At 38.6% G+C, this 72,089-nt stretch overlaps 1 protein-coding gene across 1 annotated transcript; it reads left to right on the top strand.

Moving 5' to 3' along the window:
* Positions 1-7,780: 7,780 nt before the first annotated feature.
* Positions 7,781-38,881, top strand: LOC142847385 (uncharacterized). The gene is made up of 5 exons (XM_075968092.1): positions 7,781-7,868; positions 35,704-35,830; positions 36,021-36,081; positions 36,611-36,656; positions 37,397-38,881. The coding sequence occupies exons 1-5, from the start codon at positions 7,842-7,844 to the stop codon at positions 38,879-38,881; spliced, it is 1,746 nt and encodes a 581-aa protein (XP_075824207.1). The 5' UTR covers positions 7,781-7,841.
* The last annotated feature ends 33,208 nt before the right edge of the window (positions 38,882-72,089 follow it).

Genomic DNA, 72,089 nt, shown 5'->3' on the forward strand with positions numbered 1-72,089 from the left:
TATACCCAAAGAACTCCATACCCTATCATAGAGATTTTTGTAGTCCCAAGTCTATCATTGTTTTATTCATTATATCAAAAAACTTGAATAAACCTAGTTGTCCATTAGTAGATGATGTTTCTACTTCTGCTCCTTCCCTCGATTCCCTCAGTGATAGACTTTGACCTGGAAGTGAGAGTCAAATAAACCTCTTCCTCCTCTAAGCTGTTTTTGGCGTGGTTTATCACAGACATACTTTCTTGAAGATCATCTTATATCAGAAGCTCCACAAGTCTCCACATACTCCTGCATCGTTGACTGTCTGACAAGTATGAGAGGGCCCAGCAGGCATTGGCCAACACGTCAGTGTCACTGACAAACAGCAGGCGCGGAAGGACATTCAGACAGGGAGGAAACCTAGAAAAGAAGAGATGATTAGAAACTAAACAGAAACAAACTGAAATAAGATTAAGACTCTAAAGAAGCCTATCAGGCAGACACTCGGTGAGTTACAGAGTGGTTTACACTTCAAGCGTTTGAAGGACATTTTGATCTCTGGCAATGTGGCCAGTACTTAATCAGTTTTCTGAGCTGAGGTAGTCAGAACCCAATGAAAATGATTTCAGGAAGAAAAATGCTATGTATTAATCCTTAAATTAGAATTCTTTGTTACAGTACACACAGAAAGTAAAGAAAGTAAAGGAACTTTCAAAGATACTACAGCGAGAAATTCTGTTACAGAACTCTGTTATCAACAAAAACTGCTATGGTTCTAAGAGTGATCTAGAGCTTCATACCGGCAGTTAGAAATTACCCTATATTAAAACAAAAACTACCAAAAGCATTGTCTCTACAGAAAAATACAATTTCTTTTTTTAAAAAGATTTTATTTATTTATTTGTTATATATACAGTGTTCTGTCTGCATGTATGCCTGCAGACCAGAAGAGGGTGCCACATCTCATTACAGATGGTATAAACTACCATGTGGTTGTTGGTAATTGAACTCAGGACCTCTGCAAGAGCAGGCAGTGCTCTTAAATACTAAGCCATCTCTTCAGCCCCCAAACACATTTTCTAACACTCTAAAAATTTTAAACAAAAATTGTCTTTCTATAAACATTAATATTGGTTACTATATTACTTTAAGAGCATTTTGTTTCCTAATGATTTCCAATAAGCAAACAATTGTTTACCTTAGCAAATTTTGGAGGGAGACTCTTCCATTTACAGAGATTAGATAAAGGTCATACTGCATTCTGAGTCATGTTCAAGCAGTTTGCCTTAAAATAACCTATCAGGGCTGGAGAGATGGCTCAGTGGTTAAGAGCATTGCCTGCTCTTCCAAAGGTCCTGAGTTCAATTCCCAGCAACCACATGGTGGCTTACAACCACCTGTAATGAGGTCTGGCGCCCTCTTCTGGCCTGTAGGCATACAGACAGAACATTGTATACATAATAAATAAATAAATATTAAAAAAAAAATAAAACAAAATAACCTACCAGTATAATGAACCCACAGTAAATTATAAAAGATCCTAATACTCTATAAAGAAAATAATACTCTTGATAAGAGATGTCTTTATTCTCCAAAATAAATATTTATTCTTTTCTTAAATTATTCATTCTTGAAGAGAAACATTAATTCTAATGCAATATTTCATAATTTCAATAAGAGACATCACCCTAACAAAGTAACAAGAAAATACATGGAATCAAAAGAACACAAGGAAAACACAACATGGCTTCCCAAGGTGTAATACTTCTTATGTATACATTACTCAAAAAAAGAAAAGAAACCTACAGCAGAAGAGGGGAGAAGATATTGTAGTCTAAGACATAATCTCTGCACATGGTATTATCTCCAGCAATGCTGCCAAGGGCCCAGACTGCCTGTGAAAGAGCTTTTCATTAATAAAGTTGAATATTTTCATTCCCTCATAATTCTTTCAAAAGAGATGCCAGCAGATCACAGTAACACTTTATAAAATCAACATTTTACATAAGGACTATTATTTTCTTAAAATCACTCATAAGGGAGTAAAACCAGTTATAGTATCAGTGTTAGAAAATACAATAACTACACAATAAACAAAGAAAATATTATTTCATCAAAGTAAAAGCTTTACTAGTAAAAGAGAACTTTTTTCCCACTGCTGGGAACTGAACTCAGTACCTCAAAAACGGTAGACAATTGCTCCACAAATTTCCCTTCAACAGTATGAAGTATGAATCCTTATTAGTCTTAATCAATGAAATCCAGAGTCGTATATTCAGGGTGAAAGCTGAAAGAGCAGAGAAGCAGAGCAGCCAGTTATCAGAGACTTCTTACCTCTATGAAATCTCAGACTGAATAGAGCAGATCCTGTCGTCAGATTGAATGGGCAGCCAAGATCCTGTTTCCACCTGCATTATATTCCTGTCTCCATCTTCCTAGTCCTGGGACTAAAGGTTTGGGCTACCACCACCTGGCTCTGTTTCTCTTTTATACTGATTCAATCTCAGGTAGCCCAGTGTAGCCTTGAACTCCTGTTCTTCCTGTTCCTCCTCCCAAGTGATGGGATTAAATGTGTGTGCCACCACTGCCTGGCCTCTATGGTTAACTGTTGTAGGAAGGTCACTTGTTTCTGTCCCGGCTGCCCAGACTCCCATTATAATCACAGAGAAACATGCTGTGCATGTCCTACTTTATGACTTGGTGGGCCCAGTAACACACAACTCATGATGGGCAGTTCAGGTGGCCCACTGTCAAATGTTCAGATTCTTCCAGCACCTGGGATAAATGTCATGTGCTCATATGATTGACCATATTTGTGCTTGAGTGTGTGGATGTGTGTGTGTGTGTGTGTGTGTGTGTGTAGACTATGTAGCACGGGCTTTAAAACTCATACTGATCTTCCTGCCTCTGGTGTCCAGATTGCTGGCAGTAAGAAGAATACACTACCACAAATAGCTTGAAAATAATTTTTATGGTCTACATATCCTGTTCTTATCATGGCCAAGGAGGCCAGAAGATGGTGTCAGAGCCCCTGGTACTAGAGTTACAGATAGTAGTGAACTTCTATATGTACCAGGAATAGAATCTGGATGCTCTGACAGAATCTTCAATGCTCTTAGCTGGTAAGATATTTTCTATCCTAAGTTTTCTATTCTTGATTTTACTGTCTAAGGTAGCCTAGTCAGGCTCAGACACCTGATGCTGATTAAAAGGTAAAAATTCTCCTTTACTTGGGAAAATAAGTCTCAGGCAGGGATGAGCTCCCTAACTGTTTATCCAATACAACATGATCGGCCAATTATTCATATATGCACAATCAACAAAAATGGATTCTTCAGTTTGTATTCATGTGTTTCAGCATTCTTATTCACCCAAACTTAACAAGGAAGAAATTGGAAGGGATTGGGAAAGGAGGGAATGAAGAGATAAAAGGGGAAAGTGATGCAATATCTTTTAATTATCATTTTATGGTATTGTATGGAGTCTGCTACTTGGTTCCTGGCCACCCGGCTAGCTTAGACCAAAAATAATTACACAAAACTGTATTAATTAAATCACTGTTTGACTCATTAGCTCTAGCTTTTTATTGGCTAGCTCTTACATGTTAATTTAACCCATTTCTATTAATCTGTGTATCACCACGTGACTGTGGCTTACCAGCTAGATTCCAACCAGTATCTGTCTCTGGCAGCTCCATGGCTTCTCCTAACTCTGCCTTCCTCCTCCCATGCTATAGACCAAGCCAGTTTTCTTCATTCATTAACCAATAAAATCAACACATAGACAGAAGGAACCTCCCTCACCATTATGGATATAAGTTTTAAATAAAAAGAGGGACTAGAGAGATGACTCAGCAATTAAGAGCACTGGGTGTTGTTACAGATCCCAAGGTTTCATTCCCAGAACCTACATGGTAGCTAACCATTTGCTGTAATGCCAGGCCCAGGAATCTCCTGCCTTCTTCTGGCCTCTGTAGGTACTGTGCACAGATATATGCTGGCCAAACACCCATACAACTATTTATTTTTTAAAGTTAGAAAAGGAAAGAATAGAATTCTCTACAGTGATGTCACAGTCCTGAGACAGCAGCCAGGGCTAGTTAAAATGAACTCCTGATCTTGCATGGAAACAGTTGTGGTCTTCTGCTGAGGCAGCCTGCTCAGAGGTGAAAGCAGCTTTATTCTGAGGTTAACAGAGTTCATCATAACCGTCCATCTAAGAGCAGAGTACACAGTGCTGTTAAGTGACCTTTCCTTGAAGTATTTTCTATTTATGTTCTCTCTCTTTTGTATCTGTGAGAAGTGTGGCATTGGTACAGTTATCTTTTAGATCAAACATCAAGATTGACAGGTCACATAGGCTCCAAAGCAATCTTCTTTCACTGTGTGGTTTACCTGATTTTCAGCTAAGACCTTGTTGTAAATTTAAAAAGTGTCACAAAAAGAGAGCTCACAAGGAGGGATTTTTTATTAGGGTAAAGGGAACGTGAAAAAATTGGGGAGACCAGTCTTTAGGTAAAGGAGCAGCAGAAGAGAAGAGAGAGGCAGAGAGATGGGGGGAAAAGACAGAGACATGCAAAGAAGTAGAAAGAGAAAGAAAAAAGGGGAGAAAGGTAGAAATGGAGGGAGAGGGAGAGGGAAAGAGAGGAAGTGGACAAGGCCCACCTTTGATGTGCACAGGAGGTGATCTTAGTGACTGAAGCTGAGGACATATCTTGTCACCACCCCAAGGGCAGACCAGTACAGATGCCTGAATACTAACACTTGTGGTACAAGATAAACATATCAGAGACATTTCTTTCCAGCATTATTATAATTTATATGTTTCTACATGACTTTGAAGTGAGAATGTCCCTAAACATCTCCACTTTTATATTGTCATCATATTCATAAATGGATTTGTTAACTGAACCTGCTTAGGAATAGACAGAACTCTAAATAAATGTGTAGACTCCCTTAGTAAAATCCACATGCTTCCTTTGTTTTGGAAAAGCATTGTTTTGGAAATAACTCCCATGCTTTCCCTGTCTCCTGGAGGTAACAATTTTTCTTATTTCTTCTGTCTTGACTGTTGTGGTGCTAATCTTGGAAGCCAAATTGACTACATCTGGAATTAACTAAAATCCAATGGGTATACCAATGAGGGATTTTTCTAAAGGTTTTAAAATTAAAGGCCTGTCTTTAATCTGGATCATTTGAAGTGATATCCATGTTCAGATACTTGGTTGCTGTGCACACCTCTAACCCCAGCACTCAGGAGGCTAAAGGAGTCAGATTTTTCTAGGTTTGAGACCAGCCTTATCTACAGAATGAATTCCAGGGCAACAGAGAAAAACCCTGTCTCAAAAACACCAAAAAAGAATAAAGAAAAAAAACCCCAATCAAACAAAGACTAAGATCTGCCTTAAATCTGGATCACACTTTCTGGTGTCACCTACATGTATAAGGAATATTTGTTGTGTTTGGTGGTCACACAATAATGGTGGGATAGACCTCCAAAATCTATTAAACCAGAAGTAAGCTTTATTCCAGAAAAAGAAAAAAAACCACCACGGGGCACACAAAGCTTGTCACCTATACCTGTGATCACAGCCAGAGGCCGGCTTCTGAAACTGTGGCCCTGAGGGCTGGTTTGGAGCCTCTTCCTACAGTAAAATCTAGCACCAGGTGTGTGTCAAAGGGCTTTTACAACCTTGAGGTCAGGCTTAAAGTCACTTTACATTGTTAGTTTTACAACTTTTGTTTATAGAGCATTAGAATGCTAACTTAGAGTGTTTGTGAAAGTTAGTGGCTGGCACAGCCACTTTTCACGGCACCTGAGAGAATGTAAGGCAGAAGAGAGTAGAGTTACATAAGGGGACAGTTAAAAATTAGAATACAAGTAGAGTGTCCCATAGAGACAATATCTAGAAGCTAACTTTTTTTTTTTTTTTTTGTGCCAGCACTTGCCTAGCTGAAAAGCTGGGAGGCAGGAAATGACTGTTAAAAGTTTACCTCTGTACACAGTGGCTGCCAGGATGCATGCTCTTAAGGCAGAAAGTGTTTGTTAGTGGTTAACAGTGGCTGGCAGCTCTCTCTCTCTCTCTCTGTCCTCTCTCTGTTCTCTTTCTCTGTTTCCTCTCTCTCTGTTCTCTCTGTTCTCTCTGTTCTCTCTGTTCTCTCTCTCTCTCTCTCTCTCTCTCTCTCTCTCTCTCTGTCCTCTCTTTCTCTGTTCTCTCTGTTTTCTCTCTCTCTCTCTCTCTCTTTCTAAAATGTGTTTTTGCTTACAACTTTATATTTTTGCACTTCTGGACTGGACCCTTAATTTCTACAACTTATTTCTGTATTTTTTATTGCTGAAGAAGGAAGCTCTCTCTGTGTCCACTTGCCCTAGCTCTGGCTACCAAGCTCATTTCTTTACGAGCATCTTCCTTGAAATTTTGGTATATACTGAAGACCAGCTGAGATCTCCAGCCTCATGAACTTAACAACTACTAGAATCTTCAAATTTCTTGGATTACCTGGACCACAGCTTGTAAGACATTCTAATAAATCTACTTTCTATATACGTGGAGAGATTCATTCTACCAGTGCTATTCATGGAGACAACTTTGAATAATGCTGCTGTGGGTTTTTTCACCTGCCCATTGAGGAAGATGTGACGGCATTAGTGCTCATAAACACTTTTTTCCTGTCTTATTATTCTCTAAGTATTCAACTTTCCCTGGAGACTAATCTTTATTATTATCCATTTGACAACTGTTTGTTCTGAATTTCATGAATGAAACTCCAAAGTAATGGAAGCATCATGCAGCTTTCTGGTGGGAGAAAGACTTATTATCTGTTTTTAATCTGTGATCTAGTTCTTACTTTTCTTTCCTGGTTATCTGAAGTCCCTGGGACAACCAGGTAAAAATTATCTTCAGTTCACCTGACCTCAGTGTCACATAACAAATATCTCCTTTTGTATCTTTAAATCTCCCTTTAGCTGTTAATATTCTGGGCATCCTTCCACTTGTGGGACAGGGACGTAGTATATAACAGTGGCCCACACAAGCTAGCTAGCCACATTGTGTCAAGGAGAAGAATGGGCAGTGCCTGTGGAGAGCTGGAAGATAGCAGGGTCTGCTATTGGAGCCAAGGTCTCGTGCTATGGATCTTTTCTAGATCTCTGCTGATCTAGAAAAGGTCTTTGGGATGAAAGGCAGGGCCAGGAACCACTGAGCTGTGTCTTTAATTTTTATTTTTTAAATTTTTATTTCGTTAGTTAATTAATTAATTTATTGTTTTTTGAGACAGGATTCCTCTGTAGCTTTGGAGCCTTTCCTGGAACTAGCTTTTGCAGATTTCTTTCTTTCTCTCTCTTTCTTTCTTTCTTTCTTTCTTTCTTTCTTTCTTTCTTTCTAGCTTTTGCAGATTTCTTTCTTTCTTTCTTTCTTTCTTTCTTTCTTTCTTTCTAGCTTTTGCAGATTTCTTTCTTTCTTCCTTCCTCTTTCTTTCTTTCTTTCTTTCTTTCTTTTTTAATTTAGTTTTAGTTTTTTGAGGCAGGGTTTCTCTGCACCTTTGGAGCCTGTCCTGAAAAAGGGCAGGCTGGTTTAGAACTCAAGGAGATTAGCGTACCTCTGCTTCCTAAGGGCTGGGATTAAAGGCATGCTCCGCCACCATGACCAACCAGCTGAGCTGTGTCTTTAAGCACAGAATAACTCTATGGGAGGTGCTCTTGTCACTCAGGACTCACTAGCCAATCAGGCCCTCCAGGTGACCTGCCAGTCAGAAGTTGTACAGGATCCTTCCGGTGGTGGCCACTTTCAAGCTTGACTTTGAAGAGAATTCGGCGTCAGTGGTTTTGTGTGTTCTACTGTGAGTGCAGGGAGCTGAGCAGGGAGCATGGACAAGCTGGAAAACCATGACGTGGTGAGCTTGGGATTATCCTCAGACTGAGAGGAGCGGCTAGTTGAGCCATGGGAGACAGTGTGGTGCATCCTCCTCTAAGCTGGGTGGGAGCTGGTGACCAGATGCAGAGTTAATCATATTTCTGCCTGGTCCTGCTGGTACTCCATGCCCCAGCAGGGTCTGTGTGATCCTGTGTGATTCTGCATGATCTTTGAAATTCCTGAGCTGGCTGGCAGCCTCTGAGTAATTTACTATCCTTACTGCGTCTGCTCAGAGATTTGGGAGTGGGACTGTGCTTTGAAATACCCTTATTGTTGACTTCACTGTGACATGTGGGCTCCCTTAGTGCTAGTATTGTCGCAGTGGAACACAGATTTGCCAAAGACAGATAGCTCTGTTTCCTCTAGTATCTTCCAGAAGTTCTTCACTTGGAACATTTAATATTTAGGTTTAGGATCCATCTGGAGTTAATTGTGTGGAGCTTGTAACAGTATTTCTTGTATAGAGTAGCACTCCACTGCTAAATTGTAGAAGCGTAGAATTGATGGTAATAGAATTACCAGTTCGTAGGAGACATTAAGTCACAAAATAGAATTTCGGTAAGGGAGAGCTGCATCCCAAATACCCCAAAGGCAATGGTATTCTAACCTGTTAGAGATTAGTATGATAAAATATAAAAGTTTGGTCCCCAGGATTAACCAGCTACATTCCCATCACAAAGGAGACAAGCCTGATTTACAACCAGCACAAATGCCCATCGTCCATTAAAAAACTGGCTTCTAAATGCTGTTCAAGGAGCCATTACAGGGTCACAACTAACATTAAGTCCTGCTGTGCCATAAACGTATATTAATTCTATGATTAATTTCCAGTCTTTTTGAAAAGTGTTTTTGAGTCAAGGTCTCCTAGTTTGATTGAGATGTGCTTGAACCCTGTCTGTAGCCCCACAAGGCATTGTCCTTGTTCTCCTCTTGACTAAACACTCTAAACCTTGGATTACATGTCTGCAGCACCACACAGTTCTAAAATTACCACACAGTTCTAAAATTGTGTTTGAGTCACATAGTGGACTGTCCATTGCAGAATAGGGAAAGGATTTGTGTGTGGAGCATGGCTTCTCCCTTCAGACCAGAAGAGGAGGAACATTGTTCTGTGTTCACTGTAGGGGGAAACAGACTAGATAATGGCTAGGTCACAGACTGCACTGTAGGGGTCTCCATTCTAAAGAAGGACTGATGGGGCCTGGTGAGTGACTTTCTGTGTAATTTCCCTGCAGGTATTAATTCCTTCCATGTGAATGAAGACAGACAGAATTGGTGGGTGTACAATTTAGGGAGGATAGCTTGAACTACTAAGTATTCAGTTTCCAATTAGAGAGCTCTCCTATGCAGATATGTACAATCTTAGTTGACATTGTTAAGTTAGCTGAAAGGTTTGAGAAACAGGCAATTGACTGTAACACCATCACATCACAACACTCAGTGGCTAACATTTTACATGGAACAAAGTCATACAGTCTCTTATTAATGGCACTCTTTCTCTCAGGGAAAGGACTACTCCATTTCAAATTTAGTATAGATAAATGTTCTATTTTCTTTTATCATTTTAAAGCATCAATTATTGGTATAATTTTTAACCTTCATTATCTTTAGATGAATTACTGCTATATTTTCAATATTTCCTAGTTTAAGAATTTCATTCCATTCTTTCTTAAGTGCTGTTTATTTATTTATATCAGTTTAGAGCAGGGTTTCTTAACCTTGTTGGTCACAGCTTCCTTTGGGGGATCAAATGATCCTGTCACAGGACTGGACCAAGACCATCAGAAAGCACGGATATTTTATATTATAATTCATAACAGTAGCAAAAATATATTTATGAAGGAGCAGTGAAAATAATTTTATAGTTGGGGGTTCAACACATCAGGAGGAACTGTTTTAAATGGTCACAACATTAGGAAGATTGAGAACAATTGGTTTATATCAGTGTCTCCTGTAGCTCAGGCTTTCCTCACACTATGTAATTGAGAATTGCTTTGAACACCTAATCCTGCCTCTGCTACCCAGTGCTAGAAAGATAGTCCTGCAACTCTAACCAGGATGGACTTTGACTGGTCTGTGGAAAGGAGAAATAGATCAGTGAATGAGTACCCTCCAACTTCTCTAGATTTTATTGTGAATTTACAAGTGGAGTAGGACCGATGTAAGAATTTAGTTCACTGACCAACTGTAAAGCAAGCATAGTCACAACAGAAAAGGGAATTGGCAAGAAAAAGGGTGAAAGATTTCCTGCTGGGGCAGTAGTTGTCATTAGCAATGAGTAGTGACACACCATAAACTCTGCATTCAAGAATCTATATAAAAACATAATTAAACCAAATTACTGTAGTTACAGTAGTTCAAGCAAACTAGAAGAACTGGGTAAAAGCATGTGGTCCTGCCTAACATGACTGTATACCCTGAGAGAAATGATGTGAGTTGTACTTGGTGTGCTCTAATACAGATCCCTAGTCTCTGGAGCACACAACCATGAAGCTTGTTTGAACTTTTTAACCGTATTCTTTTGATATTGTAATTACATTATTTTTACTATCAGTCTCTAGCTTCCAACTGTTCTCATGGACCCTTTATTGTGTTCTAATCCATGGCCTCTTTTTGTTTAACAATCACTGCTTGAATGTGACCTGGGTTTGGTTACAAGACCTCCCAGCTATGAAGTAAAGGGTTGACTACACTGGACATTGAGTGTGTAATAGAATATGTACACATAGGACCATGTGCCTTGGAGGAAGAACAGGAATTGCTCTGGGAAAATGGAAGATTTTACTAAACTATAAATTAGGGTCTTGTCTCACCATAGTGTGGAAGGAAACCTGGAGGGGTTTTGCTCTCTGAGACATTTGATCTCTGTTCACCCCGTAGGCTAACTGCTAATGTCTTGAAGCCCAGCTGGGTGGTTCTAGCTAATGAAGGACTCTACTTGGCAGTCAGTATCACCGTAGGAGGTAGCTTACAGGTTCTTTTCAGGATTCTCTTGTTCTGCTGATTGGAGATGTGAGGAGGATCACAAAGCCATGCCATGGTAAATGTAGGGACCACTGTCCCCAGACCAGGAAGAGCAGGTTGGCTGAGCTATTAGCTGCTTGGAAAGCAATGGACCATGATCCAGACATGTTCTGTTAGTTTGTGTGGTGATCTGGGTAGTGGCCCTTGGCCTCTGAGCTTTGTTGAGTGTGGATTCCCTGGGGGAGGGAGAGGCTGTGCCATACTGGTGTGGGAGACTATGAGCTTACAATATTGTTGCCTCATGCTGTGTAATTGATAATTTCTTTGAACACCCAATCCTGCCTCTGCTGCCCAATGCTGGGTAGATAGTCCTGAAACTCCTTCAGGACAGAGTCTTGACTGGTTTGTGAGAAGGAAAAATAGTCCAGCTAGTGAGTGACCTCCAGTATCTCAGTCTTTTAGTGCTTGCTTATAAATGAAGAGGGATCTGTGCAAGAACTGAGTACATAGGTCAATCTTGAAGCTGGTATATTCACAGTACAGAAAGTGAGAGACAGGACAGTGGTTGAGAACTCTCCTACTTCAACAGTAGTTGAGATTAGCAATGTTTAGCTATTTACTAATTACCTAATTAGGAATTCAGTAATCAATTTTAGATGCTCCATAAATGTCCTGATGGCCATTTCTTGTTGTCCACAGGCCAGGGCAATCAAGAATCTAAATAAAGAACTGACCTTCTCATAAAACCAAATTGCTATAGTTATAGTAGTTCAACCAAAATAGATCTGAGTAAAATGTAGCCCACCTAACAGGACTGTTATTTTACTGGTTTTAAATATATATCCAGAGCTGGAAGGTTTGAGAAATCTTTGATGTGCTCTAATATAAATCTCTAGTTTCTGAAGCACATGGCCATGAATCCTGTTTCAACTTTTCAAAATATTATTTTGAGATTGTAACTATATCATATCCGCATTCTCTTTCCTGTCCCCACGCTTTACCATGACCCCTTATTATCTTCTAATTCATGGCCTATTTTTCTTTAACAACAGTTGTAAATGTGACCCATGTTTGGCTGCAGGATTTCCCAGGTATGACGTGATAGGTTGGCTGCACTGCACATTGAGTGTGTAATAGAAGGTGTATTCAAAGGACCCTGTGCTTTGGATGAGGAATGGGATATGTGCTAGGAAAGTGGATGACTGTCTACTAAAATACAAACTTTCTGGTCTAGAACCCTGTCTACTGGGCTGGAAGGGCAGAATAGGAATTACTGTGCCGTCTGGTGATCTCTGATCACCCATTAGGGGAGCTGAAAATATTCTGAGGCCCAGCAGGGTGGCCTTAGCCAATGAGGGACTCTGGACATCTTAGCAAGCAGGAATAATAGTGGCAGGTAGCTTGCAGGTTCTTTCCAGGATTCTTTTCTACTTTTGTTGTAAGGAGTTGTAAGAATGACCAGTAGTTATGCCATGTGAGTGTAGGGTGTTCAGATTAGGTCTGTTGAGCTGTAATTTCTGCTGGGATTTGGATGGACCATGAGCCAGGCTGTGGTTCTGTTGCTCTATGTAATGACCTGTGCAGTGCCCCTTGTCTTCTGAGCCTCCCCGTGTATGGATTTCCCGGGGAGAGGGAGACTCCGCAGCCCTGGCATGGTAGGATATTGTGCTTGTAATCTCATTGTCCAGTGTACATACAGAGCCATGCTTTTGGTGTACAGTGGAAAGAAAAATTTGAAAACTGATAATCTGGTTCCTAGATGTTCTGAATATTGCAGTCTACTTTCAAGTTTGTCTGATAAATGTCTCAAATGGTTTAAAAGCTGGTAGAACTATGGTGATGTTGATTGTCTTTTAGCAATACAGGATTAAAATGCTTCTAACTTTCTGCTACCACCAGCTGCAATGGTGTAATTCAGTGATGTTTAGTTCCAGGGGACAAAGGGAGTTTCTGTGCTACAGAGGTTTCTTAGGTTTTTATGGTGTTGGGCAGGTAGATAGAGCAGAATCTATATCTTTCACTAAAATCCATTTGACAGGAAACAGAAGTTATTCTATATTGTTTTGGGATTGATCTTCAGTGTGTCTGGGTTTACCTGAAAACACAAGGAGGTCTAAGGGGCTGCATAACCTTAGCAGGAGATCATCTCTTTTTGCAGAGAGGGCTCTAGAGCATGAGGCCTCTCTGGAAGAAATAACAGTAGCTGGAAGGTCAGAAACAACAGTTTAAGGATCACATTGAAGTAATTTTGTGAAAATTGTGAAGACTTTATTTAATTTCCATACACATAGAATCATAGGTAGTTGGGTAAAATTGGTCAGGATCACACGTTTCCTGACTGTTTCCTTTGGTCTTTTGATTAATAGCTGACTATATTTTCCTTCCTTTGCTCTTGGCTTTTTCTCTCCATCCTCTTTATTCTTTCCCAAATATCATGCACATTCTTGAATCATCAGCTTTATGGTAATTTTTTCCCTGAGACAGGGTTTCTCTGTAGCTTTGGAGCTTGTCCTGGAACTCACTTTGTAGACTAGACTGGCATCAAACTCACAGAGATCCTGCTGTCTCAGCCTCCTGAGTGGTGGGATTAAAGGTATATACCACCTCCACCCAGAAAGAAGTCATATTATGTCAATCTGTGTACTATTTTTTGATAATCCCATTGATTACTCTGAGTGCTTCCAATATGAATGTAGCTTTGTAATAGCTTTCCTGTTATAATTCTTTGGGAATTGCCATTGCACTGTATTCATTTATGGTGCAAATTTACCCTACACATCATCTTAATATTGATGCATCATGTTTCCAAATACCATTTATTTACTTCTTTATTTATTTAGGTTTTGTTGCTCTTATTCTTAATCTGTGAGAGACTTTTGGTTTATTGGAAAAAAAGGTATTATGGATGTTGGCAGGTGGCTCAGCACATATTCATTCTGGAGGTGACCTGAGTTCAGATACCTACACTCAAGTTGTGAGGCTCATAACTCTAGCATTTTAGATCCAGGGCATCTGAACCCCCTTTTTGTATGTTACTTGTATATGTATATATATGTGTGTGTATATATATATATATATATATATATATATATATATATATATATGGAAGATATTGTCACTCATTGCCAAACATATGCAAAAAGCAGCAGTAAACTTGTTTTCAAAAGTGCTTGTGACTTATAAAGCAATTAGAGTAAAACAAGCTGCTCTAGGTGTCCACAGATTCTTTAAAAATCTGTGATCTTGCATTTTGTTTTTAAATGTTTTCATTTCCTCACTTTGATTGTAGACCTACAGGCAATCATCAATCAGGGGGAGCAAAATGGTGTCTAAATGATCCTAACAGACATCCTTTTCTTTACTATAAGATAATGAGATTTTTTTAAGTAGTCAAAACTATTTTCTATGAAAAAACATGAGAAGGTTTCAAGTGAATCTCTCCAATTTTTGTAGAACAGCTCTCCTCACCCAAGCCATTTTCTATTTTTGTAAAGGATAAAGAACAGAAGTGTACAGGATGAGTGCTAGTCACTGATTTCTTAGAGTTTGATTTTGATTAGAAACTTCTAGTTTTTATTTAAAGGATCATAATATGTCTTTGTGTCTTTGTCAGTGCTATCAATCTATGTTGTTGATTTTATTCATTGTTATCTAAGTATATTGTTTATTTTCTGGAAAATAATGGTCTCACCAATTTCTTATTCAGATTTCTCATGTTATGAGTTCCTTGAGTTTTTGTTTGTTTGGAAAGTTTCTGTGGAGAGACAGTTTTAGTTTTATCTTTTTTATCTTAATTTTTTTTCTTCTTTTCATTTCCTGGCATATCTATCTTTGTTTGTGTTTTTGCTGCTTAAGTTATTGATATAATTAGTACATTGCCTTGGATCTTAAAATCTTCTTGCATATTAGCCTCAGCTATCAGAATGTTATTGCTTAGAGTAATCTCAGTAAATACCAATTGAGAGTATGCCTAGATAAGAATATCTGATTAGGGTATCTGGGAGAGATTGTATTGATTTTGATTGATATAGGTAGGCTCTTCCACTGAGTTGGCAATATCTCTGAGCACAAAGCTCTGAGCACAAGACAGTGACAAAACAAGAGGGAAAGTCAGAAAACAATGATTCCACATGTTTTGCCTTTAGTTATCAGCTTGAGTATCTATCCTAAGCTCTCATAAGGAGGAACTGTGAAATAGGGTTAACAACCAAATAAACATGTTCACCACCTGAGTTGCTTTTGATTGCATAATTTAATAACAGCAATAGAAGAAAGTTGGAACAAAAATGGGATTCAAAGGGGATTTTGTTGCTACAAAGGACCTGGAAATGGACTCTTATAAGAATGCTGAAGAGATCAGAAAACTGGACAAAGAGCTTAATCAGCTGTTTTTGTAGGACATAAACGAAGGGAATGTTGAGAGTAATGGCACACAGTGGAGGTCAAGGTCATAGGATTTTAGTGGGCAGTAGACTTTTCAGGGAACCATGGAGTTGGTCTGAAAGACATGTGTCATGGGCTTTTCAGGTTAAAGCCCATGGTTCCTGGGTCACAATATACCTCCCAGTTCCTGACAGACTGTTGCATTCCCTCAGGCAGTGAAGCATTCAGGCTGATTTGTGCTTCTTTGTACAATTCCTTAGTAGTCAAGGAACAGGACATTTGAACTTAGACATTAATTGTGTGTATGCTGTATAGCTTGCAAACTTCATTATATCCTGGTATAGACAGAGGTTGTTTAGTCATTTCCCCACTATCCACACCCTTAGTAATTATACAGAACTTATATTAATTATAAGACTGCATATCCAATAGCTTAGGCTTCTTATTAAATAACTTTTACATCTTAAATTAACCCAATTCATCTGTGTATTGCCACATAGCTGTGGCCTACCAGTAAGGTTCCATCCAGCATCTGTCTCCTTCAGTGGCTACATGGCATCTCCCTGACTTTGCCTTCTTTTCTCCTCTATCTCTGCTTGGAATTCTCACCTTTTTTTATTCTGTGCTACCATAGGCCCAAAGTGGTTTCTTTATTAACCAATGGGAATAAAACATATTCACAGCATACAGAGGGGAATTTTGTCTACATAAAAAAGAAGGTTTTAACTTTGATATAGCAAGATTACATATAACAAAACCATATCAAGCAAGAATTATAGTTACAATATTTAGTCCATTTACATTTGGCAAATTAAGAAAAATACTCTATCATGTATTCTATTTTTGTGAGTCTAAAGTTTTATATCTAATCTATCTTTTATAATAATAAAATGGTCTTTCTTCAACTCCACCAAAGACTCTAGAAGGATATATATTACTTAACTAATTATAAGTACTTCCAAAACTCTAGAATTGACGAAGACATCTTGCTGCCTGGACAGTCACCCAAAGTTCTTCTGTAACATTAGGGCATCCATCTTCAGTCTAGAGGCCCATAGTGTCTGGTAGACTTTTCCATGAAGCAGAAAATTTCAAAGACAGTTCCACTTATATTGGTACTTTCCCAGTCACCTTTTTTCTGTGTCTTGCAGAATGTCTAGCAGATTCTTTCATGAAGCAGGATATGTCTCACCTTTTTTAGGCAACTTTATATTAGTCCTTTTTTCTAGGTCCTGCATGTTCAGTTTATACAACATACCATCAAGCAATCCAGTCAAGAGCAGTTTCTTGCCCAAGTGGCTAGCCTAGTCACATTGAAGGCAAATTCCATAATAAGTTCCTTCAATGCCCATCAACCCCTCTGAAATAATTGGTGCTACCAGAAGGATTCATGTCTTACTGTCATGAAGAGGCATAAATTTTAAAAACATTTAAAATGCCATATTCTATGTCTTTGAAAGATTTGAAGAATACCTATCCATATGAAATATATCTCTGTACATCTAGAAAACCTAACTAACATGACTACAAGTTTATCTATTATAAATGACTATCCATTAATTTGTATTTCTTAACTATACATTGTCATAAATGAACTGAACAAATATAATACCTTAAACAAGAGCAGAGATTTATTTAACAAAATTGACCTTAAATTTATATCAATAGACTTCCACTGTTTCTCTGATCTTTCAGGTTTTTACCCCTGATATCTGACTCCCAGTTTTTATTGATAAAGATTAATTAGTTAATGTTTTATCTGACCCCTTAAAAATATGCTTAATAAACAGAAAGGGGCAATTAAGACACCTAGATATAGATTGCATAGTAGTTTTTTAACTTTATTTTTTTTAATGCTAATGGAAAAGAAATGGCAGCTGTGGAGAAAGTTAAAAGTTGTAACCTTTCATTTTTTATTTAGAAAAAAGGGGAAATGTTGTACAACATTAACTGAAGATGTGTTACATTTATTTATGCTGTGGAATGTTTGTTTAATGATGCAAGAGTGTGTTGCATTCTTTTATGTTGCATTTTTTAACTCTGAAGCAGCGTTACTTTGCCTGCCTAAAACAACTGATTGGTCTAACAAAGGTCTGAATGGCCAATAGCTAGGCAGGAGAGGGATAGGTTGGGATGCCAGACAGCGAGAATAAATAAAAGGAGGAAGAGAGAAGGACTGAGGACCAAGAAGAGAAGGAGGAGAATGTCAGGGACCAGCCACCCAGCTTCACAGTTAGCCACAGAGTAAGAAGTAAAGAAAGGTATATAGAATAAAGGTAAAATCCCAAAGGCAAAGGTAGATAGAATAATGTAAAATAAGAAAAGTTGACTAGAACCAAGCTAAGGCTGGGCATTCATAGGTAAGGATAATCCTTCATGTGATTTATTTGGGAGCTGGGTGGTGGGCTCCCAAAAGAACCAAACAGTAAAAAACTAACTACAGGATGAATCATCTGTGGGTATATGCCCAAGACTGGTACAACAGAATCCTGAGGTAGATCTATTTCCAATTTTCTGAGGAACTGCCATTGTGATTTCCATAGTAGCTATATAAGTTTGTAAAGGTTTTTTCCCCATAGATAACCAGAGTGTTATAGCTAAAGTGCTGCATAGCTTATACCAGTTTATATTTTAAGAGTTTTTGGTGACTTGAAATTATTAGGCCTGTTCATATCCCAATATCTGAGTTGGGAGTCCCAGAACCACCTGCTACTCTAGATTCAGGGGATCTGACACCCTCTTTTCTTATATGTCACCTGTATATACATGGAAGACATTCTTTCTCACAAATAAACATATATAAATTGTGGGGATAAGCTTCTTTTCAAAAATCCTTGTGACTCATAAGACAATTAGAGCAAAACAAGTTGCTTTAGGTATATAGTACAAATCATACACTGTTTCTTTAAAAATTTGTTATCTTGCATTTGGTTTGAAAAAGTTTTTATTTCCCCACTATGATGCAGACTTACAGGCAATCTTCAGTCATAGGAAACAAAATGGTGCCTAAGTGATGTTAATCAATATAGTTTTCTTTTTATAAGAGAATGGGATCCTTTTAGTAATCAAAACTCTTAGTGGATCAGCTCTCCTCACCCAATCCATTGTCTATTATCAGCAAAGGAGAGAAGTCATACACAGGATGACTGCTGGCCAGTGATTTCTTGTTATTTAATTTTGGTTAGTATCTTGTCATTCTATTTAAGGAACTATGATATGTATTTGTAGGCCTGTCTTTGTGTCTTGTTTCACCTATGATACCATCTATATTGTTGATTTTATTAATTATTATCTAAATTTATTGTTGTTTCCTTATAAAATGACAGATTTTCATTATTCTTTTTCAGAAAATTTACTATATTATGAGGTCCCTGAGCATTTCTCGGTTTAGGAAGTGTCTGTGGAGAAACAGTTTTAGTTTTCTCTTCTTGAACTTAGAGGCTTACTTTTTCTCATTTCTTTTTTTTGGAAATGTGTCATATTTTTATTAGAGATCAAACATAGCATATATGCCTTTGTGCACAAATTTAATAACACATAGAAAGTATAGAACATTATCATTGTCCATGCAATCACACAGGTTGTTGGGATCCCATGTTAGGGTGACATCTGTTGGAGTCAAGTCTTGACAAGTTTATATGTTCCACCAGGGTAGGATCATGTGGATTAGAAATGTTAGACAAAAACAAAAAAGAAAGAAAAACACAAAGACACAGAATAGAGTTGGGAAGGTAACCCAGTGAATACTGAATTCTCATTTATGTTCCATATGCTTTATATACCCCAATCCAAAAGCAGGGGAAGAAGACAAGACTTCTTTACCATAATACAAACAAGGAAAAAACAAACTACTTACCTCTACAATACCTGTACCATCAAGTCACTCTCTCCTAAGTTAAGTTGGTTAGGCAGGACACACAGCCACCACACCTGAGGTCAAACATCCTGTAGGTAGATACACCTTGGGTCAAAATCCCTATCATAACCTTGAAGGAGCAAGAATAGGCCTGAATTCAGAACCTTTGGTCAAGGTGAAATGGATTCACATCCATGGGCTCTAGTAACATAAAACAAATGCACATACTTGAGTCATTTTGATTTGGACAAATTTGCAATATATTTAAGATTCTATCATCTGATTCCACTGGAGATATTCTGAATTTTGGCTTAAACTTACCTTTTGTTTTTTAGCTCAATCTTTGAAGTTTGTAGACCTGAAAGTCTGCTTTAAATATTCACTTATCTTAATGTTGATTAATTAATAATATATATGATTATATGTAAGAAAGTAGGATGTTGAAATTTTATTTAACATCATAAGAATAAAATATTTTGATATTTAATAATAATTTTGAAAGATTTATAATGAAAAGTGTTTAATAACTTTCAATTATTTACAGAAGTAGAAAATAGAGTAACACATATTTTCTTAATTATTTGACTTTTATTGTGGTCTGTCTATATTTTACAATCTTTTAAGAAGATTATAATTATTAAGTAAAAATGTCATGTATCATTAAGAAGAGATAAAAGGAGACCAACCATAAGATTCCAAAGAACCAGAGCAAACTTAAGACCAAAGCTGAAGAACTTAAAGCATTACATTTCAAACTATTATTACAAACTCATTATAATAACAAATTATGATCCTGGCATAAAAATAGACTAAAAGGTTAGTAGAATAATGGATAAATCTCCCAAACTATATCCAAACACTTACGGTCAAGTGTAATTTATCATTCTATCAAAAGTTCAATAGGGAAAATATGTTCTCTTCCAGAAATACTATTGTGAAACAGGTTATTCATTTGTAAATAATGAATTGGGGCTCTTCCTTTAAAGTATGCATGAAAGTTGGGTCAAAATGGATGAAAAACTTTAATGTAAAACCTGAAATTACAAAACTATATTTTTAGAAGAAAATGTAGGGCAAATCTCAAATGATTTTGGTTTGAGAATATGTCCTTTTTATTGTTGATAGCTACAATCTCAGAAGTAGAATGAATAGAATGAAAAAATAGACAAATAAGACCACATATAATTAAAAGCACTCCGCATAACAAAGTAACTTGTAAACATGAAAAGAAAACTGAGAGAATAGCTGACTATATCACCAAACACCTTATCTAACAAGGGAATAAATCTAAAGTTTCGTAAGAAATTATTCAAAGCAAAGCAAAATGTAAATAAAAGCAAAACCAAACAGTATGCTCAAACGATAGGTAAAATACTTGAAAATGAAAATGTGTTCATCATTAATATTAGTATTTGAATTTCATAAATTTTTAATTGTTGTATTAGCTGTTTTTTTTTACAGAAAGTATATTTTTCTTTTGATATAGCAACGATTTTTTCATTTTATTTTTTTTAGTTGTTGCACAAAAAAAATTTCCACCTCCTCCCCATTTCCCATTTCCCTCCCCCTCCTCACACACATCGCCCCCCCTCCCCCTACTTCCCTCCCCCTCTCCCCCTCTCTCCCACTCCATTCCCCCTCCCTCTCCAGAATGAAGAACAGTCCAGATTCCCTGCCCTGCGGTAAGTCCAAGGTCCTCCCATTTCTATCCAGGACCAGGAAGGTGAGCATCCAAACAGGCTAGGCTCCCACAAAGCCAGTTCATGTATTAGGATCGAAACCTAGTGCCATTGTCCTTGGCTTCTCATCAGCCTTCATTGTCCACCACGTTCAGAAAGTCCGGTTTCATCCCATGCTTATTCAGTCCCAGTCCCGCTGGCCTTGGTGAGCTCCTAATAGATCAGTTCCACTGTCACAGTGGGTGGGTGCACCCCTAGTGGTCCTGACTTCCTTGCTCATGTTCTCCCTCCTTCTGCTCCTCATTTGGATCTTAAGAGCTCAGTCCGGTACTCCAATTTGGGTCTCTGTCTCTGTCTCGATCCATCGCCAGATGAAGGTTCTAAGGTGATATGCAAGATATTCATCAGTATGGCTATAGGATAGGGTCATTTCAGGTTCCCTCTCCTCAGTTGCTCAAGGTACTAGCTGGGGACATCTCCCTGGACACCTGCGAGTCCCTCTAGAGTCAAGTCTCTTGCCAACCCTAAGATGGCTCCCTTAATCAGGATATGTATTTCTCTGCTCCCGTGTCCACCTTTCCTTTATCCCAACCATCCCATTCCCCCAAGCTCCCCCCATTCTCCCCTTCTCATGTTTCTCACCCCATTTCCCCTTAGCCCCATTCCACCTCACCCCCAAGTTCCCAGGTTTTGCACTGCAATCTTGTCTACTTCCCATATCCAGGCGAATGACTATATGTTTTCTTTGGGTTCACCTTACTATTTAGCTTCTCTAGGATCACAAATTATATGCTCAATGCCCTTTATTTATGGCTAGAAACCAATTATGAGTGAGTACATCCCATGTTCATCTTTTTGGGTCTGGGATACCTCACTCAGGATAGTGTTTTCTATTTCCATCCATTTGCATGCAAAATTCATGAAGTCATTGTTTTTTACTGCTGAGTAGTACTCTAATATGTATATATTCTACACTTTCTTCATCCATTCTTCCATTGAAGGGTGTCTAGGTTGTTTCCAGGTTCTGGCTATTACAAATAATGCTGTTATGAACATAGTTGAACAAATGCTTTTGTCATATGATAGGGCATCTCTTGGGTATATTCCCAAGAGTGGTATTACTAGATCTTAGGGTAGGTTGATCCCGAATTTCCTGAGAAATTGCCACACTGATTTCCAAAGTGGTTGCATAAAATTGCATTCCCACCAGCAATGGATGAATGTGCCCCTTACTCCACAACCTCTCCAGCAAAGGCTATCATTGGTGTTTTTTATTTTAGCCATTCTGACAGGTGTAAGATGGTATCTCAAAGTTATTTTGATTTGCATTTCCCTGATTACCAAGGAGGATAAGCATGGCCTTAAGTGTCTTTTGGCCATTTGAATTTCTTCTGTTGAGAATTCTCTGTTCAATTCAGCGCCCCATTTTTTAATTGGGTTAATTAGCATTTTAAAGTCTAGTTTCTTGAGTTCTTTATATATTTTGGAGATCAGACCTTTGTCTGTTGCAGAGTTGGTGAAGATCTTCTCCCAGTCAGTGGGTTGCCTTTTTGTCTTAGTGACAGTGTCCTTTGCTTTACAGAAGCTTCTCAGTTTCAGGAGATCCCATTTATTCAATGTTGCGCTTAATGTCTGTGCTGCTGGGGTTGTATGTAGGAAGTGGTCTCCTGTTCCCATATGTTGTAGAGTACTTCCCACCTTCTCTTCTATCAGGTTCAGTGTGTTCAGACTGATATTGAGGTCTTTGATCCATTTGGACTTGAGTTTTGCGCATGGTGATAGATATGGATCTATTTTCATTCTTCTACAGGTTGACATCCAGTTATGCCAGCACCATTTGTTGAAGATGCTTTCTTTTTTCCATTATATACTTTTAGCTTCTTTATTGAAAATCAGGTATTCATAGGTCCCTGAGCATTTCTTGGTTTAGTAAGTTTCTGTGGAGAAACAGTTTTAGTTTTCTTTTCTTGATCTTAGAGGCTTACCTTTTCTCATTTCTTGACCTATCTGTGTTTTTTAGTTCTTCATGTTTAATATGGTTAATATATTGATTTTGTGTTTAAAAAAATCTTCTTCTCATATATTGTCAGCTCCACCTTAATTAGCTTCAGCTGTCAACATGATGTAGATTAGAGTCATCTTGAGAGAACATCAGTTGAGGCTTTGCCCAGATCAAAATAGCTACTAACTATGGGAAAATTATGTTGATTGATGATTCATGTGGGAAGGCTCTTCTCTTCCACTCATGGTTTCAATACCCTAAGAATGTGGGACTGAGAGGGTTAAGAAGGCTAACTGAACAAGAAAGAGTGACTAAGCAAGAGCAAAAACCAGTAAACATTTTTCCTTATTGTCTCTTGCCTTCATTTTGTAACTTGAATTTCTATCCTAAGCTTCCACAGTTGTGGGTTGTGATCTGGAAATATCAGTCAAAGAAACCTGTTTATTACCTCACATGCTTTTTTTTAGAGAATTTAATCACAGCAAGAAATGAATAAATTAGGTCAAAATGTGGTACACCAAAAGTGATTTTGTTGCTGGGTAGAATGTGGGAACGTTGTCTTTTGGAGGATTGTGGAGGATATTAGAACTTTAGGTGGCAAAAGGCATAGAAAACTGTACAGAGCTTAATTAACTATTCCTGTAGGACTAGGAATATGGGGGTGTTGAAAGTAATGCACACAGGGGAGCTTGAGTTCATTGGATTTCAGTGGGAAATAGACTTCATGAAAAATATATCTATGGGTCATTTGTATAATATTTTCTTCCCAAATCATTCCAATTTTCTCCATTCCCTGAGAAGTTGAGTAAGGCAAACTTAAAAAGTAGTTGGGAGATTTCTTAGACAAAGCATTGCTTCTGTTGGGTATTTATTACTGATGATTTATTTAGGTCTACAGTGGAAAAAAAATGAGTGATGTGGATAGAAACAAAAAGTCAGTTTTGTGGAGAAAAACAACACTAGGAAGATTCAAATGGCAGTCCTGTCGTGAAAAAGAGGACAAAATTTCAAGAAGTTTAGAACCATTAAAGAGAAGGCCCTTCTTATTATTTGAAGCCTAGGAAGGTAACTTAGGGAAAGATTTCATCTATCTAAGTCTTCAATTTCTCAAAGGCAACCTGATTCCTAATCTGAGAAAGCAACTTCATGCAGAAGCTGCTGGAACTCTGAACCAAGCATAGTAGCATCCATAACAACTTAGAAGCCAAACTGTGTGTGTTGTGGAGGGACCCATGTTGTATTGTTTCTGGAAAAAAGAAAGAAGCAAAATTTATAGGTCATAAATTCTTCCTCTTTAGTTTCAGCTGAACATGGTTTTGTCCATCTGTGTTTGGCAGAGTCAGAAATCCACTGAGGAGACTGTGAAACTTTATTGCATGAAGCTGTGAAGATGAAGACAGAGTTGTATTTTTAGATGATAGGATGTTGTAATACCCAAGCTATGAGATATCTGCCATGGAGAACTACATATAGGAGGTAGATATATACATATATATAATAAATATATAAGGATATATGTATATAATTTTTCATGAATAGTGCTATCTAAGCTCTTTGAAAATGAGTCCCTACCTGTCTGAGGCACAGCTAAATGATTTGTTGTTTGCCCTACTGAGTTTTAGTGTTACCATGAACCAATCTTCCCTCACTGTGTCCACATTTCTCTCTCTCTCTTTTCAAAATTTATTCTTCTTGTAAACACAGGCTGCTTATTCATTTCCCAGGCACCCAGACCTGAATAATCACACAGAAACTATATTAATTACAGCACTGTTTGGCCTACTAGCTCAGGCTTTTTATTAATTTGCTCTTTCATTTTAACCCATTTCTATTAATCTCTGTGTCACCACGAGGCTGTGGCCTACTGATAAGGTTCTGGGGCGTCTTTCTGCTTTGGCAGCTACATGGCCTCTCTTATATTCTGCCTACTCTATTTATCTCTTCCAACCTGGCTATATTCTTCCTTGCCAAAGCAGCTTTATTCATTAACCAATAAAAGCAACACTTATACAGAAGGACATCACACATCACTTTTCTTATAATATATCCCAACTGCAGTTTTTCTGTTCTCCATTTCTCTCAGTCCTCTCCACTACTCCCTTCTCCACCAGATCCACTCAGTCTTCATTTCCTTTCAGAATAGAGCAGACACACAAGAGATATCAATAAAGCCATACATAGCAAATTGAAATTAGACTAGGCACATATCAAAGACTGCATGGGTCAATCTAGTAGGAGAAAAAGGGTTCCAAGAGCAGGCAAAAGAGTCAGAGACATTCCCCACTCCCACTGTTAGGAGTTGCACAAAAATAGCAAGCTACAAATGATAACATATATATAGAGGAATTGGGGCAAACTCCTACAGGCTCCATGATTGCTATTTCAGCCTCTGTGAGCTCCTAAGAGCCCTGCTTAGTTGATTCTGTGGCCTGTGTTCTCCTGTGTCATTTTAGTTAGAAAAAAATATGACTATGAATTTTTTTGAAATTTTTTTCTGTGTTTTTGGGGTGAGATTGTTCTCCATTTCCTGTTATTATTAGGGTTGGTATTTTTCTAGTGTTTCAGATTTCCAGGATGTTATGTTTCAGGAAATTTTTGGTTTAACATTTTCTTTGGTCAATATGTCCATTTCTTTGATCATGCCTTTAAAGTCTGAAATTCTCTGTTCAATGTCTTGTATTCTTTTAGTGAAGCATGCCTCTGTACGTCTTATTAGATTACTTAGATTTTCATTTTCATAATTACTTCAGTTCATATTTTTTAATTGCTCCTATTTCTATTTTAAGGTCTTGAACAGCTTCATTTCTGTCAACTGTTTTTTCATTTACTTTTTGGTTTTCTTTAAGGGATATATTAGTTTTCTCCAATACTTCATTTATCCTTTCTCTACTTTTTTAAAAAAGGGATTCATTTACTTCTTTAAGGACTTCTGTCATCTTCATAAAGTTGGTCTTAACTTAATTGTGCTTCAACTCTATTGGAATATTCAGAGCTTGCAGCAGTAGGATACCTGGAATCTGGTAGTGACTTATTGCTCTGGCTGTTGTTGATTGTGTTTTTATGTTGGTGTCCAAGTATCTGGGTATTAGGAATTTGTGGATCTAGGTACTCATCTCTCAGTTTGTCTTTGTTGCATGGGTGTTATTTTGCTTGGTTTCTATTTGCTTTCTAATTTTCTGCTTTATGTGGCCTATGGTTGAGCAGGTGCTCTCATCCCAAGTTAGAGCTGGAAATCTTACAAATGGTGTCCACCCATGTTTGGGCATGAAAGGAGAGGAGACCATAGGGAATTTGGAGATAGTGTTGATGGGGACTGAGAGACTGAGGAAGGTCAGTTGGAAGGTGGCCTACATAGACTTCTTGCAGATAGTTGAAGTTGAAGGCTACAACACAGAGAAGAGGAGGGAAGTGGGGTTGGGTATAGTGTTGTGGGATTATCAAAAGAATGGAGGAGGTGCACAGACAAGAAACCCATGTGAATTTCTGGTGACTCCCATAGGTTCTGGTCCAGCAGAGAGTCTTTACCTCTGTTTTCCTATCTTTTTTTTTTTTTGGCTGATGTGGCCTGCATTTGAGCAGAGGCTATGCATCTGATATAGGGGTAGGTACATGGTTTTGGTAGTAGCAGCTGTAGGGTTGCTGAAAGATCATGTCTGTGGGAATGTAGGGAGTGTGGAAATTTCATGGGTTTGTGGTCTGCCTATCTGTTCTCACTGGTGTGACATACACATGAGTCTGCCTAAGATGGGAGGTGTAACACAGTCATATTTCTGTTTTTATGAATGGGAATATGCCCTGTGCCATTATATGTTGTAAATCTTTATTTTTTTATTTTACAACATGTGACAGTCAAGAGATTGTCTAAAATGTCAGAAGAGACTTTGGACATTTGTGATGTTTGGGCTGCTACAGATTATAAGGATCATTGAACTTACACTAAATGCATTTTATTTTTATTTGTATTTATTCTTCTCTCATTCTATATATCCTGATTCAATTCTCACCCTCCTCTACTCATTCCAGTTCCTCCTCCACCAAATCCCATTGTCCCAGCTCCACTGCTTCCTTTTCCCTTCAAAAAAAAAAAGAGCAGACCTCCCAGGGAAATCAACCAAATAAATCATACCAAGGTGCAATAAGACTAGGCCCAGACTCTTATTTCAAGGCTAGACAAGGCAATGCAATAGGAAAAGGGTCCTAAGAACAGACAAAAGAGTCAGAGATGCCATGACTCCTACAGTTAGGAGTTTCACAAACACCCCAAGCTAAACAACCATAGCATGTATGCAGAGGACCTGGCACAGAGCCATGAAGACTCTGTGATTGCTACATCAGTTTTCTTTGAGCCACTATATGCCCTACTTAGTTGATTGTGTGGGCCATGTTCTCCTGATTTCCTCAACCACTGAATGCTACAATCCTCACTCCTTCCTTCTACAAGATCCCTACAGCTCAAGCTTATGTTTGGGTAAGGATCTCTGATGGGCTTCCATCAGCCCCTGGAAGAAGCCTCTTTAATAACAAGTAGGCCAGGTGTCAACCTATGATTATAGCAAGAAATAGTTAAGAATCATTTTATTGATATCTTTTCTTGGTCAGCTGTTATTTGGTTCTACCCCTGTTCTCTGAGCCATTCAAGTTCTGGTTCCTGGCCATTTAGGCAGTGTCAATTATGGGTTTCCTCTCACAGTATGAGCTTCAAGTTAGACCAGTCATTTATTGGCCATTAAGAAATCTCAGAGTCACCAGTGCCCCAGCATATCTTGCAGGTGGTACAAGTGGGTTGAATATTTTGTGGCTGGCTTGGTGTCCCAGTCCCACTGGGAGCTTTATGTGGTTACAGAAGATGGCTAGTTCAACCTCCATATGCTTGATTACTAGGAACAGTCACTAGGGTCACTTTTATAGTTTCCAGAATGTTTTCACTACAGTTTCCACATCCCCTGTTAAAAGCTTCTCTATTCCCATCATCTTTCCCTGTTTTCTCCCCATCTGTCCCTTCCTCACTCACCTGATCCTTCCTCTTCCCATCCCCCCTGCCTCCAGTATACCCACAAGATCTGTTCTATTTCTGCCTACCAGGGAGATCCATGCATCTCCCCTAGAGCTGTTGTTACTTAGCCTGTCTGTGTCTATGGATTGTACTGTGATTACTGTGATTATACTTTACTTAACTGCTAATATCCACCTATAAGTGAGTAAATATCATATTTTCCCATGTGATTATGGGCTTCCTCACCTAGGATATTAAAGAATTCAAGAAACTCGACAAGAACAAAGCAAATAATCCAACTATAATGGGAAACACCTCTAAACAGAATTCTCAGTAGAAGAATCTAAAGTGACTGAGAAACACTTGAAGACATGTTCAACATCTTTAGCCATCAGGAAAATGAATATCAAAACAACTTTGAGATTTTATCTTACACCTGTTAGATTTGTTAAGCTCCATAAATCAAGGGGCAGCTAATGCTGGCAAGGACGTGTAGCAAGGGGATTCATTGTACACGTGCAAACTTGTACAGCCAAGGTGGAAATCAACATGCAGTCCTCAGAAAGCTGTGAGTCAATTCACCTTAAGACCCAGCTATACCACTCTTGGACATATATCCAAAAGATCCTACCACAAGGACATTTGCTCAACTGTGTTCAGAGTGGCATGGTTCATAAAAGACAGACTGCTGTATCTGGGAGAGATTGTGTTGATGATTGACGTGGGAAGGCTCCTCCAATGAGGGTGGCAATATCCCTAAGAAAGTGGGTTTGGGCTACAAAAGGGAGCTATCTTAGCATGAATGAAAGAGAGACTAGGCAAGAGAGAAAAAATCTTTGTCCATGGATTTTTGCATTCAACTATTAACTTGATTTTCTATCCTAAGCTCTGAAAATGATGAAGTCAGATTACCCCACTCATTGTCTGAGCTGGTTTTGGTTAGAGGATTTAATCAGAGCAACATAAATGCAAGTTAGGACAAAGAAATGGAAAACCAAAAGTAATATTGTTGCTAGGCAGAACCTGGGAATGATGCCTCTTGAAAGAGTGTAGAAGATATCTAGACTTTCGGTGGTGAAAAAAATATAGAAAGTAGTACACAGAACTAAATTGGCTGTTCTTATAGGACCAGGAAGACAGAAATGTTAAGAAGAATGCCAGAAAGTAGAGACTGAGATCATAGGATTTCAGTTGGAAATTATAGACTCCATAACAGATTAAGTTAGAGGTCATTTGTGTGATATTTTGGCTCCAAAATCTTTCTATTACCTGGAAATTTAGTAAAGCACAATTTAAAAAATGGGCTGATTCCTTAAATGAAATATTGGATCTGTTGGATGGTTATTACTGATGATTCATTCAGGTCTACAGTAAAAAGAAAACACGTGGGGCTGAAATAAATGAAAATGAAAAGGTAGTTTCAGGTGGCAACCAATTACTGAAAGAAGCAGGGATTTTCAAGGAGTTTATTACTATTATAGATAGGCCCTTGCCATGGAATGGAAGTCTAGCAAGGTGCTCCAGGAGTAAGACTCCATCCACATAAACCTTCAATTTATGTAAGGAGTAAGCAAAGTGATTCCTAATCCCAGGAAGCAATTTCATACAAAATCTGCTACACCTGTGGTCCAAGTGTGTTAGTTTCTGTCAATTAAGAAGTTAAGCTTTTCAGGATCACTCATCATGTGCTGGTCCTGGAAACAAGAAAGAGTCAAAATTTAGGGTACTGGGTTTTTAGTTTGTGGTTACAATTCAGCATTGTTACTGGCATCCATGTTTGGCAGAGACAGAAACCCAGTGAAGAGATTGTGAGAGTTCATACCATGAAGCTATGAGGACAAAACCTGTTGTTGTTGTTTTTACTCTTTTGGAGGTCTGCCACCCAGCTCTCAAAAAGTGGCATACACTGAGGCTTATTTTTATTATAAATTTCTGGTCTTAGGTTGTCTTATTTCTAGCCAGCATTTCTAAACTAATTGTCCCATCTACCTTTTGCCTCTGGGTTTTTTTTTCTTTCTCTATTCTGTATAAATTTTATTTACTTCTTATTCTGTGGCTTGCTGTGCATCTGAGTCGCTGGCCCATGCTTTTCTCCCCTTTTCTTGGTCATCCGTCCTTTTTTTCCTCCAAGATTTCTCCTCCTGTTTATTGTTTCTGCTTGCCAGCCCTTCTTATACTTTTCTACTAAGCTACTGACTGTTCATTAGGCCAAATAGGTATTTTAGACCAGCCCAGTATCATAGCTTCACAGAATTACACACATACAACATAAAAGAATTCAACACATATTTGTATCATTGAAACAATTGTTTCACAACATAAACAAATATAACACATCTTACAATAATATTCCACAACAGCCAGGGTTGTATTTTGATACAGCCTAGGTTGCATTTTGATACCACAAGATATTGAGATGCCTAAACTATAAAACATCTTCTGTGGAGAACTAGCTGAATATAGGGAGTGAAATTAACCACAGAGATATATGAAAAGATGCAGGGCTGGGTGGTAGTGGTGCATGCCTTTAATCCCAGCACTCGGGAGGCAGAGCAGGTAGATCTCTATGAGTTCGAGGCCAGCCTGGTCTACAAGAGCTAGTTCCAGGACAGGCTCTAAAGCTACAGGAAAACCCTGTCTCAAAAAAAAAAAACAAAAAAAAAAGAAAAATAGATGCAGGGATAGGGCCATCTAAGCCCTTTGAAACTGAAGCCTTGTGTATCTGAGACAGAGCTACAGGATTTGATATTTGTCCTGCTGTGCTTCAGTCTTGCCTTGGTTCAATCTTCTCTCACTATGTCTCCATTTCTCTATTTTGGAATGTAAATAGTATTCTATATTCTATACCATTGTATGTTGGAAAGATGTAACTTGTTTTCTGATTTTTACAAGATGTTATTTGCTGTGGGACACTGGTCTTGTACCTTGCAAAGATTTGTCACTTGTATTAGTTTAATAAAATGCTGATTACCAGTAACCAGGCAGGAAGGATATGTGGGGTGATGAGAACAGGTGAATTTTGGGAAGAGGAAAGGCTAAGTCTGCAGTCATCACCCAGACATAGAGGAAACAAGATGAGAATGCCTCACTGATAAAAGGTACCAAACCATGTGGCTAACACAGACAAAAATTATGTACTAATGTAAGATGTGAGAATTAGTTAATAAAAAGCCTGAGCTAATAGGCTAACCAGTTTATAATTAATGTAGACCTCTGTGTGTTTCTTTGGGATTGAATGACTGAGACCAGGTAGGACAGAAACCTCTGTCCACAAGTCACTGTCAAGTGATTGTTTTGAGCATCAGAAGAGACTTTTAACATTTGAAAAGTGTAGGGGCTATTGCAGACTATGAGTATCATTGAAATGACTAAATTAATTTTCTTCTTGGATGACCATAAGCCTCTAGTGACCCAGGTTAGAATTTAATTGATTGAATGAAAACCTCCCAGATAAGATGATGTATTTTAACATGTGCCTCTTCTTGGTAACTTTCATTTGATTGCTTGTGAAATTATTAGTAGGAGGAGCCTCTCTGGATGGAATCTTTCATTGGGGCTGTGATATGATGTAGTAAAGAGGGCTACTTGTTTGTTCCCAGCTGCTCAGCCCTGAAATAATCACACAGAAACTGTATTAATTAAATCACTGCCTGGCCTTTTAGCTTTAGCTTCTTATTTAAGGCTAACTGTTACATTTTAATTTAACCCATTTCTATTAATCTGTATAACACTATGTGGCTGTGGTTTACCAGCTAAAGTTCCCAGAATCTGTCTCTGGCAAGGCTACATAACTTCTTTCTGACTCTGCATTCTTCCTCCCAGCATTCAGTTTAGTTACCCCCCCCCCACCTAAGTTCTGCCCTATAGCTCTGCTATAGGTCCAAAACAGTTCCCTTATTAAACAATGATAATCACAGCATAGAGAGAGGAATTCCATATCACCTCCCAATTCTTCAACTCCATCAGAGACTCCAGAAGGATATAATATTACGTAGGTAAACAGGAAGTATATTGTAAGCAACTTCCAAAACTCTAGAAATGACAAAGACATCTTGTTGCCTGTACAGTCACCCAAAGTTCTTCTGTGTTGTTGGGGGCATCCAGTCTTCAGCTCACGGGTCCATACTATCAAGCAGACTTTTCCATAAAGTAGGAAATTTGAAGAACTGTTCTGCCTTGCAATGGAAAAGTCCATCAGTTGCCTTCTTCTGTGTCCTGCAGAATGTCTAGCAGATGCTTTCATGAATCAGGAACCCTGTGAGTCCTGCATGTCTAGTTCATCAAGCAGTCCAGCCTAGAGCAGTTTCTTGCCCAAATGGCTAACAAACTCCATAAGGAGCCTCTTCAATGCTGATTATCCTCTTGAAGTAGATTGGTGCTGCCAGGAGCAGATGTGTCTCATTGTCATGAAAAGTCTTAAGCTCTTAAAACATTTTAAAGGTCATATTGTGAAAGTCTCTGAAAGATTTGAAGAATCCCTATCTATCTGAAATACATTTCTATACATCGAGAAAATCTAACTAACATGCTACTATTACTATTATAGATGACTCTCTATTTACCTATATTTTAATTATACATTACATTTTTAAATGAGCTAGACAAATACAATGCCTTAATCAAGAGCAGAAATGCATATAATAAAATTGACCTTAAATTAGTATCAATAAACCAAGATCCATACCAATGCAAATATCTATAGCATATTCCCTTTTAAATGTAAACAAACATTTATGAACAGTATTTGGGAATATGGGCATAGTTCTCTTCAAACTGCTTCCTGCTCTTTATTTGGTGAAGTAATTTTTTGGGTGTGTTCATAGTGACCTTTTGGGCAGTCTTGCTTCATCAAACCACATTAGTCTGGAGGGATTCCACAGGTTCTCATCCTTTGTGGGAAAAAAAAGGAAGAACCTCCTTTGCAAAGCAACAAATCCTTAGACCCAAATTCTGAAGACATGATACCTTTAAAATATATATGTTGGTTACTTAGCTCCTTTACAGCCAAAAAAATTAAAGAAAACACAATAATATACATAATCCAGAGACTCTGTATATAGTCCATGTTTATGTGGCTTATTATTTTATTCTATTACTTTTTAATATTTATTTTATTATCTTTACTCCTTTAATTTATGATTGTCTATACTCTGTTTCTTTAAAGACTTTGTTTCATTTTTATAAACCATTTACTTCTTTTTATAACTTTCTATATTTTTCTTCTCTCTCCCAAGCCTATGTACATTTTTTAAACACACCATGTCTCATTTAGAGGTCTTTTATGTATGAATCTGTCCTATTGTGTGTCTGTAATTCTTTACTGTTTAGGAGCGCTTCTTAAAATGCTAAGCACTTTGGAACTTAAGCTGTGCCATTGGTAGAGCAAATACGGCCTGCCTGCTTGCTCCATCCAGTCAACATGGCATAGGCATGCTTGCTGCCTCTGAGAGCCATGTACATTGCCCCATTTTCAGGCATATAGGGGATCTAAGTTGCCAGTAGCAATCTGCTCACAGATCCCATAGCTGGTCCTCCAGAAAGTCAGAGTTCACGGTGGCAGCACAGTCCAGAAAGCCGGCATTCCAAAATGGTGCAGGTTTTTTTTCCTGCTATCTCTGAATCAGAAAAAACTCTCTTAAAGGAACCGCAGCATGTCACCAGTAAGCAAACCCCATTTGGGGAAATAAATGTGGCTAAACTTTATTTATTTAGTGTCTAGAATTCTTTTCCAAGCTCTCTAAGATTTTAAGTGGATTTTAGTTGGCCACAGAAGCACCAGTTTGTTGTGGGAAGCCACTTGTTAGTTCCCAGCTGCTCAGCCCTGAAATAATCACACAGAAACTGAATTAATAAATCACTGCTTTGCCCATTAGCTCTAGCTTCTTACTGGCTAACAGTTACATATTAATTTAACCAATTTCTATTAATCTGTATATTGCTATGTGACTGTGGCTTACGTAAAATTCTCAGCATCTGTCTCTGGAGGGGCTCCATGACTTCTCTCTGACTCCACCTTCTTTCTCCTAGCATTCAGTTTAGTTTTCCCCACCTAGCTAAGTTCTTTCCCATAGCTCTGCTTAAGCCCAAAGCAGTTCCTGTATTAACCAATGATAATCACAGCATACAGAAGAGAATCCCACAATATGAGTTTCTGTAGCCTCAACCCATTTCCTGTTCTTTGTGCCTACCATGTTGTGGTTGAAACTAATCAGTCAGCTTTCTTCTTTTGCTGTCATAACTTCCCCACCATCATAAATTCTAACACTAAATCACACAAGATCAGTAGAATTAGCTGCTATTTGGTGCCTAGGTGGTTTAATAGCCCACTGTTTTCATTTTTGTTTGTTTATTTTTAGAGACAAGGTTTGTCTTTGTAGCCCTAGCTGTCCTGAAACTAGCTCTATATACCAGGCTGGCTTCAAACTCAGAGATCTTTTGACTCTGACTCCCAAGTGCTGGGATTAAAAGTGGGCCAGCATTCATGGCTTTTATTTTAATATTGTTGTATGATGGTTCCTATCAAGCATATGCTATTGTACTGAGCTTCACCCATATCTTGAATTTTAAAATTTGTCAGAAGGTTTCATTATGTTTCCCAGAATGGCATGTATTCATGACATTAATACTGCCTGTGCCTTCTGAGTCATTGGATTGCAGGTGCATAAACTTCTTCCTGCCTGTTTTGTTTGTTTTGAATTTTTATTTTAAAAAGAATATTTTTGTAGTAGGAGGAGGGTGGCCCTTTGTTCCCTTCTTGGTGACGAAGATGGGATTGCTTGTCGTCCTGGCTAGCTTACACCCAAAATAATCACACAGAAGCTGTATTAATTTAAACACTACCTGGTTCATTATCTGTAGCCTCTTATTGGCTAACTCTCATATATTGATTTAACCCATTTCTAGTAATCTGGATATCACCACAAGGTTGTGGCTTACTGGGAAAGATGCAGCATGTCTGATATTGGCACCTCCATGGTGGTTCTCTATGACTCTGCCTTCTTCCTTCCAGAATTCAATCCTGTTTACTCTGTCTACCTCTACGTATTTTACCTGTATGCATGGATATGCACCATGTGAGTACCTGGTCTTTACATTGATCAAAAGATGGTATTAGAAACCCTATGCTGGGAACAATGGATAGTTATGATCCCCCATGTAAGTCCTTGAGCCCACCTGTATGCAAGACCAGGAGGACTATTTACTGTTGATCTATCTTTCCTGCTCTGTGTTGATTATTTATAATCAGCATATTAATTGCTATTGTTTTCATTTGTCAATTTGTAACTTTAAACACACAGTGCTTTTAGTAAAATCTTATTTACATTGCAGTTAAAATTGGGACACTTCAGGTTTCTGGTAGATGAATAAAGAGTTCAAGTGAATGCATAACTCTTTGTAGAAACTTCAGCAAAACCCTATGAGTTATTTCTTTTATATTTGTTTGATATTTTTCATGTGAAACAGATATTTAATATGTATTTCTTGCTGTCCTAGAAGTGATTGCATAGACTAGGCTGGTATTCAACTCAGAGGAAGATAGATATACATGCCTCTGCCTTCTGAGTACAAGGATTAGAGGTATGATTCAATACATCTGGCTTTTTCATCTTATTTTTCTTTTTGTAGGTAGGAATTAATCTTTCATACAGTTTCTCTTATCTGTACTCTGTACTCTTGATCTGTTTATATATCTTTCATTGTTGGTTAGTAGGCATTTCTCTTGTAAGGTGATATCCCATTCAAAGGGTCAGAAATGACAGAGGTGAGCCTCCTATTCATTTTGCTTCTAAAGTGACTTGGTGATTAAATTATGATGTCTGTGTCATGGAATAAGTATGGGGAGCACCATAATTATATGACTATACTGTCAAAGAAGTATACCTTTACAGTGTTGTCAGAATCATGCTTTTGGTTGTACACATGTATGGCATATTTTAGAATACAGTGACCTATGATGATGTGCATGTCGACTTCAATTGGGAAGAATGGACTTTGCTGGATCCTTCGCAGAAGAATCTCTACAAAGATGTGATGGTGGAGACCTACAGAAACCTCACTACTATAGGTAGGGCTGAATTGTCTTTCATGTTTCAAATAAGGGGACAACTATTCATTGGTTAATGGTGCTCTTTTGTAATATGATTGAGAAAGAAGAATGGGGTAAATAAATCAGGCATGGTTGTAAAGTTTGCTACAAATGGTAGCTAAATTTTTTTTACAATTTTTAATATATAATGTCTGGCACTATATTTTAGGATACAGTTGGGAAGACCATAATGTTGAAGAACATTGTCAAAGTTCTAGAAGACGTGAAAGGTAATTTTCATTTATAAATATACAAATATACCTCTGAAGAATTGTAATACATCCTATATGTTTTAAACAAAAGCAGCAGTGTATATAATAACATGCATTGATAATTATTAAATTCTCACAAAATCATATACCTTAATTTCAGATAGGTGAACTGCATTTACAAGTCATTCTTTTAAGAAAGAAGTCAAGGAAACAATGTCTTAACTTATATCACCATTTGAATCATAATACAATGAGAACTATACTGTAAAATTGTCTGTTTATTTCATATTATTCATATTATAAAAGATATACATGTTGAAAAGATGATAAGTATATCTCTAAAACTCTATTACACTAATAGTCCATAGAAAAGGTAGTTTAACCCATATACTTGTGACTGTGTTAAGTTTAGTGAGGGGGCAGTTAGAGTCATGAATCAAGGGGCAGCTGTTGTGGAGAGGCCTTAATTCAGATGCCACAAGTCTATGAGGACATAAAGTGTGAACTCAATGTGGAAATCTTGTATTCGTTATTCTTCCTTTACTAGGTATATCATATGTAACTCTGGATACAAGCCACATGAGCATAGGGATGTGAAAAGATATAGCATACTTCTCTCTCAGAACAAACAGAAGATATGTAGCAGTCTCCGTGTTGACTATACTTGTTGAATTTGATGTAAAAGTATACAAGTAATTAGTTTTATAGCCTCATTGTTAATATATCAACCATCTCACATTTCAGAAAAGCACCATGAGTACTAGGACTGTATAAATATTTCTGTTTGTCCAAGCTCACTTAGCAAATGTAGTATCACTCACAGTAGAGGAAACATTATGAATGCAATAAGAGTGGTAAAGCTCTGAGTTTTTTCAGTTCTCTTCAAATACACGAAAATTCTCATGTAGAAAAAAGATTCTGTGAATGTGAATCATGTATCTTCTAAGATGAAAAGCAAGCCTTAATGGGGAAAAACAAAATTGTAAACATGGTAATAAAACGTTAACATATAATTCCTCTTTAAAATAGGACTAAATTGTAAAATTAATTCATGCAGATAAAAAATTCAACAATGTATTAAATGTAGTAATGCTTTTACATGTACCATTATCATTGTAGGCATGAAAAAAGTCAAACTAGAGAGAAAACTTCTGCATATACTCAATGTATTAAAGCCATTACATGTGACAGTCATCTTCACATGCCTGAAAAAACACATACTAGATTAAAACCCTATGAAGGAAATGAGTGTGGTCAAGCCTTTTCACATCACAGTCATCTTCAAATGCATAAAAAGACATACACTGGAAAGAAACCCTATGAATGTAACCAGTGTGGTAAAGCCTTTGCATGTCACAGTAATCTACAAAGGCATGAAAGAAGCCATACTGGAGAGAAACATGAATGTAATCAGTGTGGTAAAGCCTTCGCACATCACCGTGATCTTCAAAGTCATGAAAGAACCCATACTGGAGAGAAACCCTATGAATGTAACTTGTGTGGTAAAGCCTTTGCATGTCACAGTAATCTACAAAGGCATGAAAGAAGCCATACTGGAGAGAGGCCCTATGAATGTAATCAGTGTGGTAAGGCCTTCACACGTCACAGTCATCTTCAAAGTCATGAACGAACCCATACTGGAGAGAAACCCTATGAATGTAATCAGTGTGGTAAGGCCTTCGCACGTCACAGTGATCTTCAAAGTCATGAAAGAAGCCATACTGGAGAGAAGCCCTATGAATGTAATCAGTGTGGTAAAGGCTTTGCATGTCACAGTTACCTCAGAAAGCATAAAAGAACCCATACTGGAGGGAAACCCTATGAATGTAACCAGTGTGGTAAAGCCTTTGCATGTCACAGTTACCTCCGAAAGCATAAAAGAACTCATACTGGAGAGAAACCATATGAATGTAATCAATGTTTTAAAACCTTTGCACATCATAGTACTCTTCAAACACATGAAAGAAGCCATATTGGAGAGAACCCCTATGAATGTAACCAGTGTGGTAAAGCTTTTGCATATCACAGTCATCTACAAAGGCATGAAAGAAGCCATACTGGAGATAGGCCCTATGAATGTAACCAGTGTGGTAAAGCCTTTGCATGTCACAGTCATCTACAAAGGCATGAAAGAAGCCATACGGGAGAGAGGCCCTATGAATGTAACCAGTGTGGTAAAGCCTTTGCATGTCACAGTCATCTACAAAGGCATGAAAGAAGCCATACTGGAGAGAAACCCTATGAATGTAATCAGTGTGGTAAGGCCTTCGCACGTCACAGTGATCTTCAAAGTCATGAAAGAAGCCATACTGGAGAGAAACCCTATGAATGTAATCAGTGTGGTAAAGGCTTTGCATGTCACAGTTACCTCAGAAAGCATAAAAGAACCCATACTGGAGGGAAACCCTATGAATGTAACCAGTGTGGTAAAGCCTTTGCATGTCACAGTTACCTCCGAAAGCATAAAAAAACTCATACTGGAGAGAAACCCTATGAATGTAATCAATGTTTTAAAACCTTTGCACATCACAGTATTCTTCAAACACATGAAAGAAGCCATATTGGAGAGAACCCCTATGAATGTAACCAGTGTGGTAAAGCCTTTGCATGTCACAGTCTTCTACAAAGGCATGAAAGAAGCCATACTGGAGAGAGGCCCTATGAATGTAATCAGTGTGGTAAGGCCTTCGCACATCACAGTAATCTTCAAAGTCATGAAAGAAGCCATACTGGAGAGAAACCTTATGAATGTAATCAGTGTGGTAAAGCCTTTGCATGTCACAGTAACTTCCGAAAGCATAAAGGAACACATATTTGATAGAAACCCTATGAATGTAACCAGTGTGGTAAAGCCTTTGCATGTCACAGTCATCTCCAAAGGCATGAAAGAACCCATATTGGAGAGAAACATTGTGTATGTAATTAGTGTGGTAAAGGCTTTGTTTATCATAGTCATCTTCAAAGACATACTAACACATACTGAAGACAAACCCTATGAATGTAATGAGTGTGGTAAAGCCTTTGTACGTCACAGTACTCTTCAAATGCATAAAATATCACACTGGGGATAAACTCTATGAATGTAATCAGTGTGATAAAGCATTTGCATGTATGAATAATCTAAATCATGAGAAAAAATTATACTGCAGAGAAACCCTACAAATGTATTCAGTGTGGTAAAATTTGTGCTTTATATAGGAGTAAAATTTTTGTGCGCAGCAATCTTTTAAAATCTTTGCATATTACAGTAGACATTGACTACCTGAAATAAAAAAGAGGACCTCTTATTATACAGTATTTGGTCAGATCTTTAGCCAAAACATTTATAATCAGCTACACAGTGATTTGGTATTCCCCTCTGTATGCTGTGAATATATTTTGTTGCCTTTGTTTAATAAAAATAGCTGCTTTGGGTCTATGGCATGGCAGAATAGAGCAAGGCAGGAATTCCAAGCAGAGATAGAGGGGAAAAGAAAGTGGAGTCAGACTCCACGTCCTGGAATCTTACTGGTAAATCACTAGTCTTGTGGTAAAATACAAAATAATAGGAATGGGTTAATATAAGATGTCAAAGTTAGTTAATAAGAATTCTAAGCTAGCTGGGCGGAGGTGGTGCATGCCTTTAATCCCAGCACTAGGGAGGCAGAGACAGGCGGATCTCTGTGAGTTTGAGGTCAGCCTGGTCTACAAGAGCTAGTTCCAAGACAGGCTCCAAAGCCACAGAGAAACCCTGTCTCAAAAACCAAAAAAAAAAAAAAAAAAAAGAAAAGAAAAAAAAAGAAATCTAAGCTAATAGGCCAAGCAGTGTTTTAATTAATATAGTTTCTGTGTAATTATTTTGGGTCCAGGCAGCCAGGAATGAACAAGGATCTTCTGCCTACAACACAGTGCTATTTCTTCTGTAGAAATAAATTTGACAGTGTTAATCTTTTCAAGCATTATGATGTCATTTTTATACTGTTTGTATTTACAAACTCATGGTAAAATGAATTTATGAATTTATGAAGTCCTATGTGTAGGGTAAATGGGCCAGCTAAGGAAACACATCCTGACTCTGAAATCAGAGCCAGTGAAATACATAATTTTGACTCTGAAACTGGAGACAAAGGAATACATCCTGACTCTAAAACCAAGACAAGGAAATACACTTTGTTTCTGAATCCAGAGCCAATGAAAGAAACACCTGACCCTGAAACCAGACTTAAAAGACTATAAAAGGCAAGTGACAGAACACACTTTGACCCTAAAACAAAAGCCAAAGAAACACACTCTACCCTTGACCAACTGAGCACAAAACCAGCTAATCCCTAAGCTCAAGATCTACCAACCTCTGAGCATGAAATCCAGCCAATCTCTGCATTGTTCAAGATCAGGGATTGACATCTAACCAATTCCCACTCTGAGAATCTTCTCCCTGGGAACACTCTATGACTAAGAAGTCCTATATAAGTTCTGTACATGTTCAGTTGGCTTCTGCCCTGGCAAGACAGCCCCTCTCCTGGATTCTTCCCTTCCAAATAAATTTCTTGAATGAGTTTTGGGTGAAGACCTTCACTGTAGTGGTAAGAAACTTTGTAGTAGATTGGAACAGAGAAGCTTTGGTCACCTCTGCTGGCAAACTCCCTTAAAGGAGCAGGGCAGAAGTAGCAACTCTTCACCAAAGACTGCAACATTTCTGCAAGTTTCCCATTAACTCCATTGAAGCAGAGAAGTAACAATTTGGGCTGAAGCTGAGAAAAAAATGGGCATCTCTGTTAGGAAACTCCCTAGTGGAGTGGAACAGAAAAGCACTGGGCACCTCTGCTGGGAAACTCCCTTAGGGAAGTGGAACAGAACAGCCATGGGCATGTCTGCTTTGAAGCTCTCTTAGCAGAATGAAGCAGGGTCCAGCTGTGATGGCTCTTTTGGAGAGGAGCAGTATTGCTACATCCTGCATGGAGAACATCTCCCACTGGAACACAGCCTCACATATAGCCGGACTTCCCAATAGCCAGTATTTGTCAGGGACCATCTTTGACAAGTATACCAGTTACCACGGTAGGGGTATGGGGATTAGAAAAATAAGTAAAGAGAATGAAGACATGTAGTAATAAGAGCAGCAGGGCTGTGTCCCCAACACCCCAGCTGCCTGCTCGGCTAGCTTATGCCCCGAAATAATTACACAGACACTGTATTCATTTAATCACTGCTTGGCCCTTTAGCTCTGGCCCTTACTGGCTAATTCTGATATACCGATCAACCCATCTCTAATAATCTGTGAGCACCGGTCTTACCGGGAAGATTCTAGGTCGGAGCTTCATCGCGTGTGTCTGCCTGGGAGCGGGGCATGGCGTCTCTCTGAGGCGTCTGCTCTGGAGAGGAGAGCTGTCGAGTCTGACCTCACTTCCTCTTCCTCCCGGAATTCTGTTCTGTTTCCTCCACCTACCTATGTCCTAACCAATAAAATGGGCCAAGGCAGTTCCTTTATTAGCCAATGACCTTCCTCCATCAAAGACACAAGTGAAAATAATAAAACAGAAGCATAGGATAGTACTGGCAGGGAGTTCCAGTGAATACTGTAAATCTGCCTGCATTTAATTTCCCATTATGTTTATACCCCAATACAACAGGGGGAAGAAGACAAAAGACTGCTTTAACACAATGCCAAGGACAACTAGAACAGTTACTTGCTTCAATACTTTGATTCATCAAGTCCTTAATTACTGAGAAAAACATTCTGTTATTCAGGCAGTGAACCGACCCTAGACCAAGGATCCTAAAGGCAGTCATTCCTTAGGCCAAACATCTTAATTCAAAAGAAGGAGCAGAAGTAATTTTATAATTCTCTCACCTTTGCTCAAGGGGGAGTGGATTTATCTGCCTAGGCCCTCTTAAAGTCCAAAACACAAAACAACCACACCTTAGGTCAGGGTGTGTAGCCATACCTGTTAACAACTTTGCCACCCTGAAACTGACCTTCAGACAAGGTGGAAATAGGCTCATGGTTTGGGGCCTCTACAAGGATACCTTTTCTTCTCATAGCTGTAGGTATCCAGTACACTTTTCTTTCACAACTGTAGGTATGGCCTGACTTCTACCAACCAGGCTACCATTTTCTTCAGAGCCCTAGGTATCAGGCTACCTTCCCTCCACAGCTTCAGTTATAGCCAGACTTCTCAACAGTCAGGATTCCTTTCTCCTTATAGCTGTAGGTTTCCAGTATACTTTCCCTTCACAGCTGTAGGTATGTCCCGACAGGACAGTGAGGGTACCTTTCTCTTTAGAGCTATAACTATTCAGAATACCTTTTCTCCACAGTTTCAGGCATAGCCTGACTTAATAACAGTCAGGGTATCTTTCCTATCAGCTATAGATATCCAGGATTGTAATTTGAGACTGTTCAGGAAGTTTCTGGAGCCATCTAGACACAAATAGTCACACAGAAAATATATTAGTTACAACACTGTTTGGTCTGTTAGCTCAAGATTCTTATTGACTAATTCTTACATCTTAAATTAACCCATTTCTGTTAATCTCACTATAGGCTGTGGCTTATCAGTAATGTTCTGTTCTGGCATCTTTCTGCTTGAACAACTACATTTCTTTTACTCCACCTATTCTCTCTCTCTCTCTCTCTCTCTCTCTCTCTCTCTCTCTCTCTTCCAGCCTGACTATATTCTGCCCTGCTGTAGGCCAAAGCAACTTTTTTTAACCAATGGTAATAAATCATGTTCACAGAATACAGAGGGGAATCCCACATCCCAAGATTGTAGCGGCGTAAATGAATGCAGACAGATTGTAAAAATATATATAGTTTTAATGTAGAAATAGACTTACAGAACCACCATTCCCGCGGAGACCAGGAAAGCAGAAGCGACAGCTCAGAGCACGCTCGCCAAATTTAAAGGCAGACATTAGCCCTAGGCGAACACGCCCCCTAAGGGGTGGGACTTATCCCTACATCTCCCCTTTTTGTCTAAATAATACAGAACTAAACCAAATACAACTACATACAATAACAACAAATAATAAATATAACAAACAATATTGAGAACAAAAGCTTTGCTAAACATTCTATCTCAAGGAGTCCAAATAATGTAAAGAGTAACTACAATTATATAATCTTCAACTCAGTCAAAGATCTGAGAAGGGAATAAACACTACTCAACAAACGAGATATATCCAAAATGTGCAACAATTGACAGAGACAACTGACTACCTGGGCAATCACCCAAAGTCTCGTTTGCAATGTTGAGTCAACCAATTTTGGCTAAGGCCTAACATAACTGACATACCATTATTAAAAGCAAGGAACTTTTCAAAACTATCTTACCCTGTCTTGGCAGGATATGACAGTCCCGTTTTATCCATTGATGCATGCTCTGTATCTGTGTCAGTGGTTGAGGTATGGGCATTTCTTTGCCCAAAGGCCAGTTCTGCCAAATAGAAAGGCTCCAGGTGGAGTGTCTTTGGTGCTCAACATTCTCTCGGGAATAGAGTGGTGTTGCCAGGAGCAATTGTGTCTCACTATCACGAAACTCTGAGTTAGATTAAAGGCCATTTTCTACAGCTCTTTGAAGAGGTTGAAGATTATCTGTCTATACTGACGATAATCTCTATAAATCTAAAGAACCTGATTAGTCTGATTATAAATGACAAACTTAGATGACTATTTATCTATATAATTCTCAATATCTATCTAACTTAAAGACTAAGACAATAAACAACTGTGTAACAAATGAGGATAATGACCTCCAAATATAAACACTGTACAAATATACATTGCAATATGGCAAATATATATTAATACACAAACATTATATAATTTTCTTAATCAGAGGTAGAAATGTACATTGCAATGTGGTAAATATTTACAATATATATATATCAATACAATATATGTCAATACATAAAAATGTTTTAAACAGACATAGAAACATGCATGCATACAATAGTCAATATAATTTAACTTTGTTTCAATATACAAGAATTGATACCAATATATTTGTCTAAAAGCAGTAACTCACAATTATAAATCTATTATCACATCATTCCCTCTTTTTTTTTTTCAAAATGATCCCTGAGCTTATAAAATTCCTCCCCCAACCTCCCATCCCCTAAATGATGTCCCTAAACCCAGGGGTAAACTTTACTGGGAAAGGGGACGTCGTCCTCTAGAATTACTTCCAGCTCTCATGGGGGCAAAGTTCTTTCTGGGGGATCCTGTGAAAGTAAAATGATGGTTAAATTTCAAGATCAATGTCTTTTAAAATTGCAAATAGTCTCTGAGTATTTTGTGAAGGTCTGGCCAGAATGTTGTACAAGATGTGCACCATTTCAGCTAACCAAGTTGGGATCGTCTTGTGCAGCTGGTATCCAAAACAGGTCTTGTAGTAGTGCTATCAGTATCATGACGTCATATCAGCCAGGTAGAGTTGTTGTTGTGGGGCCCCATCTTCTTCCTGGAAACTTCAAATGTCACTTCAGGAAAAACTCATTGTTCATTGTGAGAAACCTAAACATTAATCATATAGACATATATATATATATATACATACATATATATATTCAATAAAAGGCATGATAGATATATTCAATGAAAAATATAATAGATATGAAGAAAACCAAAGATGTTTTCTAAACTCATATTTCTTTCTGTCTCATATCATGGCTCTTGACATGAGACAGAAACTCCAGAAACTCTGGGTTTTTCTCTTACTAACAGGCTTGGAATTGGAGAGGGACTGAGCCAGAGTCCAACTTCAAAACCAGCTCTATATATTTATGAAGAAATGTTTAATAAGACATATAAATAAAAATTAATACTTACAAAACGTGTCCATCCATCAGTAATTAAATATTCAGGGTCCCTCAATTTCTTTGAAGATGAGTATTTTCCTGTGGAGATAAGAAAAGAACCCTGCCTCCAACCTATCTGTATTTCTTACCATCAGTATGTTCGCCATCCTTATGAAAGAATTGTTATTTATCTTTTCCAAGTGGCTTCTCTTCTTCAAACCGAACCTTTATTAATTTTGATGGTATCCACAATTTTTCCTCACCTGTGGAGATAAGAGCAAAACCTCTTCCCCAACGTAGCACATATCCTGGCTTCCATTGTGAGGTCAGCACATCCTTGAAATAAACTGGTTGATTTAGTTCAGTAGACTTTTCCATTATCCAATGTCTTTCTGCAGCCGTTGTTCCTTTCTCATTAGCGTTGAGAAAATTCAAGGTTAACAAAGCATTATGTAGCCTATTTCTGGGGGTGTTTTCCACCCCTTTCTGTTTGTTCAACATATCTTTTATAGTTCGATTTGATCTTTCTATGACTGCTTGACCTGTAGGATTGTATGGTATACCTGTAACATGCTTGATATTGTAATAATCAAAAAACGTTTCATTTTCCTAGAAACATAAGCAGGACCATTGTCCGTTTTTATTTGTGTAGGTATACCCATGATAGCCATGACTTCTAATAAATGAGTGATTACTGAATCAGCTTTTTCTGAACTTAAAGCAGTTGCCCACTGAAAGCCTGAATAAGTGTCAATGGTGTGATGAACATATTTTAATTTGCCAAATTCTGCAAAGTGGAACACATCCATCTGCCAGATTTCATTCCTTTGGGTGCCCTTTGGATTAGCCCCTGCAGGCAGTGGCGTTTGGTTATAGAAAGAGCAAGTAGGGCATTTCTTTACAATCTCCTTAGCTTGTTGCCATGTAATTGAAAACTCCTTCTTCAAACCTTTGCTATTAACATGATGTTTTTTATGAAATTCAGAGGCTTGTAGCACACTACCAATCAGTAATTGATCAATTTCTGCATTACCTTGTGCTAGAGGACCTGGCAGACCCGTATGGGATCGGATGTGTGTTATGTACATAGGACAAAGCCTGTTCCTGATCAAATCTTGAACCTGGAGAAACAATGAGGTTAGTTCAGTATCATCAGGTATAAATTCAGCAGTTTCAATATGTAAAATAACTCTTTCTGCGTATTGTGAATCTGTAACTATATTAATAGGTTCTTTAAAATCCCTTAGCACCATAAGAATGGCATATAATTCTGCCTTCTGGACAGAATTATACGGACTTTGTTCCACCTTATCCAAGTCTTCTGATTTGTAACCTGCCTTCCCTGATTTATTGGCATCAGTATAGAATGTATGGGCTCCAGTTATTGGAGCATCACGGACGATTTGAGGAAGAATCCAAAAAGTTCTCTTTATGAAGTTAAGCCGCTTGCTTTTTGGATAGTTGTTATTAATGTCTCCCAAAAAATTAGCACAAGCTCTTTGCCATGGTTCATTATCTTCCCATAATTTCTTTAGTTCATCAGCAGTGAAAGGCACTATAATTTCTGCTGTGTCTATGCCTGCTAGTTGATGAAGTCTCAGCTTGCCTTTTATAATTAACTCAGAGACTTTTTCCACATAAGTTTTCAGTTTCCTACTTGGTTTATGTGGTAAAAAGATCCATTCCAAAATAATATCATCTCTCTGCATTAAAATTCCTGTAGGAGAAATTTTTGATGGTAGTATGACGAGAATACAATTGAGCTCTGGATTCACCCTGTCCACATGTGCCTGTTGTAATTTTTCCTCAATCGTTGTCAGTTCCTTTTCTGCTTCAGCTGTTAATTCTCTGGGACTGTTTAAATCTTTATCACCATCCAAGGTTTTGTTCAAATGAATTATTAGATCAGGTGTTATTCCAATAGCTGGTTGTAGACTGGAAATGTCTCCTAACAGTCTTTGAAAGTCATTAAGAGTCCGTAGGCGATCTCTCCTAATTTGTGCTTTTTGTGTCTTAATTTTTTGCAAACCTATTTTATAACCTAAATAATTAACAGAATCTCCCTTCTGAATCTTTTCAGGAGCGATTTGCAATCCCCATTTAGGTAAAAGTATCTTTATTTCTTCAAACAGTCTGTTCAAGGTATCCATGTTTGAATCGGATAACAAGATGTCGTCCATGTAATGGTATACTATAGATTTGGGAAATTTCTTGCGTATTATTTGCAATGGTTGGTTCACAAACTATTGGCACAGGGAGGGGCTATTTAACATACCCTGGGGGAGAACGGTCCAGTGGTACCTCCTCGAAGGTTGAGAATTGTTATAAGTAGGCACTGTGAAGGCAAATTTTTCTCTATCTTCTTTTTGCAAAGGTATAGTGAAAAAACAATCCTTTAAATCAATAACTATGAGAGGCCATCCTTTTGGTAATAAAGAGGGCAAAGGAATTCCAGATTGCAGAGGGCCCATAGGTTGAATAACCTTGTTGATGGCCCTGAGATCTGTCACCATTCTCCATTTACCTGATTTTTTCTTAACCACAAATACAGGAGAATTCCAAGGGCTGGTAGATTCTTCTATATGTCCAGCATCTAATTGTTCTTGTACCAGCTGTTCTAAAGCCTGTAACTTTTCCTCAGCTAAAGGCCATTGCTTTGTCCATATTGGTTTCTCAGTCAACCATTTTAGAGGCAAGGCTGTTGGTATCTCTGAAGGGACATCAATTGCTTGTTCTTGTACAGCCTGAATGGTCGGTTTTCTCCATTTGTAATATCTTTTAATATTATTCTCAGAAATATAGGCTCTAGAAGTATCAGGAATGTTAATTTCGGTATTCCATTGTTGTAATAGGTCACAACCCCATAAATTCATTGCGATATTGGCTACATATGGCTTTAATTTTCCTATTTGTCCCTCTGGCCCTATACATTCAACCCATCTCGTGCTCTGCCTTACTCGAGATAGGGTTCCAATTCCCAGGAGCTGAACATTTACATTCTGAAGAGGCCAATACAGATGCCAAGATTCTGGGGTAATGATACTTACATCAGCACCTGTGTCCAGCAGGCCAGTAATAAAAATGCCATTTACACACACTCTCAGTTTAGGTCTTTGATCATGTATAGAAGTTTGCCAAAACACATGTAACTTATCTTTCTGATCATTATGGCTTGTAACAGTAGGCATGGGGCTTCCTAATTGTCCTGATGAGGCACGTTCTCTGCAGAAACTGGATATTATTGAACCGTGTTTGCCATGGGGGCCTGTGAGGCCCCCCTCTCACGTTTCCCCACTGTATCAGGTTGCCTTGTCTATCTCTTGTAGACTTGCATTCATTCGTCCAATGTCTGCCTTTTCCACATCTTCTACATAAACCTGAAGGCTGAGTCCTCCTATTTCTGTTATTTCTAGAAGATGCATCATTATTATTTCTGAAAGATGCATTATTAGTATTATTATTATTTCTGAAAATCCGTTGTCTACAATTCCGTTTCATATGACCCATTTTGCCACAATTAAGACATTTGGTATTCTGGTGTCTCCTTTTACCACTGGAAATTGCTTCTTCTACCCATGCTTCAGTGCCATAATCAAATGTATCAACATTGAGTGTATGCAAGACCCATTCTTCCAAAGGTGCTGATCTGAGCTTTAAAGGCCCCCAAATCCTTTTGCATTCCACATTTGTACAGCCTTAGTTAATCTTTGTAAAAAGTCACTAAAGGGTTCTCTCTGACCCTGTTTAACTCTGACAAATGATTCGATTCTCTGTCCTGGGTCTTGTACCCTGTCCCAAGCCCTTAAGGCTGCTGTAGTACACATGGAGAGTGTGTTTTCATCCAAATTAGCTTGTTCCTGAGGGTCGGAAAAGAGCCCTTCACCTAGAATTTTATCTAGGGAAATGTCAATTCCCTTTGCTTTTTCCTGCTGTTCTAAGAGTCTAGCCTCTTGCCTGAATAAGCATTGCCATTTCAATTGCAGTCCACTCTCAAGTACTGCAGAGCTCAGCTGGAGCCAGTCTGAGGGGGTTGCTCTGCTTGTTGTGGCCCAAGATCTTAGCATCTCTTTAACAAAAGAGGCTTGCATCCCAAAAGTCATGACAGCCTGTTTAATTTCCTTGAGGTCATTCATATGGACAGGCTCCCATGTATCCTCCTTGATGACCCTAGGGTTTCTGGAACCAATCACCTTCTCTGTTGTTATTACTGGAAAGACAGGTAGAGCTGTAGGTAGAGCTTTGTGGAAATTGTCCCGGAGAGATTTACCCACAGATGTAGTTAAAATTTGCCTTTCTACCCTTTGCTCTTCTTCATCAGAATTTAGAAATTCCTCAATCTTTTCAATTCTATTCACCATTGCCTTCTGCAATGTCTGAATCTCCTGTCCAGAATTATGTTCCAAAGCCTTCATTGAGGATTCTAAAGTATGAAGTTTGTCCATTAGAGATAACATCTCATCTTTGGACATAATTTTTATGGCATAAACCGTGCCTTCTTGTATTGACAATCTTTCCGTCAATCTGTCATAAGCTTTAGACAAAATCCGATTGTCACATTCAGCAGTTTTGATTCTCTCAGTTAATGTTTCATTTCCTACAGAAAGGGACTGAATCTTATTGTCCAAATCAGCTGTTCCCTCTTCCATAGTAATGAATTTCTCCTTAATATCAGCCACTAATGTTCCTACAGAAAGGGACTGAACTTTACGATCCAGATCAGCTGTTCCCTCTTGCATAGTAATGAATTTCTCCTTAATATCATCCTGGAGAACTTCAAACTGATTCTTGAGAAGATTGTTTTCAGCCTGGAGAACTTCAAACTGATTCTTGAGAAGATTGTTATCAGCCTGGAGAACTTCAAACTGATTCTTGAGAAGATTGTTATCATTCTCAATTGTTTTTAAGCGTTCAATCTCTGCCTTAAGAATCCTGGATTCGTCTCGTAAAGACTTTATCATATTTCTATTATCAAACCATTTGGTGCCAATGAAAACTACGAATCCCAGAAGGATCCATAGAAGTGGGGTGATAGACACCTCTTGTAAAATCTCCCACATGGTACAATTAAAAAAACTGTTAAATTCTTGAACAGTAATGTGTTCAGATATTTTATTTATAAAAGAAAAAATTTTTTACCTGCAATGATCGGTTCCTGTCAGTGGTGGTCTCTGTGTTTTTGGAGCCTGTCCTAGAACTAGCTCTTGTAGACAAGGCTGGCCTCGAACTCACAGAGATCCACCTGTCTCTATCTCCCAAGTGCTGGGATTAAAGGCGTGCAATACCATGGCCTCGCAGGCCTCAAACTCACAGAGATCCGTCTGCCTCTGCTTCCCAAGTGCTGGGATTAAAGGTGTGTGCTACCACTGCCTGGCCGGCCTCAAACTCACAGAGATCCGCCTGCCCTTGCCTCCCAAGTGCTGGTATCAAAAGCGTGCGCCACCACTGCCCGGCCAAGTCACTTTGTGTCAGACCAAATCTGCCGCTGTGGCAGCTTTTGTTGCAAAACCGCAGGTACTTGAGCTTCTGCTAATTCAGGCAGTGTGGTTTCGCTGCAAAACTTAGCCAAGGCAGGCAGAATGGGCCTGTGTGGCCAAGTATTTCTTGGACTTGGCACTGGGGCCGGAGTCACGAACTGAAAAACAGCACCCGGGAGGGTGCTGTGTTAGCTAGAGGGCTACCCGCTTGAGTCGGGGCAAAATAGCCCGACGTTGGACGCCAAAATGTAGTGGCGTAAACGAATGCAGACAGATTGTAAAAATATATATAGCTTTAATGTAGAAATAGACTTACAGAACCACCGTTCCCGCGGAGACCAGGAAAGCAGAAGCGACAGCTCGGCGTGCTCGCCAAATTTAAAGGCAGACATTAGCCCGAGGCGAACACGCCCCCTAAGGGGCGGGACTTATCCCTACACAATATACCTTCTCTTCACAACTGTAGGTATAGCCTGACTTCTGACAGTCAGTGTTGTAGGGAGGTTGCTTGTTTGGTTCCCAGGCACCTGGCTAGCTTAGATCTGAAATAATCACACAAACACTGTATAAATTAAACAACTGCTTGGCCCATTAGCTCTGGCTTCTTATTGGCTAAGTCTTACATATAAATTTAACCCATTTCTATTAATCTGTGTATGGTCTTGTGGCTGTGACTTACTGGGTAAAATTCCCAGCATCTGTCTTCAGCATCTCCATGGCATCTCACTTACTCTGCCCTTCTTTCTCCCAGCATTCAGTTCAGTTATCACTGCCGAACTAAGTCCTGCCCTATCAACAAGCCAAGGCAGTTTTGTTATTCATTAACGGTAATCACATCACACAGAGGGGAATCCCACATCATAGCTGTAGGTATAGTCTGACTTCTGACAGTCAGGATAACCCCCCCCCCCAGAGCTGTAACACTTGCACTATGAATTTTAACAGTAATGTAACCCTTTTAGATTTTATATTTCTCCTCAATTGAATGGAATCACTGATTCAGGTGTAAAACTTTATTTGTTCCTTTTCTGTTGCTGTGATATAATGTCTAGGTCAACTTATAAAAATTAATTTGGCCTTTGGCTCCAGCGGCATACAGGATCACCATGAAAGTACATGACAGCTGGCATACACTTTTGATCCCACTCTCAGGAGGCAGAGGCAGGTGGGTCTCTGTGAGTTTGAGGCCAGCCTGGTCTACAAAGCTAGTTCTAGGACAGACTTCAAAGCTACAGAGAAACACTTTCTCAAAAAAGAAAGAAAGATAGTGTTATGGCTACAACTGTCTAACATGACAGCTAAAACAGGAAGCTGAGAACTCAAATCCTTGACCTACAGCATGAAGCAGAGGGTGTAAACTAGAAAAGCCTACCCCCAGTGACTTATTTCCTCCAGCAGGACAGCATTTCATAAGTCTTCCCAAATGATTCCATCAACTTAGAAGGATTGATTTCTCAGACTTCAAGCCTGCCTGATTGCTTCATGGTGAAGAAAAACTCTGTAAGCCATTAGGTGCCTTAACACCTATATTATAGGAATGAATTCTTACATGAGAAAAAATTTTCATGAGTGAAAATATGTTTAAAGAGTTGTTTTGATTGTGATTATGTGATATCAGTGTGCTTTGTGTGGGTATGTGAATGTGCATGCTGGTTTCTGATATATTAGATTCTAGGATTTTATTGCAGAAATTACAGGAGGTTGTCAAAAAATCAGACCTTGGTCCAGGTAGCAAACATTTCTTAACTGCCCAGCCATGTTTCTAGTGCTCTAAATATTTTAAAGCCTATTTTTCAATTACAAGACAGAAATAGGAATAAACTCACATAAAAGAAAACGCTTTCTGAAAATGATTTTGTAAAGGCTTTAGACATTACAGTTGTCTTCAGCTTCAAGAAAAAATTAATGATCCGTTTATTTTTTATCATAGCCTTGAAGGAAGTAAATTATTTACTATGCTCACTGAAGACTGATGGTAGAGATCACTGCATTGTGGTTTCTACTTTGAAACATTTGAGGTAGATACTAAAGTGTGCTCCATGTGTGACAGATCCATTTAGTGAAGTTTATTTTGTGGTCCTTATATTTCTTCTGTGACCTTTGTTAATCTGTTGTGTTTTTACTTAGTGATAGGTATTTTCCTACTATAATGTGTAGAATGGTAACCCCATCATCTAATTGATTCATTTTTTTTATCTAAATATCAGGCAGTGTGTGATCATACTTTTTAAGTAAGAGCATCTATGAAATGGTGATGGGTTGTTGCTCCTGGTTTTGTTTTTCATATTTCCACAAATTCTCAAATTCCCTTGAGATTTTCTTGTTTGTTATTCAGTTTTGCCTAGATGCTAGTAATGATTCAGGGATACATTTGAACTCATGATCCTCATGAGTCTACCTCCTTAGTACAAGTCTAAGGGTAGATGAAGTACTCACAACATTTGCTCTTTGGTCAACACAATTTAACAATGTTAATGTTAAAAATGCTTAAGAGAAGAGAATATAAGAAACATTAATGATCTCGTGTGTGTACTCAAAACAGTATTTTCATTTATCTGGTAGAGATGTAATAAAGTAGGATAATGAACATTCAACTGTGTATCTCATACCATAGCTTGATGTTTTATATGTGTGTTATAAATATATATTAGAATATATATACATAATACTGATGTTCCATGCTTCCCCACTCCCAATTAGTTAACCATTTTATCTTGAAGAATTGCCTTCTAAGGAAATTATCCAAAGATGTCAGGTAATGTAAGGGCACTAAGATTTATTTTGTAACAGATTTACGGTGTGTGTGCAATGTGATTATGGGTTTTTAGGACCAATGCAGATATTTGGAGACCAGAATACCACTTTGCAGTTTCTACTTTTGGTCCTCTTAATATGATGATCAAGGTCAGTTTTCCATCCTTGCACACCACAGACCTTTCCCATGGAGCCATTTCCCTGGTCCTCAAATAAGATTATGAGGAATATTATAATAGTAAACTATTGTCCTCTTTTCAGATTGTAAACAAGACAGATGAACACTGTATAATTTGAATGCAAAATCCTCTTTGCATAGGAAAATATTTATATGATCAAACTGCCACACCAACTCCAGTGTCGTCTGTGTGACATGACATATGTCATTATACCGGATGGGAGCTACGTGTCCTATGGGACTAGGCTTTCTGGAGGTCAATGGAAGACAGCCTGGTATTAGCCACCGCTGAGGCATAGACGGGTTTCTCGATTAGATGGCTATGCGGGATATGAACTTTGCACAAATTCTTTCATAATAATGATAATCTTTATATATATAAGACAAGGATCATTCTCTTCAGAAACAGCTCTGGGATAAGGAAACACAGTATGGGAATGTATAAGACTACAGCAGAACCTTTGTCATACACAGGGTGTATGATGAGCAGGGGAATAGATGGGTTAATGTTGATGGACAAAGACTGTTATATAATACTTTGAACTTTATGGATAGGCTTGCTAGATCCCAACCCCCATGATATCTGCTGCATAAGAAGGTATTAAAAAGTATAGTTCAACAGGTGCAGAGAACTGACTAGGTATATTTGGTCACTAGATGAAATAAAGGGTTAGGAAGAGGAAGGGCCATGATAGCGATAATGAGAAAGAAACTTTCTATTCATAAGATGAAGCCACTTGTCTGAGGTTTACAGTCCCAAGGACAAGATTTCCTCTTCTAAGGATGTTTTATGTCTAACACCTCTTCCTGATAATGTACTTTTCTTAAATGTTGCTGATGTGACTAAAAGAAGCTTTCATACTGTGCCAACCAATGACACATGACCTTCTGATTTGTTCTTTGTTTGAATACTATATAATGAAAACATGAATTCAGTAAAATTGCGGCAGATTCCAACCACTCTCTTGTGTGTTGTGTCTGTCTGTCATTCACCGAACTTGTGCCTTCCTGTTACCAGGACACTGCTTCTCCCACGGTCTGAGTGGCTCCCCTGAGCTGGTCCATGGCACAAACATTTTTTTAACTTGTTTATTCTGGGGACTAAACATTTTTTATAACACTTTCTCAAAAACCACAATTGAATTTCAATTAATTGTCTCATTCATTAAAATTGGTTGCTGATAAGCCTGATGACCTGTGTTCTATCTCTGGGTGGTCCATATTGCTCCTACTAGTTTTTCCTTTTATTTCTAAACTTGGGAAGTGGCATATGCACACTCCTACACACATAAATAATTTTTAATCCTGAATAAGTGCAATTGAGACCAATTGCAGTCAAAGAAATCCCTAGGTTTCATCACTAAAACTCACATAGGGGAAGAAAATAATAGACATATACACACAAACACTGTTGAAACATTTTTACATGGATAAAGTTAATAAAGCAAAGACAATGACCCAATTATTGAGCACATATTAAATTATTACACATTTCAATTACAGAATTTCAAGAAATTTACTCTTCATCAGAAGAATGATGGTCCCTTTTAAATCATACTTTATTTTTCATTCTCTGATTCAATGATAGGTCATTTAAAAACATATACCAGACGCACAGAGGCGGAGCGGCGGCGCCAGACGCGGCGGAGCGACACCGCACACCGCATTCAGGAAGAGGCTTTGGGAGACCAGCGCGGCAGCAGACGCAAGCGGCAGGGTCAGGCATGCAATAAGGAGAGCAGATCGCCCTACTACAATCAAATCAAAGAGGTAGGCCTTTGGTTGGCCAGGTCACTGGGAAACGGGGAGCCTGGTCCTGTCCGGAAGACACTTCGGAGGGGTGAGAGGGTTCTTGGCCGGCGACAGGAACCAGGAAACAGAGCGAGGGCATTTTGTAAGTGGAGCCCTGGGCCAGCCGGGAAACCTGATCCGGTTTTTATAAGACCCATTAGATAGGATTAATAGGAGGAGATGGGCAGACGCCAAGGCAAGAACTCACCCAATAATCTGAAAAACAACATGAAAACACCAGAACCCAAGGATCTTACAACAGAAGTATTTGAACAACCTAACACAGAAGAAGTGGAAAAAATTGACTTTATGAACGCAATAGAGTCCCTTAAACAACATGTAAAAAATGCCCTTATAGATATGGATGAGAAGTATAACAAAAAGTTTGAAGAAATGAGTAAATATGTACATGATACCCTGGGAAACCAAGATAAAATGATCAAACAGGTAATGGAAACCGTTCAAGAATTGAAAACTGAAATGAAGGCAAGGAAGAAAATACAAACTGAGAACCAGCCAGATATGGAAAACCTAGGTCAACGAGCAGAGTCTACAGAAACAAGCATAATCAATAGAATACAAGAGATAGAAGAAAGAATCTCAGATGCTGAGGACACCATAGAGAAAATAAACGAACAGATCAAAGAAAACAGCAAAGCCAACAAATTCTCAACACAAAACATTCAGGAAATATGGGACACAATAAAAAAACCAAACTTAAGAATAATAGGAATAGAAGAAGGAGAAGAGTCACAGCTCAAAGGCCCAGAAAATATATTCAACAAAATTATGGAAGAAAACTTTCCCAACTTAAAGAAAGATATTCATTTAAATATTCAAGAAGCATACAGAACACCAAACAGACTAGATCAAAGAAAAACATCTCCTCGCCATATAATAATTAAAACACAAAATATACAGGTTAAAGAAAGAATATTAAAAGCTGCAAAGGAAAAAGGGCAAGTAACTTATAAAGGTAAACCGATCAGACTTACACCTGACTTCTCTATGGAAACTATGAAAGCCAGAAGGTCCTGGATAGATGTACTGCAGAAGCTAAGAGACCATGGATGCAAGCCCAGACTACTATACCCAGCCAAGCTATCGTTCATTATCAATGGAGAAAACAAGACATTCCAGGATAAGAATAAATTTAAACAATACGTAGCCACAAATCCAGCCCTACAGAAAGTAATAGAAGGAAAACCACAACCCAAGGAATCCAACACTGCCAACACTGCCTACAATAACCCAGGCATCTAGTGACCCTTCACCAGCACATCTCAAAGAAGGGAGACACACAATCTCTACTACCAAAAGCAATAAGAATAACCGGAGTAAACAACCACTGGTCATTAATATCACTTAATATTAATGGGCTCAATTCACCTATAAAAAGGCACAGGCTAAAAGATTGGATACGAAAACAGGATCCAACATTCTGCTGTTTGCAAGAAACACATCTCAACCACAAAGACAGGTACCTACTCAGAGTAAAGGGTTGGGAAAAGGTGTTCCAAGCAAATGGTCCTAAGAAAAAAGCAGGTGTGGCCATATTAATTTCTAACAAAACTGACTTCAAACTAAAATCAATCAGAAGAGACTGAGATGGTCACTTTATACTCATAACAGGAACAATTCATCAGGATGACGTCTCAATACTGAATATCTACGCCCCCAATATAAAAGCACCTACTTATGTAAAAGAAATATTACTAGAACTCAAAGCAGACATCAAACCACACACACTAATAGTAGGCGACTTCAACACACCTCTCTCTCCAAGGGACAGGTCAATCAGACAGAAACCTAATAGAGAATTAAGAGAATTATTGGAGGTAATGAAGCAAATGGACTTAACAGACATCTATAGAACATTCCACCCAAATAGGAAAGAATATACCTTCTTCTCTGCAGCTCATGGAACCTTCTCAAAAATTGACCATATACTTGGAAACAAAGGAAACCTCCACAGATACAAAAAAATATCAGTGTCCACCTGTGTCCTATCTGATCACCACGGATTAAAGTTAGAAGGCAACAACAATGCTACCCACAGAAAGCCGACAAACTCATGGAAACTGAACAATCAACTACTGAACCACACCTGGGTCAAGGAAGAAATTAAGAAAGAAATTAAAGTCTTCCTTGAATTTAATGAAAATAAAGAGACAACATACTCAAACCTATGGGACACAATGAAAGCAGTGCTAAGAGGAAAGTTCATAGCACTAAGTGCCCACTTAAAGAAAACGGAGAATGCATACATTGGGGACTTAACAACACACCTGAAAGCTCTAGAAAAAAAAGAAGCAGATGCGCCCAGGAGAAGTAGAAGACTGGAAATAATAAAACTGAGGGCTGAAATCAACAAAATAGAAACACAGAAAACAGTCCAAAGAATCAATGAAACAAAAAGCTGGTTCTTGGAGAAAGTCAACAAGATCGACAAACCCCTATCCAAACTAATTAAACGACAGAGAGAGAACACACAAATAAATAAGATCAGAAATGAAAAGACACAGAGGAAATTCAGAGAATCATTAGATCTTACTACAAAAGCCTGTATAACACAAAATTGGAAAATATAAAAGAAATGGACACTTTTTTAGATAAATACCATATACCAAAGTTGAACCAGGACCAGGTGAACAATCTAAACAGACCTGTTAGTCACGAAGAATTAGAAGAGGTTATCAAAAACCTCCCTACCAAAGAAAGCCCAGGACCAGATGGTTTCAATGCGGAATCCTACCAGAACTTCCAAGAAGAGCTAATACCTATACTCCTTAATGTATTCCACAATATAGAAACAGAAGGGTCACTACCAAACTCCTTCTATGAAGCTACAGTTACTTTGATACCAAAACCACACAAAGACTCAACCAGGAAAGAGAATTACAGGCCAATCTCACTCATGAACATCGACGCAAAAATCCTCAACAAAATACTGGCAAACCGAATCCAAGAACACATTAGAAAAATTATCCATTATGATCAAGTAGGCTTCATCCCAGAGATGCAGGGCTGGTTCAACATACGAAAATCTATCAATGTAATCCACCATATAAATAAACTGAAAGAAAAAAATCATATGATCATTTCATTAGATGCTGAAAAAGCATTCGACAAAATTCAACACCCCTTTATGATAAAGGACTTGGAGAGAATAGGGATACAAGGATCCTACCTAAATATAATAAAAGCTATTTACAGCAAGCCAACAGCTAACATTAAACTGAACGGAGAAAAACTCAAAGCCATCCCACTAAAATCAGGAACACGACAAGGATGTCCACTCTCTCCATACCTCTTCAATATAGTGCTTGAAGTTCTAGCAATAGCAATAAGACAACATAAGGAGATCAACGGGATTTGTATTGGAAAGGAAGAAGTTAAGCTTTCCTTATTTGCAGATGATATGATAGTATACATAAGTGACCCCAAAAATTCTACCAAAGAACTCCTACAGCTGATAAACACCTTTAGTAATGTGGCAGGATACAAGATCAACTCCAAACAATCAGTTGCCTTCCTTTACACTAAGGATATGGAAGCAGAGAGGGAAATCAGAGAAGCATCACCTTTCACGATAGCCACAAATAGCATAAAATATCTTGGGGTAACCCTGACCAAGGAAGTGAAAGACCTATTCGACAAGAACTATAAGTCTTTGAAGAAAGAAATTGAAGAAGACACCAGAAAATGGAAGGACCTCCCTTGCTCTTGGATTGGGAGGATCAACATAGTAAAAATGGCAATTCTACCAAAAGCAATCTATAGATTCAATGCAATCCCCATCAAAATCCCATCAAAATTCTTCACTGATCTGGAGAAGACAATAATCAACTTTATATGGAGGAACAAAAAACCCAGGATAGCCAGAACAATCTTATACAATAAAGGATTGTCTGGAGGCATTACCATCCCTGACTTCAAACTCTATTATAGAGCTACAGTATTGAAAACAGCCTGGTATTGGCATAAAAACAGCGAAGTCGACCAATGGAATCGAATAGAAGACCCTGACTTTAACCCACAAACCTATGAGCACCTGATTTTCGATAAAGGAGCTAAAAGTATACAATGGAAAAAAGACAGCATTTTCAACAAATTGTGCTGGCAAAACTGGATGTCACTCTGTAAAAGAATGAAAATAGATCCATATCTATCACCATGCACAAAACTCAAGTCCAAATGGATTAAAGACCTCAATATCAGTCCGAACACACTGAACCGGATAGAAGAGGAAGTGGGAAGTACTCTACAGCACATGGGCACAGGAGACCACTTCCTACGTATAACCCCAGCAGCACAGACACTAAGGGCATCATTGAATAAATGGGACCTCCTGAGGCTGAGAAGCTTCTGTAAAGCAAAGGACACTGTCACTAAGAAAAGGCAACCCACTTACTGGGAGAAGATTTTCACCAACCCCGCAACTGACAAAGGTCTGATCTCCAAAATATATAAAGAAATCAAGAAACTAGACCGTAAAAGGCTAATCAACCCAATTATAAAATGGGGCACTGAGCTGAACAGAGAATTCTCAACAGAAGAACTTCAAATGGCCAAAAGACACTTAAGGTCATGCTCAACTTCCCTAGCGATCAGGGAAATGCAAATCAAGACAACTCTAAGATACCATCTTACACCTGTCAGAATGGCTAAAATAAAAAACACCAATGATAGCCTTTGCTGGAGAGGTTGTGGAGAAAGGGGGACACTCACCCATTGCTGGTGGGAATGCAAACTTGTGCAACCACTCTGGAAAGCAGTGTTTCGGTTTCTCAGGAAATTCGGAATCAACCTACCCCTGGATCCAGCAATACCACTCTTGGGAATATACCCAAGAGAGGCCCTATCATACAACAAAAGTATATGCTCAACTATGTTCATAGCAGCATTGTTTGTAATAGCCAGAACCTGGAAACAACCTAGATGCCCTTCAATGGAAGAATGGATGAAGAAAGTATGGAATATATACATATTAGAGTATTACTCAGCAGTAAAAAACAAGGACTTCTTGAATTTTGCATACAAATGGATGGAAATAGAAAACACTATCCTGAGTGAGGTAAGCCAGACCCAAAAAGAGGAACATGGGATGTACTCACTCATATTTGGTTTCTAGCCATAAATAAAGGACAATGAGCTTATAATGCATGTTCCTAGAGAAGCTAAGTAAGAAGGTGAACCCAAAGACAAACACATAGTCATCCTCATGAATATTAACCTTCATCAGGTGATGAAAGGAGACAGAGACAGAGGAGCACGGGACAGAAATCTCAAGGTCCAAATCAGGAGCAGAAGGAGACGGAGCACGAGCAAGGACCTCAGGACCGCGAGGGGTGCACCCACACACTGAGACAATGGGGATGTTCTATCGGGAACTCACCAAGGCCAGCTGGCCTGGGTCTGAAAAAGCATGGGATAAATCCGGACTAGCTGAACATAGAGGACAATGAGGAATACTGAGAACTCAGGAACAATCGCAGTGGGTTTTTGATCCTACTGCACGTACTGGCTTTGGGGGAGCCTAGGCAGTTTGGATGCTCACCTTTGGAGACCTGGATAGAGGTGGGCGGTCCTTGGGCTTCCCACAGGTCAGGGAACCCAGATTGCTCTTCGAGCAGATGAGGGAGGGTGACTTGATCGGGGGAGGGGGAGGGAAATGGGAGGCGGATGAGGGTGGGAGGCAGAAATCCTTAATAAATAAATAAAAGAAAAAAAATGAAAAAAAAGCAAAAAGAAAAACAATTTTAGGTGTGCTAGAGGAATTAGCCAATGATCAGATTACAAACCTCTTCCCACTATACACTCATGCAATTACATGGCATATACAGCAACAAAGTTAGGTTAGCTAAAGGTAACTCTGCCTTACACAGAGGCTTATATTGATGGGCAAAGAATGATATAGAAAGATGATAAAAGAGTGGTCAGGACCACACATTTTTAGAAAAATTAACCTCATGCAGAGCCACTGTGATGTCATACGACCAAAGAACAAAAGAATGACAGAATTAGCCATATAAACAAATTTTATAAAGACATAAAATGTAAAGGTTGTATTACGCCAGAACTGAATAATATCTGCAGCAGCTTTGGTCTGAGGAATTTTCTTGGGCACTCTGGTCATTAAGAGTTAATAATACACAGCCTGGGCATGGCAATCTGCTTGGGCCAGCTTAGAGATTTGTCTTGATCCAGTGTCCTTGTGGCCACAGAAGTTATCTTGAAAAATGGCTATCACAAGTCTCTAGATTCTTAAAAATTGAGCTATGGCTTTAATGAGTAAAAATGGTTATAAAGATAACTGTTTATCAATGACAGCTAAACTTGAGGGAAAATGATTGTAAAAGATAACTGTTCAGTCATGGTTTGTCAGTGAATACTAGAAGATATGCAAGAAGGAGTTAAATACATGTACACAGAAAAAAATGATATGATCTATGTTTTGGAACAACATGAATCTAGCTTTGCATACTGAATTCTGTGTAAATAAATAAACACTCTGACTGCCAGTCAGTCAGGCTTCAAGAAAAAAAAATAAAATAAAAATAAAAACATATACCTCAACTGGATTTAGAGGTGCGTGGTTATAATCCTAGCACTTGAAGGATTGTATTTGGCCAGTCTCTGAGTCTGTGGCCATCTTGGCGCCCATAGTGAATTCCATTGCAGCTATGGCTCTGTGGACATTCCCTGTGTCAAAAATTCCAAAAATACAATCTTATCTCAAATTTTGGAACTTTTCCTAATATAATCTGGCTGGACTCTGAATGGTTTTAACAAAAGCTTTTATAGTCTTACATCAAGAGAACTGTGTTAACAATGAAACTCAGAAACAATATGGAGAGGTAAAGAAATCCATTAAATTCTTTGACAACCATCAAGAGGGGACTTTCCTCACCTTCAAGTGATAGAAGACAGAAGGAATAGTAGCTCATCTTCATCTTTAGCATTATTATGACCTGGAGAGTTGGCTCAGTAGTGCTGCTCCTCTTGGATACTGAAGTTTAATTCCTGGCACCTATATCTGATTCTTCAGAATGACTTGTATTTCACAGTCTTGGAGATCTGGTGCATTTATCTGGCCTCCTAGGGAACCAGATATGCAAATGGTGGAAAGACATCTATGTATATGATTACATATTGTTAAAAGGGTTTTCTTCAGGTGTCTATTACCTTAGAAAAGAATTAAATTTAATTTAAGTGTATAAGTTTTGCCAGTGAGGTACAAATGGCATGCCAGGAACCAGTAGTGACTAGAAGATGCTGTCTGATCCCCTGTGACTGGAGTTACTGAAAATTGTAAACTGTCTTTTGGGTGCTGTAAATCAAAAGTCAGGCTCTGCGGGTGAGCAGCCAGTGTTTTAAGTGCTGAGCCTTCTATTCAGTCCCATGAACATGTCATTAATAGCAATAAGGTGTGACTGGTTGATCTAAGTAACAGATGACTCCCATCAAATGCAGCCTTCCTGTCTTAAGGTCCACTGTCTTCCAACTATGAGCAATATTGTTTTGCTTTATCTTTGTATTATAGTTCATCAAGAGACTAGAGCACAGTACTGTCTTTATTCTACAGATGGTTGAAACCCAGGCTCATGGAGATTGATGGAGTTTTAATATAATTAAGTGTAACTGCTCATCTTACTCATCCCATCATTCTAACGAATGATTAAATGGAGTTAAAGCCAACTAAGTCAAGCATGGTTACAGATGTATAACCATGGTACTTAGAAAGTGGAGGCAGGAATTTCAGGATTTCAAAGTCATCTAAAATGAGAATGGTCAGTAGGGTATGGTGGAAGGCCCATTGAACCCAGAGAGCCTGTGGTTTGCTCAGGACAGTGTCCATAGTCTTTCCTAGAGCCCTAAAACTTCAGGGCTGTGGCACCAGCAAATGTTAGCTGAGGTATTTGCCAATCTAAGTTTTTTATTCATGATAATGTTTTCTGTCCAAGTCAGCCTAGGTCACTTAAGGGTCAGAATTATGTCGCTCAATAAAGATTACAATTCTCTTACAATTGGGTGAATTAGCCTCAGGCAGGGATGAGATCCCTATTTGTGTATCTGAAACAACATGCTCAGTTCTGAAACAATAACACAAAACCAACAGAAATGGACCCAGCAGGTTTTATTAATATAGTTGTACATCCTTATTCATACAGACTTAAGGAAGGAATTAGAAAAAAAATTCTGGGAATAAATTTTAAATAAAAATGCAGCTTGCAAGATAGCTTAGCAATTAAGAACACTGGGTGTTGTTGCAGTTGGCACAGGTTACATTGCCAAAAACCATGGTTGCTTACCATCTCCTGCAACTCCAGTTCCAAGGGATCTGATTCATTTATCTGGCTTCTGCGGGTACTGCACAGAGACACCTGTGGGTAAACACCCATAAACATAAAATAAAACTTAAAAAATGAGATTCTGTACAGTAATGTCACAGACTTGAAATAAACACCAATCAGGGCTGTTCATCAAAAAAGCAACTGTGGCCTTTCTCTGAGACAGCTAGCTTGGAGGCAAAAGAATGATTATTTTGAGGTTAGAATGGCTCAGAATAGCTCTTGACTTAAGAACAATCACAGTGTGGATAGGTGACTTTCCCATAATATTGTTTTAATTTGTATTCTATGTCCTTTGTATGTGTGAGGATTGTAGCATCAATTCATCTTAAATGTATCTTTTAGATCATATATTAAGATCTATTTCTCTTTTAAGTCATACATTGTGATATATTTTATTTTTATCATAATGCATAATCTAAAAGATAGTTTTGTTCTGTAAATCTCCATCTGCCTAAGTGGCTAGACTTGCATTCTCCTGTCCCTATTTACACTGTTCAATGTATAACCTCAGGCCTGAACCTAAAAAAAGACTTAAGGATGACAGCATATGTGGAATGCAAAATCTGGACCAGGTTGTCTCCTCTTTTAGCATTAACCACCATGAATGCATACTGTTATTAACGGAATTTATGTCTATTAAACTTTAAGTGTGTGAATTATTTATCACTGGGAAGACATATTAATTCTAGAATAGCAGTACCTCAAGCATTGTAGAAAAATGTTTCTGAGAAAAATGTTTCTTTCTTGGATTAGGTAGCCTTGATCCCACACCATTGCTCCCCAGAGCAATGACCTTGTTGTCCTTGTAATTAAACTAAATTCTTAGATGAAAGAACACAATGACCACTGAGCACTAAAATTAAAAACTTAAGACATGTAGTCAACTGTCCATTACAGTAACAGGAAAAGGATTTGTATGCGGAGCATGGCTTCCACTTTCAGACCAGAATAGGAGGAATAGTTTATTGCATACACTGTAGGTAGGCAAACAGCTGCTGGAGTCACCATTATGAAATAGGACCTGATTGTGACAGGATCAGTGATTTTGTAATTTCCCAGCATATGTTAATCTGTCATGAGAATGAAGGCAGGCTAGATTTGGGCCGTATAATTCTGGAAGGTTAGCTTGAGTCAATAAATATTGACTTTCTAACAAGGGAACTCTCCTATGCTTATATGTTCAATCCTGCCTGTCATGATTCTATCCATTAGCTGCAGCTGTGTGTTTCAGGTCACAGGTCTCAGCAGCTGACACTGCACATGGGGCATGGTGAAGTAATGCCTTTTAATGCCAGTCTCTCTACCAGGGAAGGTTTTTCTCTTGTCCAAAGTCAGTATAACTGTGTTTTTAAAAAAAATTATACTTATGTTTTTTAAAAAGATAATTGCTATTTTCACTTTTTAAATTTTATTTACCTTAAATGTTCTAATCTCTGCACTAATCTATTTGTTTCTATTCCCTATTATTTCCAGGTCATTAAGAATTTCTTTCCATTTTTTCTCAAATGCTGTTGATTATTTATTTCTGTCTCCTGTAGCTTAGGCTTATCTCACACTACATATTTGAGAATTCCTTTGAACACCTAATCCTGCTCCTGCTACCCAGAAAGCAAGTCCTGCAATTGCTTCAAGATTGGGCCTTAACTGCTCAGTGAGAAGGATAATAGATGAGTAAATGAGTGTCCTCCAGCTTCTCTGGATTTTATTATGAACTTGCAAATAAAGAGGGACCCATGTGAGAATTGAGTTCACTGACAAACTGTAAAGCAGGTGTAGTCCCAGCACAGAAAGGGATGGGCAAGAAGGAAGATGAAAGTTTTCCCCCTTTCGACCGTAGCTTACATTAGAAATAAGCAGTGAGGTAATCAATTTTAGATGATTATTAAATCTCCTGACTAGCCATTTCTTGCATTCACAGAGCAAGGAATCAAGAATCTGGATAAAGAACAGAGCTTATCATGAAACCAAATTAAAATAGCAATACTAGTTTGACCAAAATAGAACTGAATAAAATGGCATGACCCTGCATAAAAGAACTGTTATTTTACATGTTTAAGATGGACAGCCCGAGATGACATGTGTGACTAATATTTTGTGCTCTCTAATATAAATCCGTAGTCTCTGGAGCACATGATCATAAATCCTTTTTAGGAATAATTTTTAGAGTAATTTTGTGGATTATAGTTGCATCATTTCCATCATTTCTTTCTTGCCTCTAAGCCCTTCCCTAGATACTTCATTGTTTTTTAATTCATGGCCTCATTTTGATTTAACAAGACTTACTGTTTGAATGTGACCTATTTTTGGCTTCAGGACTTCTGAGCTCTGAGGAAAAGGGTTGGTTACACTGGTCAGTGACTCTATAATAGAATACATACACAAGAGACCCTGTATATTGGAAGAGGAACAGGAGACTGGAAAGCTTTCTACTAAAATACAAATTTACCAGATTTTGGCCCTGTCTTCCCCTAGGGTGGAATGGCAAAGTTGGGAAGGGCTGTGCTGACTTAGTCCTGTAGGGGAGCTGCTACTGTCTTGCAGCCCAGCTGGGTAATACTAGCTATTAAGGGACTCTGGGCAAGCCTAGCAATCAGGAGTACCAGTGAGAAGTAGATTATGAGCCATGATGGAGTCAATAGGGAGCCATACGAGTTTTTTTTTTTTTACCCTAAATTGTCTAATTTCTACCTCCAGTTCTTATCCCACCTCCCTCTGAAGAGATAACACTAACTACCATTGTGGGATTGGGGCAATGACTGATCTGGTTTCTTGTAGCTGATTTTAGGGTATCAGGTGACAGTATTGTGATACCCTTCCAGAGAGACTCTTGTAAAGACCAAACTCTCAGATGTAGACAGAAAAGGAATCCCTTTACTGTTGTCTGGGAAGAGCTAAAATATCCAAAGTCTATAAGACATTCTTGATGAGCTCACAATAGTCCCATCTGTTAGATGTTTCCCTTTAACTTCTAAAGTTGGTCTCCAGAGTTATGAACACATAACCAACATTCACACCCTTTTATATCTGTTTTATCAGCCAAAAGTCAGCATGATGCTCTTCCCATGTATCTTCTGAATAGAGAGAGAAAGGGTATTTAGCATCATTTAATTTGAATGTTAAAACAATAAATGTCCTTTCCTTCTTTGCTGTGGGAAGGTGTTCTAGGAGCCAAGGTCTGATGTCTCACATCTGGACAACAGCTTTTTAGTCAAGAAGAAAATGTTAGTGAGATTTGTTATCTAAGTAACATCTCATATAGACTCATATCTAATGTCTGTGGAGTGCTATCCCTTGTGTTGTTACCAATTCTCTTAGTCTTTGATTAAATTTTCTCCTTGAGTACTGAAGAACAATGCAGGTTGCCAAAATTAATCTTTCTTTCTCTGTTGTCAAGGCCAGTTGAGCAACTAGTCCTCAGAAGTCACTTGGGCTTGGAAGGGATCTCAGACTCTACAGGTCTCTCTTTTATCGTGTGTCCATAATTGTGAGAATAATGCAAAGGCTTTGCTTTATTACTGTGGCTTCCTTTGAAGCCTCGAGGAAATATTTCCCACCTTGATCCTCCATTTTAGACTTGATAATGTTTCAGATTTGTTGAGTGGGTTCTCCATGGCCTCCATGAACTGAACAATAAGCGATCAATGGCCCTTGTTCCTAGGGACCTCATTGACCTTGTATGGAAAGGGGAGGAATATTCCCCCTTTTGATCCCTCTGACCACATTAGAATGGCCTCTAAGAATGATTATTAAACACCCAGAAGATCAGTTTTACACCAGTTTTGTACTTTTAACTACTTTATAATATTTCAATATTATAAACTTAATAAACTTTGTTTGACATACATTTTAGCCAGTCCTTGAAATAATTGATATCTGATCTTTCCAACTTCAATAAATATATGATCTCTAAATCTCATCCTTTATATACCTTAAACAACTTACTCAGACCCTCATTTATTCTAGAGCCACTCAGTCATCATTATCTTCGTATAGTTCTTTTTTTTCACTAAGGGCATTTACACTTTTATGTTCTTCTAACATATTCTTTTATGTGCTGCTATTTTCTAGTATCATGAGAAATAGAAACATTGACAAATATTTTTATGATCTGTTGTGAGATATTTCTCCCCTGTGGAGGGGAGGAAGCAATGTCTTTCTCAAATGTAAGTCCCAGTGAAGATGCAAAGTACAATTTCACCAAAGTCCATCCTGAAGAACCAAGAATTTTGTTGAGTTTACTTACTGAACATGGGTGAAAAGATATAAAGATTTTAATACTGCAGTGATATTAGTCAAAATGACCTCAATGTCCCATACAGAGTAGCACTATTAGGAGGTGGCCTTGTTGGAGGAAGTATGTCATAGTCACTTTCTGCTATATGTTGATCTGAATGTAGAACTCTCAGTTCTTTCTCCAGTACCGTGTCTGCCTGTATCCACCATGTTTTCTGTCATGATGATAATGGACTAAACTCTCTGAAACTGTAAGCCAGCCTCAATAAAATATTTTTCTTTATAAGTTTTTGCTGTGGTCATGGTGTCTCTTCACAGCAAAAGCAGCTCCACAGGAATGTTTCCAGTGTGTACAATGGCTCTTCCATAGCTGCATATGTGGAGCTTATCTTCTCTCTACTCTTCCACTGCCCGTATACTCTCTATTATATTACTTTTCTCAGTGGATGTAGGAAGTAAGCCTGTTAGCACTCAAGTTAAATTAACACTTTTAAAGATGGCTTTCTCATAGGTTCATACACAGAATCTACATCCTCCCAAATCTTTCCCAGGCTGTGTACTCTAGCTCATCCCTAGAACCACAAGGTCACATATCATTGTATACAGTTGCCTGGAAAAGAGACTACATACTTGATGGAGGGTATACCTTCTTTCATGATAGAATATCAACAGTCAGCAAAAGTGTTGGTGGTCATCCTTTGTAAACAGGTATAGTAATAGGAGCAGCGGGGCTGCATCCCCAGCACCCCGGCCGCCTGCTAGCTTATGCCCCAAAATAACAACACACAAACTGTATTCATTTAACACTGCTTGGCCCATTTCTATCTAGCCTCTTCTCGGCTAACTCTCGCACCTGGACTAGCCCATTTCTTATAATCTGTGTAGTCCACGAGGTGGCTTACCAGGAAGATTCTAGCCTATGTCCATCCTGGGTTGGAGCTTCATCGCGTGCGTCTGGCCGGGTGAGCAGGGCATGGCGTCTCTGCTCCAGAGAGCAGAGCTGTCAAGTCTGAGCTCACTTCCTCTTCCTCCCAGCATTCTGTTCTGTTTACTCCACCCACCTATTTTCTAACCAATGAGGCCAAGCAGTTTCTTTATTACTTAACCAATGACCTTCCTCCATCAAACAGGCACAGCTGATCACAGGAAAGTACTGATTGTCTTAAGATAGTGCTGAGTAATAACAATTAAATGAAAGAAAGCTGAATCAAAACTAAAAGATAATGTGATAAATTAATATTTCTTAGGTACAAACTGTTCAAATAAGCCTTGGATAAAACACAAGACACTCTTTGTATGATACATGGCATCACTACTGTATCCATGCTTTTGGATTTTAATGTGAGTATGTAGTTGATACCAAGAAACAACAAATATATAACAAACATCATGGAATTGATGTTTACAACATCCAGTACAACACAACTAAGAAATCCCTCTTAAAACTAGTCATGCTCCAGCTTAATCTAGAGTGTCCTTTATACAGGGGGTTTCTCATTTGTTGTTCTCACTACAGATTTGTATACATAAAAGATAAACATTAACATTTTAGCATTCAAATCTCTAACAGTCCTCTTTAACATACTACTTGTCTTTGTGGTATTTCAGAGGCAGCCATCCCTCAGCCAAATTCTACTTTGTGTGACTTACTAATTATTGGCCAATCCTTTTTATCACCAATTTTACTCTTCTGTGTTGCAATTTAGTAGTGTAATACACAGTACATGAGATGCCATTTACAACTCCCACAAATTACCTCCAAATGGACCTTACACCTAAATGTCAAATGCTAAGTGCAGAACTTCTAGAAGATACTTGAAACTAGGCCTCTCTGAGTTTGGCAACCTGCCTTGGCTTTGGGAGGTTTCTCTAAGGCCCTCATGTATATAGCAATAACAGCTGTGTCTCTAATCTCGGGAATATGCTTGAGAGAGCTGGTAAAGATGGGGCCAGGGCCTTTGGACAATGGTTTTTCAGATCCTCAGAACCAATAACTTTTCATGGAAGGGTGAAAACTGGTTATCAGTCCCAACACCACTGTGGACTTTGTTTATAATGTTCTTGAGTTACCCAATGTTCCTCTTGTGCAACATTGTCTGATTATCCTCTTTCTGAATTTGTATACTTCCATTTAAAACCGAACCCATTGTTTTACATTAGCAAGACATTGATGTTAAATTTGGCACAAATCTCCAGCCAATCTGGGATATGTCTGTCTTTAGATTAACCCACCTGTTCTGTCACTCAGACCTCACTATCCAATCAGAGCCTCCAGCAGACCCACCAGTCAAATGGGAGGGTTCTTTCTGAAGTCAGGCTTCTGGTTTAGCTCTTCCAGAAGGAAAAAAATCACAGTCTCTCTCATGCACTGCACCTTAGACTCCCTTGTGGGAAGAGAGCCTGTCAGCTCGGCAGCTGCACCATGGAGAGTGAGTGGTTGTTCTCCACAGATGGGAGGAGCGGTGGGCCAAGGTGAGTGAGGGGCCAATGTCCCCATGTGCGGAGGAGTGGCCGGCCTTGGTATGTGAGGGGCCGTTCTCGCTGCTGGTGTGGTGGGACCTCCCCTGGCTGGGTGGGAGTCAGTGGACAGACACAGAGTTTAGTTTGTTTCTGCCTCATCCTAAGTAGTTCTAAGTGATCTCTGCTGGCAGCCTCTGAATAACTTCACTGTCTGGGCTGTGTCTGCACAGAGCAGAGCATAGGGAGCCTCAAGTGGTGGTGCCTGTAGTGCTTATATTGTCGCATGTGGAGAGATACCACCAGATTTGCCAAACTTGGAGACTGGTCTCTCCAGTATCTTCAGAAGTTCTGCACTTTTAACATTTAGGTTTAGAATCCATCTGTAGTTAATTTTATGGAGCTTGTAAATGGTTTCTCCTGTGTAGAGTATTACTCCACTGCTAAACTGTGATGTAGAAAAGTATAATTGATAATAGAATTAATGGTATAAGGATTTACCAGTTCTTAGGAGACATTAAGTCACACAAGGTAGAATTTAAGTAAGGGAGGACCACAAAAACCTCAAAGATAAGTAGTATGCTAACCATGCCTGTTAGAGATTAGTATGATGAGATGCAAATGTTTATTCACCAGTGTAGATTGCTGCGTGGAGCCGCACCTAATGGTGCTGGCTTCTGCCCTCCGCGATCCCAAAAGCGAGTGCCCTCTATGATAATCAACTCCTATTATTGGATAAGGCCTGACTCATCCTATTGTCATGCAATGATTGTCAGCTGCTTGCATGTGCATGGACTTATGGGCAGTGCCCACCTGGCAATCCAGGGTTGGTGGCCCATGCCTTTTTCATGGCTGGGAGAGGTTTGCCTGGGGAGAGAGGGAGATATCTTCAATTGTCAAAAGGTCCTGAATAAACTGCTTGCAGGAAGAGCTCTGGTGTTGCATCTTCCCTGCTGTTCGAGGTGGGCGTGACAAATGGTGGCCCCTATGGGGAACCTCCAAACCTCTCTCCATGGAGCTCAGAACTTGCTGCAGTCAGGGGGTGCACCGGTAAGTCCTCAGGTAAGGCTGGGGATCCGCGACAAAAGCGGGTTTTCCGCTCTCGCCAGTAAGAAGGGAGAGCAGGGTAGTGAGAGCTGCGACTAAAGCGGGCGGGTCATGTCTGCATTCGTTTATGCTGCTACATTTCAACCCAGCCGCCTGCCCCTATTACTACAGGGTCAAAGTGAGAGCTGCGACTAAAGCGGACGGGTCAAAGTGAGAGCTTCGACTGAAGCACAAGGGTGAAAATGGGAGCTGCGACTAAAGCGCACGGGTGAAAATGGGAGCTGCGACTAAAGCGCACGGGTCAAAGTGAAACTAAAAGAAAGAATAGGATTTTAGAATGGGCACTTCAACATCACATAAGATGCTGGATAGGGGTTTATCAATCTTGTTGATTTTTCTCCAAGAACCAGCTTTTTGTTTCAATGATTCTTTGGATTGTTTTCTGTGTTTCTATTTTGTTGATTATTTCCAGTCTTCTACTCCTCCTAGGTGAGTCTGCTTCTTTTTTCTATAGCTTTCAGGTGGGCTGTTAAGTCTCCAATGTGTGCTTTCTCCATTTTCTTTAAGTGGGTACTTAGTGCTATGAACTTTCCTCTTAGTACTGCTTTCATAGTTTCCCATAGGTTTGAGTATGTTGAGTCTTTATTTACATTGAATTCAAGAAAGACTTTAATTTCTTTCTTTATTTCTTCCTTGATCCAGGTGTGATTCAGTATTTGACTGTCCAGTTTCTATGAGTTGTAGGTTTTCTGGGGATAGCACTGTTTTTGAATTCTAACTTTAATCCATGGTGATCTGATAAGACACAGATGGTTACTAATATTTTTTGTAACTGTGGAAGTTTCCTTTGTTACCGACTATGTGGTCAATTTTCCACATATTCTTTCCTGTTTGGGTGGAATGTTCTATAAATGTCTGTTAAGTCCATTTGATTCATTACCTCCATTAATTCTCTTA

Source organism: Microtus pennsylvanicus, chromosome 3 (genome assembly GCF_037038515.1).
Source record: "Microtus pennsylvanicus isolate mMicPen1 chromosome 3, mMicPen1.hap1, whole genome shotgun sequence".
In the NCBI taxonomy this organism is placed as follows: domain Eukaryota; kingdom Metazoa; phylum Chordata; class Mammalia; order Rodentia; family Cricetidae; genus Microtus; species Microtus pennsylvanicus.

What these genes read in the sequence shown, in the direction of transcription:
- LOC142847385 (XM_075968092.1), top strand. Translation starts at nt 7,842, where the DNA reads ATGGACAAGCTGGAAAACCATGACGTG. An exon ending in CAGAAACCTCACTACTATAG is followed by an intron (nt 35,831 to 36,020) that starts GTAGGGCTGAAT and finishes ACTATATTTTAG; the next exon opens with GATACAGTTGGGAAGACCAT. An exon ending in AGCCACATGAGCATAGGGAT is followed by an intron (nt 36,657 to 37,396) that starts GTGAAAAGATAT and finishes GAATGTAACCAG; the next exon opens with TGTGGTAAAGCCTTTGCATG.